General features: G+C 45.2%; 5 protein-coding genes across 6 annotated transcripts in view; 2 read left to right on the forward strand and 3 right to left on the reverse strand.

Annotated features, from left to right (window-relative positions):
- Positions 1-2,550: 2,550 nt before the first annotated feature.
- On the reverse strand, positions 2,551-31,259 carry TIMELESS (timeless circadian regulator). The gene is made up of 29 exons (XM_077757508.1): positions 31,171-31,259; positions 17,804-17,964; positions 17,503-17,656; positions 16,800-16,914; positions 16,642-16,704; positions 16,003-16,104; positions 15,674-15,829; positions 15,297-15,430; positions 15,017-15,104; positions 13,463-13,639; positions 12,871-13,088; positions 12,521-12,624; positions 12,207-12,376; positions 10,771-10,905; positions 10,518-10,669; positions 9,000-9,097; positions 8,634-8,757; positions 8,324-8,525; positions 7,908-8,053; positions 6,744-6,829; positions 6,543-6,657; positions 6,373-6,455; positions 6,001-6,143; positions 5,608-5,782; positions 5,457-5,525; positions 5,215-5,333; positions 3,578-3,797; positions 3,349-3,453; positions 2,551-3,217 (listed from the first exon to the last, which is right to left on the reverse strand). The coding sequence occupies exons 2-29, from the start codon at positions 17,898-17,900 to the stop codon at positions 3,144-3,146; spliced, it is 3,624 nt and encodes a 1,207-aa protein (XP_077613634.1). The 5' UTR covers positions 17,901-17,964; positions 31,171-31,259; the 3' UTR covers positions 2,551-3,143.
- Positions 31,260-32,228: 969 nt separating this feature from the next.
- Positions 32,229-36,989, reverse strand: MIP (major intrinsic protein of lens fiber). The gene is made up of 4 exons (XM_077757512.1): positions 36,630-36,989; positions 35,979-36,143; positions 35,470-35,550; positions 32,229-33,134 (listed from the first exon to the last, which is right to left on the reverse strand). Exons 1-4 carry the CDS (start codon positions 36,987-36,989, stop codon positions 32,949-32,951), a joined length of 792 nt encoding a protein of 263 aa, XP_077613638.1. The 3' UTR covers positions 32,229-32,948.
- A 10,054-nt stretch (positions 36,990-47,043) lies between these two features.
- On the forward strand, positions 47,044-49,030 carry SPRYD4 (SPRY domain containing 4). The gene is made up of 2 exons (XM_077757513.1): positions 47,044-47,169; positions 47,496-49,030. Exons 1-2 carry the CDS (start codon positions 47,085-47,087, stop codon positions 48,032-48,034), a joined length of 624 nt encoding a protein of 207 aa, XP_077613639.1. The 5' UTR covers positions 47,044-47,084; the 3' UTR covers positions 48,035-49,030.
- Positions 49,031-49,049: 19 nt separating this feature from the next.
- On the reverse strand, positions 49,050-63,502 carry GLS2 (glutaminase 2). Of its 2 annotated transcripts, none has more exons than XM_077757509.1 (18): positions 63,321-63,502; positions 58,090-58,189; positions 57,526-57,647; positions 56,785-56,914; positions 56,195-56,274; positions 55,944-56,107; positions 55,656-55,714; positions 54,370-54,402; positions 54,029-54,087; positions 53,230-53,296; positions 53,023-53,073; positions 52,625-52,801; positions 51,817-51,948; positions 51,612-51,704; positions 51,380-51,441; positions 50,615-50,691; positions 49,873-49,936; positions 49,050-49,734 (listed from the first exon to the last, which is right to left on the reverse strand). In XM_077757509.1, exons 1-18 carry the CDS (start codon positions 63,500-63,502, stop codon positions 49,578-49,580), a joined length of 1,809 nt encoding a protein of 602 aa, XP_077613635.1. In that variant the 3' UTR covers positions 49,050-49,577. The 2 variants fall into 2 exon arrangements, with proteins under 2 accessions (XP_077613635.1, XP_077613636.1); XM_077757510.1 differs by lacking the exon at positions 63,321-63,502 and adding an exon at positions 63,079-63,191.
- A 674-nt stretch (positions 63,503-64,176) lies between these two features.
- Positions 64,177-69,298, forward strand: part of RBMS2 (RNA binding motif single stranded interacting protein 2) — a 94,899-nt gene continuing 89,777 nt past the window's right edge. The window contains exon 1 of the mRNA XM_077757524.1: positions 64,177-64,237. The gene's annotated coding sequence lies outside the window, so the exon portion shown is untranslated. The remainder of the gene's footprint in view (positions 64,238-69,298) is intronic.

A 69,298-nucleotide genomic window follows, 5' to 3' on the forward strand; every position in this document is an offset into this window, starting at 1 on the left:
GCCTTCCCGGAGTCCAACACCTGCAGAACAGGGGCCAGGGTGCCACACAGTACTCTCCCCGCTGTACTCTGCTATTCCCGGGTCCTTTGAGCTGGTGGGTGTGGGTCTATGTACTTTTACACATCCCAGCCTATAGAGCTAAAGCTGCAGGTCCAGGCATCAGTTTGGTAGTGAGCTTGCTCCAGGGCTTCTTAAGTGCCAGGCCTATCAGATCTTGGGTAGAGAAGCCACGTGGATGAAGCCAGGCAAGAACTTTAGGAGCCAAGTCTAACAGAATCAGGGGTGTGCAGAGAGAGGCTGGGTTCCTGGGGATGAGGGAAAGGACACTAGGACCTTCGTCTGGGTTCCATATGAAATGGCAGCCAGAGGGTCCATGGAATTGGAATGGAACCTAATTGATCTCACTTGGCCTCTCTTATTCCTAGGTCACCAGGGACTTCTCTGTTCCACTTCCTACTTAAATGCTAGAGCCCCAAATTACCATTTAGTGAGATGTGCGCCTTCTCAGCAGGTTGCTCCACTCCCAGTACTGTCTGTCTCATGGGAAAGGAACAAAGGGAATGGCTGCTTGCCTCAGTGATCAGTAGGGTACATGACTTTGCCAAGTGTTTGTATGTTTGTACTGCGGTGTTGTTCAGATCTCCTTTTACAAGAACATGCAGGGGCGTCTGGGTGGCTCATTCAGTTGAGCGTCCGACTTCGGCTCATGTCATGATCTCATGGTTCATGATCTCATGGTTCATGATCTCATGGTTCAAGCCCCGTGTCGGGCTCTGTGCTGACAGCTAGCTCAGAGCTTGGAGCCTGTCTTTGGATTCTGTGACTCCCTCTCTCTCTGACCCTCCCCTGCTCATGCTGTCTCTATCTCTCTCTCAAAAATAAATAAAACATTAAAAAGAGAGAGAGAGAGAGAGAGAGAGAGAGAGAGAACATGTAGTGAAGAGTCTATTCTGCTGACATCTTAAGTTTTGATTTCTTAGGATTTTCTGCAGTGCTCACACCCACGTCACTTTCTCCAGGCTGCACAGAGCTAAGAACCCGTGGAGGGGGCTAGGGCTAGCCCATGTCTGCCAGATATGGGGCTCCTCAACCAGGTAATCTCTGTTTGGGGGTCCCTATCAGCCAGACAAGATTTTCTGAGTAACACTGCAATTTTCCCCTTTCTCCTTTCACAGGCAACTGACCACCATCATGGGCTTTAGACTCTCCCAATCTACACTGCTCTATTTCCCCTTTATCCTTCAAAAGCATTTCCCCAGTAAATCTCTTACATGTCTAATTCCACCTGGGCCTCTTCCTGGAAGACCTGAACTGCATATGTATTGACTAGACTGCAGCCTGTCTAGGTCTCAGATATTCCCCAGTAGCCTGAAATTTCTTCCTTTTAGCAGTATCTACCTCTCTCTCCCATACCCCCTCTCTAGTTCAACACAGAGATCCAGGGAGACCTAGAGTGAGAATCAGAGGGCTATGACTCAAATATGTAAAAATAACTTTTTATTCCTGTTTTCATTTAAAAATTTCAAAACTATAGGGTAAATAAATGGAAAAGGATAGCAATACTTTTGTGCCCAATCACAGCAAATGGTCTATACTTGATAAGAAAAACCAGTAGAAGAAATTGGGGCTGGAAGTTTCTTTCTTTCTTTCTTTCTTTTTTTTTTTTTTGAGAGAGAGAGATAGAGACCGTGTGAGCAGGGGAGGGCCAGAGAGAGAGGGAGACACAGAATCCAAAGCAGGCTCCAGGCTCTGAGCTGTCAGCACAGAGCCTGACGTGGGGCTCGAACCCACGAACTGTGAGATCCTGACCTTAGCCGAAGTCAGACGCTTAACTGACTGAGCCACCCAGGCGCCCCGAGGCTGGAAGTTTCAAAGAAGCCTGGAAGTTCAGGGCCCCTTTGGGGGGCATTTCTTGGAAAGACAGCCAGTGGGGACAGCAAGACACAGCAAAGAAGCAGAAACAGCCTTGCTGAAGTGCTCAGGTTGGGAAGTAGGGAAAGGCTTGGGAAAAAGATACACCAAGACCAGTCCAAACTAGGAAGCATCTTAGCCCTTGGAAGCTTCAGTTACCCCTAAATAGCTTCACTCCTATCTTTAGAGGCTGTGGGAGGGAAAAAACCAAGTTGGAAGAACAAGACAATCCAATGCATCCTTTACATAGGGCTCTCCCTGATCTCAACAGCTATTTTTGGAATCTCTCCTTCACCCCACATTAGCTAGGAACACAGGGAGCCAGAAAGCTGGTGGTTTCCAAGAATAGGGAAAGACATGACATTTACAATATTTATCTGTCTCTCTCTTGCCCAGACTTTTCCCTCCACTCTGCTCCATGCTGGAACACTGGCTCTTGCTCCCTGTGGCTCCTGCTTCTTCCTGCTGTACACATTTGTTACCCCGAATATTTATCCGAGACAAAGGACCTTGAGGTGAGAATGTTTTCATGTCTTCTGTAGGGAAAGCAAGAGAAAAGGGTGATTGTCCCTTTTAACCCTAAGAGTTAAAAGCTCTTCTTCCAGGTGGAAGACTGGGGGACTTAGACAGATTGGCACATCACACCAACATGGCAACTTTTAATTTTACACATTTAATGTAATACCAAATACAAACCAAATACGTTAATCATCTGGAGAGTACTGCATCCCAATCCTACCTCAACTGCAGGAATTAGGTTCAGTCTAGTGTCTACGGAGTGATCACAGGAAAGAAAATGAGGATGGGGGCATCTGGTGCCTTTTAAAAATGGTGCAACACCCCCCACCTCCCGCCATCATGTCATAAAGCTCCCCATCTGGTGCTGTGACCCACCTCTGGCAGAAAGCCAAACAGGGGCCAAGGTGCCTTCTATATCTGATTCACTCCTCCGATTTTCTAAGGGGTGCTACTAACCCAAAGAAACAGATTCTAGAAGAAGAGTAAGTCTCCAGAGAGCTACGGAGGGATCCTGCTAAAACTGGGAGATGCAAGAAGTGACTGCAGAGTTGTCCGACACTGTTGCCAGAACTTCCTGGACCCCAAATCCATGGGGAAACCCAGAACTCTACTGCTTCTATCTAGTAAGAGGAGTTTCTGGGTCCTGCTTATGAACTCTGACTTAAATTCACTACCTAAAAATGGTCTACCTCTACCCCAAAGCTTCTGGCTCTTCAGTCGTTCTCATCTTCATCCTCAATTTGAAACCGTTTCTTCTTTTGGATTCCTGGAGCTCTGGACTCTGGTGCTATGGGAATGACAGAGGTGAGAAGAGAGAGAGAAACTAAATATGTTATGGGGAAAGAAGGACAGTAGTGTTGATCTTCAAGTTGATCTTTTTTTTCAGAAGAAAAAGCAGGTTCCTGTCAGAATCCCTACCTTTGATCCTGCCTTCATCCTCCTCCTGCTCCTCATCGCTGTCCAGCAGTTGTCGCTTCCTGGGTACCATGTGCAGCTGTTCTTTCTCACCAGACACCCCTTCCCCTGAAATGACCATGAGAGGCATGGAATTAGGGAACTGTGCCCTCATCTTCTCAAAATACCCTATCAGCCCTCTAGATCAACATGGCTAGCCCACAGTAAGTACCCAAAAGGTAAGTGGTCTTACCGCCTGGGGACAACAGCCCAGCTTTCTTTTTCCGAGCTACCAGGAGAGCCCTCAGGGCTTCTGCTCGCTGTTCTTCCTGCTCCTCAGGACCTTGATCTCCAGGGACTTTAGGTTCTAGTCCTGGCTGAAGTTTCTGCTCCTCCTCTGGTTGACTCAAAGAAGCTGCTATCCTCCGGAGCTGGGAAGGGCTCAGCTTGGCTGGAATCCTCCAGAAGGTTTCCTACAGGAGCAAACAAGTTGAAAATGAAAAGAGTAGGAAAGGAGCAGACTAGTTCACCGGATCTTGATATCATTCATTGAAAAAATATGATCCCACATTGGTAAAGATCTACAAGGGTTGTAAATTCTACTTATTGCTTATTTATCCAATATATGCACAATGTCTAGTACAGGCCTCACATATCACAAAGTTCCCAGTAAATTCAGTTGCTAAATGAATGAATGAGTCTGGGTAGCTCAGTCGGTTGAGTGTGTGACTTCAGCTCAGGTCATGACCTCATGGTTCATGGGTTAAAGCCCCACATCGGGCTCTGGGCTGACAGCTCAGAGCCTGGAGCCTACTTCAGATTCCATGTCTCCTTCTCTTCTCTCTCTCTCTCTCTTCCTGCTCGTCTCTCTTTCTCTCTCTCAAAATTAAACATTAATTTTTTAAAAAAAAAATAATAAAATAAATGAATGAATGGATACTGAGGATGTAAAGATGAATCAGATATGATCCCTGCTTTTAGGAACCCACAATCTAACAGGAGAAAGAACCAACATACTATAATCTCACAGGATAGGGGCTACCTCAAGGGAATGAGTAAATCCTAGCTACCAAAGTTACCACTTTTGCTCTAGTGGTTGAAGGAGTGGTAGGGACTGCTTCTCTGAGGAGGTGAGAACTGAACAGACTCTGGAAGGTCAAGTGGAGGGTCATCAGGAAGATGGGTGATGTGTGAGTGTCACCTTGTACGTGTGCCTGGAGCCATCCAATGGAGGGACTGGCACGATCAACTGTATGGAGATATGAGAAGCCTCCTGTCTGGTGGATAGAAAACAGTCCACAAGGAGGATGGTAAAACACAGGTGTGTGGGTGGCGTGGCCATGAGGCTGCAAAGGCTGGCCAAGGCCAGGCATGCCACTCAGAGGCTGAGGACTCTGTCCTGCCAACAGTGAGGAACCATCCAGTTGGCTGGTTCAGGAGAATAATATAATCTCTCCCGGAGAGACAGGGAAGTAATGGACAGGAGAGTAATACAATCAAAATTCTACTTTAGAAAGATAACTCATGGGGTGCCTAGGTGGCTCAGGTGGTTAAGTGTCCAACTCCATCTCAGCTCAGGTCCTGATCTCAGGGTTGCAGGTTTGAGCCCCACACTGCGCTCTACACTAGACATGAAGCCTACTTAATAAAATTAAAAAAAAAAAAAAAGAAGGGAGGGAGGGACAAAGGGAGGAAGGAAACTCAGGACAGCATGGAAGATGGACTAGGGAAAGGGGAGATTAGAGAAGATGAACAGGAAGGCTGCTGCAGGAGTCTTGGTCAGAGCTAAGAGGAAATGAGGTCAGAGATGGTAACTGCAATGAGGAAAAGATGTATGTATTTTAAAATAACAGGAATACGGCAGGCTGATTCTCTAACTGGTGTATTTACCTGCCCAGAGGAAGGAGGCCGAACCCCTAGCTTGCGCAACAGCCGTTGAAACTGTTCATTTTCCATTGCTTCCTCATTTTCTTCTGTCAGAGGCACCAAAGGCACTGGCTGTGAGCAGCCTAGGATAGGGTCAGTAGTCACGTGGTGAGGTTTTGAAGTAAGAATTGGTGGTCCCTTCCCACGGCCAGGTCACCAGCAGCCTCCAGTACCCCAGCCCCGAAAACCATCATTTATCTACTCACCATCCTCTTCTCGATCTTCTGCTACTCGAATCAGGCAGGTCTGGAGCCACAGAAGGGGAGAAGAAAAGCCTAAGGGAAGGAGGGAAACTTAGAATTGGCTCATACTACCAACCCCTCCACCTGAGACATCTCTCCCAGCCCAAGTCCTCACCTTCCTGATACAGGCTTTGCCCAAGCTTTTCAGTTGAAAGCACTGAGCTTTCCTGGGCTTGCTCTGCTTCTGAGTCCTCCTCTTTCTCATCCTCTTCACTCTCTTCCTCTGGCAGGTTTTCCTCTTCTTCCAGATCTTCCTGGCAAAAATCTTTCAGGGGCTCCTCTTCATTAGGCTAAAATTCAGAGGGCATGAGAAATGAAAAAAGGAAACAAGATGAAGAACTGAGTGAAGTCCTCTGGTTCTTGACCACCCCTGGAAACTGGTGGGGCAAGGGGTGGGGAGGACACCTGGCCAGAAGAGCTTAAGGTGGGAAGAATTCGGGTGAGCTACCTCTGAGGAGCACTTCAGGGGGAGTGGGCCCGGCCTGCAGAGCCAGGGAAAGACTGTTACCAAGCTCGAGGGCGCCAGCTTCTTCCGGCGTTTCTTATATAGCTCCCGCCGTTCGGCCACCAGCCCCAGAGCCAGTAGCTTATCCACTATTCGGGCCCGTGAGCGTTTGGCTGTGATATTCTTCATGATATGACCTAGCACATCTACAAAGAGGGAAAGTATAAGTACCCTAGAGCAAAAGGGGAAAGGGAGTAGTGAAAGAAAGCAGAGGTCTCTGGAAAGAAGCTAAGTCGATTCCCTCACAAATGACACCACAAGTATAGTTAGGTGGAAAGAAGGGATGGGATAAGCCTTCCTTGGGAACAGGAGGCAGGGGGAAGAAATGGCCAGGTTGGCTCTCTCATCTCAAAGGTTCCCTGAGCTTCCACTTACCATCTGAGTCCTGGAACTCCTCAAAAAGCCGCTGCAGCTCCAGCTCCTGATCTTCTGTCCAGAGTACTATATGGGTTCCTTTCCTGCAAGGAGACGTCAGGGGAAGAGGGGGCCCAGGGAGGAAACCGAGGACATCTGATCTCAATTCCCACCAGAACATGTGCCTCTACCTTTGGAAGTCCTTGACACTGTCAGCCAGTCCCAGGCGTACCAGATGATGGATGACCTGCTTGCGTGTCCGAGGGGTTTTCAGGTGTGCCAAGATGGTGTCTACTAAATCCTGACCTAATGTGGAGGAGTAAGGTAGTAAAGAGGGGTCTTGGAGCTCAGGCTGCCAGATTCCTAAATCTTCAGGTGTCAAGGACTCATACCTTCCACATCCTTATGGGCCAGGTACAGTTCCTGAAGCTGGGATTCCTCCTCTGGGCTCCACATAGGGGGTCTGCGACTGGAAGATCTAAATGGGGAAAGGAGGCATGCCTGAGTGGCTCAATTAGTTAAGTGTCAGATACTTGATTTTGGCTCAAGTAGTGATCTCATGCATTCCTGAGTTTGAGGCCCGAATCAGGCTCCCCAAATCAGTGCAAAGCCTGCATGGGATTCTCTCTCTCTCTCTCTTCCTCTCTCTCTGCCCTTCCCACGCACACGCTCTCTCTCAAAATAAATAAACTGGGGCACCTGGGTGGCTCAGTCTGTTAAGCATCCAACTTCAGCTCAGGTCATGATCACACAGTTTGCAGGTTCAAGCCCTGCATCGGGCTCTGTGCTGACAGCTAGCTCAGAGCCTGGAGCCTGCTTCCAGTTCTGTATCTCCTTCTCTCTCTGACCTTCCCCTGCTCATGCTCTCTCTCTCTCAGAAATAAATAAAGCATTAAAAATAAATAAGTAAATAAATAAATAAACCTAAAAAATTTCAATTGACAAATGGGAAAAGGAGAAAGGGAGTAGGTAGGATGTTGGCTCCAAGAGAGGAGACCAAAGGCCCTCTCTGGTCAGCTCTAAAAGGAACAAGAAGGGAAACACAGGTAACTCAGAAGAGCCACTAGCAGAGGCCTAAGGTATGCTTCCTTTCCCTCATTCTCCTTCCACGTATGAACCCAAAAGTCAAATGAAGAGATTTTCCGGGTTGGGCTTACGGAAGCTGCCACTGCAGAGGCTGAGCAGATTACAAGGAAAGGAGAGGAGCTGAGCTGCAGGGAAAGAGGGTGAACATTTCCATGAATCCTTATGGTTTCCCACCACATTTTGGGACAGGGCATATTTGGGAAAAGGGATAATGGCCACCCCACTGGCAACTGACCACCACCCACGAAGGCTGGTGAAGGAAGGAAACTAGAATAGACAGGAGACAGGCTCCAGCCCCACATTCTCTCTTGGTTGATCTCAGGGAAAGCATTTCACCTTGGGGGCTTATTTTCTCACCTATGAAAGGGGAAGAAAGTCAGGCTACCTGATCTGCAAGCTCTTCTGCCTCTGACACTCTGTGATTGTGTCACCTGCTACTACTGCCCATCCTTTCCCATAGTACAGCTCACCCAGCATCCAGAGAGCCATAGCCCTCGGCCATCTCTCGAACCACAGCTGTATTCTTCCAGAACAGCAGCTCCATAAAGGCTTTTTGGTTGACTGCAGCCAATGCAAAGAACTTGCCCAGGATGTACTTGGCAAAAGTCACTAGCTCCTGTGGGAGAAGGAGGCTTCTGTGAAACCTCTGGACTAACTGGCCTAACCAGGCCCTACAGGTATTTTTTCTCTCCCTATTCCCAGCTGCCTCTCCTCACTGAGACTCTCCTAGCCTCCCCCTCCAGCTCCCTCCACCTGCCTACCTACTTCCTCAGGATCTCTCTCAGCCCTTGACATCACTCAACATCCTTTATCTCCTACAGACTACCCTTCGTTACCCCTGGACTCCCCTACGCTTCTCCATCCTTGTTCCTTGGTATGCCCTCACTTTATAGGCCCCGGCAGCTGGGTCACTAAGCAGACGGTTGAAGAGGCAGAAGAGGGAGAGCTGGAAGAGGAGGGCTTCCATTTTGAGGTCATGGGCCAGCCGGTGCAGCATCTTGACAATGCAGTGGTTAGTGTGGGCACTGTTCTGTCGGTAGCTCCTCAGCAGCAGCACATAGGCTCGCACGACAGTCGAGCTTGCAAAACTGCATCAACACAGGGACAAAGGGGTTGTCAGCATGAGAAAGACAGTGCTTGCCCTCCCAGCTCTATAATCGCCACCCTGGGACCAACTCAGTTTCCTCAGCCCGCACCGTTTCAGGTAGTCCAGAAAATTAAATTCTTTTTCTGACACCTGGACCGCTTGCAGTTCTTCCTCCTCCACCTCCTCCTCTTCCTCTTCTTCCTCTGCCCCTTGTTCCTCTGGCCCCTGCTGCCCTATAGAAAGAGTGTGAATTAGGGGTGCCTGGGTGGCTCAGTCAGTTAAGCATCTGACTCTTGGTTTTGGCTCAAATCATGATCTCCCGTTTTGTGGGTTTGAGCCCCGCGTTGGGCTCTGCACTGTCACCTCTGACAGTGCAGAGCCTGCTTGGGATTCTTTCTCTGTCCCCCCTCCGCCCCCCCGCCACTTGCTCTCTGTCTCTCTCAAAATGAANGATGTGAAGGAACTGGAGACTCACGGGGAAGCGGGGCACAGAGGATCTGTTTCAGCAGCTGGATCTCTTCCTCTGCAGAAATGTCTTGAGAGCCAAACACATCTCCCTCTGGCCACACCTCCCTGAACCCCAGAGAGAAAAAAAGACTTTATTTATTTATTTATTTATTTATTTATTTTTAATGTTTTATTTGTTTCTGAGAGAGAGAGAGACAGTGTGAGTAGGNCTTTAACCAGAGAGAATATGAGTTATAATTTTAAGTAAGAGAAGGAATTTTTAGACTTCTTTCTCATTTGCCAGCCAGAAAGAGAATGCATATCGTTACCTCAAAGATGAAAGACTCTGGGGAAATTTTCCCTCATAAGGCACACTGCAATGAGAGGCACCTGGGTGGCTCAGTCGGGTAAGCATCCGACCGGCTCAGGTCACGATCTTACAGTTTATGGGTTTGAGCCCTGCATCAGGCTCTATGCTGACAGCTCAGAGCCTGAAGCCTGCTTCAGATTCTGTGTCTCCCTCTCTCTCTGCCCCTCCCCCACTTACACGCTCTCTCGCTCTCTCTCAAAAAAAAAAAATAAATGAAATAAAAAAATAAGCCACATTGTAATGAGTATCACCATATAAACAATCTAAATGTCTGACATTTGGTTGAACAAATGCACATTTCACGATGCCATTAGCAATTGTGACTATATATCTCATAAGAAATCTTCATGATATATTAAGTAAATACTATAAAACAGATATACAATATTTCATTTTTATAGAAGAAGTTGTATTGGTCTATATACAACACAGAAGACAAAAAACCTGGAAGATTACTCATCAAAATGTTAATGATGATTATCTTTAGCCAGTAGAATTATCTATATTTTGCCCCCAATTAACTGTGCTTTCTGATATATTTTTTTTTAATGTTTATTTTTACTTTTGAGACAGACAGAGACAGAGCGTGAGCAGGGGAGGGGCAGAGAGAGAGGGAGACACAGAATCCGAAACAGGCTCCAGGCTCTGAGCTGTCAGCACAGACCCCGACGTGGAGCTTGAACCCATGAACTGTGTGATCATTACCTGAGCCTAAGTCAGACGCTTAATCGACTGAGCTACCCAGTTGCTCCACTGATATTTCTCAAAAATAAAATAAAAACAAACAGCAGGGGGGCCTAGGTGTCAGTTAAGCATCAGACTCTTAATTTTGGCTCAGGTCATGATCTCAAGGTTTGTAGGTATGAGCCCCATTCGGATTCTGACGATGTGGAACCTGCTTGGGATTCTCTGTCTCCCTCTCTCTCTGCCCCTCCCCTGCTAACTCTCTGTCTCTCTCAAAAGTAAATAAATAACATTTAAAAACAAACGAACAACAAAACCCCCACAAAGCCAATCCAAACTCCCCAGGACTCAGTGCTCAGTGCAGAGCCCCCATACTTCTGATGGGACTTCTCTCAATTGAAGGCAAAGAATCTTGTACCACAGTGAAAGCCTCCTCCTGCCCCCAAAAGTCCAGGAGCTGAATCTAGGCGAATGGGTGGGCAAGGTCCTTACCGGGCAGACCTAAGGAGGGTTAGGGCCTGTGGGGCCTGGCCAGCCAGAAGACAGTCTTGGATCCGCACCATGGCTTCTGCCCGTTGCTCTTCCACCGGCACCTCTGAGGCCGCATCAAAGGGAACCATGGAGTCCAAACTGAGCTCAGGATCCTAGAGAGGTTAGATTAAGGCTATGGAAACAGAGGAGGAAAACCCAGACAGCCTACCAGTGCACTACCCTCAAGAATGATAGGGTTTCTGCAACTACCTACCTGGGCACTGCACTGTAGCTGCTCAGCCAGGGATGGCCACATAGCTTCTAACTCCCCTGCACTATAGGAGACATTATCAGAAGCAACAGGCTGATCTAGGACCTTCTTCTTCTTCTTTCTCTTCTTCCGTTTGTTCTATGGAGAAAGAATCATTGTTTGGATGACAGGAAAGCTAAACGGATTTTTTCCCATCAATGTCTTCTCCATTAATTCATTCACTGGAGTTCTGAATTAATAATGAATAGTCACAAGTGACCACTGTGTGCTATTCATAAGCAAAAGGGATGCAACGGTGAGCAGTGTATTTCCTTTCCCTCGAGGAGCATACAATCTATTGGAGTCTTGAAACAGGTGAGTAGATAGGTAAATTATATTACAGTATAGATAAGACATAGAATATGGCTGAGCACAAAGTGCCATGGCAAAACTTAGGAACAGTCCTTAACTTATTTCTTGGGATCAGAGATTTCCCAAAAGCAGTTAGATCTTAAGCAAAAATCTATAAAATGAACAGATTTGCTATGAGAATAAGATATTCTTGGGGCGCCTGGGTGGCTCAGTCGGTTAAGTGTCTGACTTTGGCTCAGGTCATGATATCATGGTTCGTGGGTTTGAGCCCCACATCAGGATCTGTGCTGACAGCTAGCTCAGAGCCTGGAGCCTGTTTCAGATTCTGTGTCTCCCTCTCTCTCTGACCCTCCCCGCTTACGCTCTCACTCTCTCTCAGAAGTAAATAAAACATGAAAAAAAAATTCTACCCAAAAAAGGGGCACCTGAGTGGCTCAGTCAGTTAAGCATCCAACTCTTGATTTTGGCTCAGCTCATGATCTCACCTGTTAGGAGTTCGAGCGCCGAGTCAGGCTCTATGCTGACGTGTGGAACTTGCTTGGGATTCTCTTTTTCTCCCTCTCTCTGCCCCACCGCAACATGTTCTCACACGTCTTTAATCTTTTATTTCATTTCAGGCTCATATTACAATCTCATGTATAGGGATCTGGGGACTCTATGAATAGCTTGAGTTATTCTAACAGTAACTAATATAGGATGAGATTCCAAACCTTCTGGCTTTTAATTTAGGGCTCTTTCCATCTCACTACAATGCTTCTGAAGTATAACCAAGAAGAATCACAGCATAATTACTAAACTCTAAAATTGTGAATTCCCACAATTTATGTGCTTAGCATATAGTAGGTATTTAATAAATGCTTTCTGAATGAATTAAGATATTTATGTTACACTGAAAATAAATGTAACAGAAAAAAGGAAACTATAGTCGACTCACATCAGCAACACCAACAAACCCTTTGCCCTCCTTAGTTCAGAGAAGTTCTAACAGGTCAGCTTAAGCTGCAGAAATATAAGGAGATAGTTCCCCGTTCTCTACCCTTCCCCCATGGCTCTTTCCACACTGTCCACATCCCAGGGCTGCCCAGTACCTGCACCACCAGGTTCCCACGGCTCCGACAGAACCGCTCCAACATCTTGAGGAAGAGGTGAGTGGTTTCTACCAGGTCACGAAGGAAAGAGCGTGGCTGACATCTCTCATCAAACTTGCGAAAGAGTGCCAGGAACAGCTCTCGGTACTCCATCACATAGAAAATGTTGTCTAGGAATGGGGAAGAGAAAGGAATGGATGGATTGGTCTGGAAATTGAGGAAAGGGAGAGATGGATGAAGTTGGGACTGGAAAGAGTGAGATTGTGGTCAAGAGATAGGAAAGGCCAGAGCCAGAGACCAGGCCAGGGCCTCACTCTTGATGATGCGGCTGCTCTCCCTCACAGCCTCGTCTGGGGACATGTCCATCTCATTCACTGTGGCCAGCAGCTCCTGATAGGCCTTCAGTGCCAGGTGCATCCTGTGAGATGAGGGAAAGAGGAGAAATGGAGGACAACTTAGGAAACTGGCTCAGGGAAACAGTACTACCTCTAAACCTTCCCCAAAAATGGTGCCCATCAAAAACAGAATGACCCAGGCAGTCCTTGCTCCCCAGCCTTACCACCTTAATTCCAAAACAGGAAAGAAAGTACCACCTAGAATTTAGGCACTCAGATTCCCAGCCTGGCAAGATGCCCACTTTGACCCCAGTTCTCATCCCACTCACCGACGTGCCCAGGAGGCAGCTTCCTTGCGGTCCGTCAGCATCATCTCATAGTAGTTGGTGAGGTTCTGCTCAATGAAATGGAAGGTACGGACACTGAGGGTCTCAGAAACCAGGCCTGGCCGGAAGGAGGCAGCTCGGTTGAAGGCCATGAAGAAAGCCAAGGCCCACATGTAGTAGGTCTCATCATGCTGCTGAGCCTTCTCCCGCAACAGGTGATCCTAAAGTCGAGGAGAAAAAGACCACCCTGTGACCCCAGAGCTTTCTCCCTGTCCTAGGACAATGGGATAGACCCTGGACACCACTATAACAATATTCTAGGACCGGAATTCCCACCCTTTCTTGTTCTCCTCAGGTCTCTCCACATTCCTCTCCCTTCCTCTAGGGCAATTTCTCTCAGCCTTCATAAAACTGTCCCAATTGGCCCACACCTTCTCAAACTCCTCACTATCTCTCAAGGGTGCCCTATACCTTGCCCAACTTCTAGTCCATACCCTCCCATAGTCCTCAGCCTTCCACAGGCTCCTCCCCAGTTGTCTTTCTTACCCACCACTAGTCCCATCACCTCCCTATCCCATCCTTCTTAGGTTCTCACCTTCACTGAGCCCATAAGCCGGTTATAACAGTTCTCCAGGAACTCAGAGCAGAAGTCTCTGAGGAAGAGTCTCACATTGAGGGCAGAGCGGCGCTGAATGGACAACTCCTGGGCAGCCTGGCGACGTTTAGGCACCCTTCGGGGCTGCTTTCCCAAATCTGAACTGTAGTTTTGGAGCTGGGAGTGTACAGTGGGGGATCAGAATTACTCCTCACTACTACGCTCCCCCTGTAGCTCTTTCCACATCTCTAGTGCAACCATGTTCTCAGAGGAAACTCTTAGAAGGTTCTCTCCCTCTGGTACAAAGTGAAGATATAGGTAAAGACAATAATGCCAGAGGCTCTATTTCTCCTGCAGCCTCCAACTTATTATTTTTTAAAAATTTTTTATTTTAGGGCCGCCTGAGTGGCTCAGTCGGTTAAGCGTTCAACTTTGGGTCAGGTCGTGATCTCATAGTTCGTGGGTTCGAGCCCCACGTCAGGCTCTGTGCTGACAGTTATCTCAGAGACTGGAGCTGTTTCAGATTCTGTACCTCCCTCTCTCTCTGACCCTCCCCTACTCATGCTGTTTCTCTCTCAGAAATAAGTAAAACATTAAAAAGTAATAATAAAATAAATAAAATTTTTTATTAAAAAAATTTTTTTAATGTTAATTCATTTTTGAGAGACAGAGAGAGACAGAGCACGGTTGGGGAGGGGAAGAGAGAATCCGAAGCAGGCTCTAGGCTCTGAGCTGTCAGCACAGAGCCTGATGCGGGGCTCAAAGCCACGAACTGTGAGATCACAACCCGAGCCGAAGTCGGACACTTAACCAACTGAGCCACCCAGGCGCCCCTAAAATTTTTTATTTTAAAGAGTATTCTTTTGGGCCTCCTGGGTGACTCAGTTGGTTAAGTGTCTGACTCTGGCTCAGGTCATGATCTCACAGTTTGTGGGTTTGAGCCCTACTCAGGCTCTGTGCTGACCACCTGGAGCCTGCTTTAGATTCTGTGTCTCCCTCTCTCTCTTCCCCTCCCTCCATTCACACTCTATCTCTCAAAAATAAACATTAAAAAATTAAAAAATAAAGAAAGAGTATTCTTTTTTTTTAAGTTTATTTATTTTTGAGAGAGGAAGAGAGACACAGCATGAGCAGAGGAGGGGCAGAGAGAGAAAGGGAGATGATCCCAAGCAGATTCAGCACTATGAGCACCGAGCCCAACATGGGGCTCAAACCCATCAACTGTGAGATCATGACCTGAGCCAAAATCAAGAGTTGGACGCTCAACCGACTCCGAATGAGCCACCCAGGTGCCTCTCCTACGGTCTCCAACTTTCTAAGTGTAGGAACAGAGACCCTTTACTTCCAGGGATGATTGCTTACCTTTTTTTTTTTTTGTTCCTTATGATTTTATTTTTAAGTAATCCCTATCCTCAACATGGGGTTTGAACTCACAACCCTGAGATCAAGAGTCACATGATCCACCGACTGAGCCAGTCAGGTGTCCTGCTTGCTTATCTTTCTTAGGTACCCTTAGCTCCACAATATTCCCACCCCAGATGGGAGCATACTCACGTTGTGGAGACCTTTATGAAAGATGAGGTCCCTCTCCCCAATGGATTTCAACCCCTGGACAATGTAGGAGCCCCCAAATCGAGAATGTCTGCAGTTAAAAAAAAAAAAGTCCAGAGTGATTTCTCAAATCTCTGGAAGCTTTATCCCCATTCTCTTTCATCAGCACATCAGACCCTGTTGTAATTGCAAAGTGTTATCTGGTCACCACTATCTTAGCCTCGGGCCTTGGCATTCCATACCGATGGGATGGGAACGTGGGAAGGCAGATCCCGTCTCTCACCTGTTGCTTCGCTGAAGGGCTCGAGTCTTCTTTTCTGCCATCTCTCGCTGGCGCAACGCCTCTAGTTCTGCCACATCTGTGCTCCGCTCCTTAGCTAAGCGTCCCTGTCCTACTCCCGCCAGCTGTTCAGGGTTCTAGATTTGGAACAAGGAGGAAAGAGTAAGAAGGACTGTCATTGCTTAGTCTAGGTTCAGTCCTTGCAAGGACAGAAAAGGTGAATGAAATAGGACTGCTGAAGGTACCCCCTATTCAAGACATGGCTACACTGTTTCCCACCTGCCACCAGATAATTCAGCCATTATTACAAGAGTTGACGCTGGCTATATAGCAGAAAAGTACATGGGTGAAGGGACTAGGGAAACAGGCCAGGTGCTCACCTGGTCACGAAACATAAGGGAGACGATCTCTAGCACATGCAGGCTCCACTGTTGCTCAGCAGGTGAGGTGGCCAGAAAGAGAAGCAGGTCATCCAGGCCACTGAGGTGAATTGCCCAGAGAAGCTGGTCATGGACACTGGCGTCATCATCAATCCTCTGAGCAGTGAGTGTGATAAGGGAGGGAAGAGAGGTCATTCAGTTCCACTGCCCTGCCTTGAGGTTCTCCAACTCACTGCTGGACCAAGGTGCCCCCTGACCTGTCAGAGGGCAGAGAAGCTAGAAAGGGCAGCTCAACCTAACCAAGCATAAGTAAGCAGACAACCTCTCACCTTCTCCTGATCAAGGTCGGCTGGAACATGGAGAATATTTCTGACCAGCAGCAGGATCCGTTCAATCAGCAAGTTGTCTTCCTCCTGCCGTTCCTCCCAGCCCTAGTCAGAAGGACAGATAGAGGAAGACACTCCCTGTGGAAGGCAGGCGGCATCTACCCAGACTGGAGGACATAGGCCGAGAGGAGAACCAGGATTAAGAAGGAAGAAAAGAGGAGCACCTGGATGGCTCAGTTGGTTAAGTGTCTGACTTCGGCTCAAGTCATAATCTTGGAGTTCATGACTTCGGGCCCTGGACTTCAAGCCCTGCATCAGGCTGTGTGCTGACAACTCAGAGCCTGGAGCCTGCTTCAGATTCTATGTCTCCCTCTCTCTCTGCCCCTCCCCTGCTCACAAATCTGTCTCTCTCTCCCTCAAAAATAAACATGTAAAAAAAAAGGTGAAAAAAAAATGGAAGGAAAGGTTCAAGCACTCCGGAGGTAGCCTGAGACAATGGATGGCTTTATGCATCTTCAAGGACTGGGGCCGTATCTCCAAACTCTGCTGTCCTGACAATGCCCAGCCTGGCACTCTGCCCAGAGGAAGTGCAGGCAGGTACTAACAGTCCCCTGGGATCCTGGAAGGTGGAGACCCACTCACCAGCTGTAGCAGCTCATACAAAGTTTCACTGAGGACTCCAAAAGCCTTCTCACTGGCAAAGGCCTGTAAGATAGGGGAATGGATGTTAAGTGGCACCCATTCTTCCCTTCCCTACCACCCCCAACTTCTGCCCCAGGGACTCTAAAGGAAAAACTCACCTCTTTGTAGGCTTGCAAGTAAGCTAGCACCTGCAGAAAATGGTGACGGAAGCTAGGTTCTTTGGGCACACTGCCAAAACAGAGCAAGGCTGGTTGTGTCAAGTTCACCATCAGCCTGGGGAAACAAGGAAAGAGGGAGATGTTATTACGTTTCCCCACCAGGGTCAAACACCAAAATCTAGCAGTTCACGGGGCGCGTAGGTAGCTCAGTCGGTTAAACGTCTGACTTCAGCTCAGGTCTTGATCTCGCAATCTGTGAGTTCGAGCCCCATGTCGGGCTCCGTTCTGACAGCTCAGAGCCTGGAGCCTGCTTCCAATTCTGTGTCTCCCTCCACCACTCACACTCTGTCTCTGTCTCTCAAAAATGAATAAACGTTAAAAATAATAAAAAAACAGGGGCACCTGGGTGGCTCAGTCAATTAAGCATTCAACTCTTGGTTTTGGCTCGAGTCATGATTGTGGTTTGTGGGTTTAAGACCCGTGTCGGGCTCTGTGCTGACAAGTGCAGAGCCAGCCTGGGATTCTCTCTCTCTCTCTCTCAAGCTCTCTCTCTGCCCCTCCCCCACTCACTCTCTCTCTCTCCCCCCCCGCCAAAATAAATAAAACTTAAAAAACAGAAGCAAAAACAGAAAAACACCAAAACCTATCAGCTCAAACACCAAGGGCTGGTGCATGGTAAAAGTTAAAAAGCTGGGGAACCAACCTGATAACAGCATCGAAGAGAGGCTTGTCCTGACGGTGTTGGGTCAGAATGGGTAGAAGGTCACTCTGCAGGATCTGGGCTGCCCCCAACTGTTGCCGCACATCACGAGTGTCGTCCTCATGCCTCAAGTAGCGGATCAAATCCTTCACACTCTCTTCAGTGACAGAATAAACACTTACAAGAAACCCTAGAAGAACCTCCATCTTGGCCCCTGTGCTATTCATACCCAGGACTTGAGAAATTCTACAGACCTCCTCGATTCAAGCAAGTTTTATACCTGTTTCCTCAAAAGGGTACTCACCTAAGCAATCTGGTTCTTTGTGGTAAGTGTCTCCCTCTAAGTACCCAAGGGCACTACATGTGGCTAGAAGTTCACAATTCATCATGTTCAAGTCCATACACCAGTGGACCAGCCACGAGAGATATAAGGTAGGTAGAGGCAGGACACAGAAATGATGAGGCCTGCAGAGACAGAGAAGGAAACCAAATCTAGGGTTCTCTCCCTGAAAGGGAGAGGGGAACAGAACAGGACGCTAATGCTCAGAGTATTCTGAACAAGGTCCTCAAATGCTTCACTTTTGTCAGAACCCAAAGTACTAATCTTAGCTCCAGGAAAAGCTTAAACTAAGGCTTCTATCTAATCAAAACCAAGGAGGTGGGGTGCCTGGGTGGCTCAGTCAGTTAAGCTCTGACTTCAGATCAGGTCATGATCTCATGGTTCCTGAGTTTGAGGCCCAACATGGAGCTATCTGCTGTCAGAGCTGACATGGCTTCAGAACCTCCTCTCTCTCTGCCCCCTTCCCCTGTTCGTGTGTTCTCTCTCTCTCAAAAATAAATAAACATTGAACAACAAAAACAAAAACAAAAAACAAGGAGGCTCCAAGCCTAAGAATTAAGTACCTGTCCCCTACTCTAACTTAGATCTGACACTACGGAAACTTGTCTGTTTCGGAGTCAAGATAATACACAGGAAGAAAGGTTGGTTAGACAAAGTCATCACTGTGACTTTCAGCCTCAGAGAGCTCTGTAGCCTTTTAGAGAAGGGGGGGATGAGCTTCCCTCTCCTTTAAGTCCACCTCCACCTCCCATAGCCCTTCCACACACGCTGTTACAGCTCTACGTACCACAAGGGTTAAGAAACCCAGCTTTGACCATACAGTGATTTGACCTAGGATCTACCACTTCTAAGAGCCCTGAAGCATTTAAGACACTGGAGACGCATACAGAAAGTTCCTTCACTCTCCTTTCCAATATAACTCTTAAATTTTGGTAATCTTAGTAAAAGCTAGTGTCTAACAGAATGGGTAAGGAAAAGATTTAACGAGGAACTGGTTAAACTCCCCATCACTCTCAAGAAGAACTATCTTCCCTTTCTAAAGCATGTTCCTTTTGATTAAAATCCCTAAACCCTCATCAGATAATCAAGTAGGCAGAGATTCAGAATCTCAGATGTTTCAGAACCTGACACTGATAACACAGACACACACAAACACATTGTATTCACTAACCTTTTAACCTGTGGAAAATTGGGAATACCCGTCAATCTTGTCCCCCCCTCAGCACACGCAGCTACACTGCTATCAGCCCTTGGTTGCCTCCTCTAAAAAGACCTTTCCCTGTTTCAGACCTACCTCTAGCCCAACTCCACCCCTGTTCTCCCAAAGAAAATGGGAAGTATCCAAGGGACTGAGGTTTAATGGCTGATGTTATCTCCTTGCATTTATGTAATTGGTCTACTTCTCCAGGCTACCTGCTATCCTCTACCGCCCAACACACACACCTAGTCCTAATCTACTTTCTGAAAGCTCAGCCCAGCAAGAGTGAGCCTGTAAAATATTCACTGAATGATCGACTAGAAAGTCTAAAGGGAGATTTATCTTAAATGCCCTTTCTCAGGGGACCTGAAGACTCTGAGACCAGGGCTCCAGTGTGGTAGGTATGGTATGTGAGATCTCTGATTCTCTCCTTAGATACAGCCAGCTTTTTTTTTTTTTTTTTTAAAGTAGGCTCCACGTGGAGCCCAATGTGGGGCTCTAACTCACAACTCTTAGACCCAGACCTGAGCTGAGATCAAGAGTCGGATGCTTAGGGCGCCTGGGTGGCTCAGTCAGTTAAATGTCCAACTTCAGCTCAGGTCATGATCTCGCAGTTTGTGGGTTCAAGCCCTGCATCAGGTTCTGTGGGGACAGCTAAGAGCCTGGAGCCTGTTTCAGATTCTGTGTCTCCCTCTCTCTCTCTCTCTGCCCCTCCCCCACTCATGCTCTGTCTCTCTCTGTCTCAAAAATAAATAAATCATAAAATTTTTTTTATGAAAAAAAAAATAAATAAAAGAGTTGGACGCTTAAATGACTGAGCCACCCAGGCACCCTATCCAGCTTTTTCAGACAGATCACTGGTGTGCTTACCAATGAGCAACACACGCACACACACCCAGACTGAAGGGCTTCCCCATCTGCTCTCTCCAAGTGGCAGCTTAGGAAGCTGACAATAGAACAGTCTATAAAGATGATAAACTGGCATATACTCTTCAAAATAGGGCACAGCATCACACTCTGGCACTAAAAAGTGTGAAATGATAAAGTCTTCTAACAGAAGAGACAAAGCCACGTCTGCGAGGCTCTAAGAAAGATAACCTCATACAGTCCCAGCTCCCCTTCCCCTATATCTTGCCTCCTCCATTGTAGACCAATTCTATGTAAAGATTCATTATTTGTAAAATTGGCCCAGCAGAGTATTCAAACATCTGCTTTCAACACATCACTTTACCTGACAAGCAAAATTAGCAGAGGTGGTAACAGCTACCTGTTACCTGACTATCTGTTAGCTGGCAACCAAACTAAGATGGGGGAGGGGAAAGGACACAGGAAAGGAGCAGTCCTTGCAGAGGTGACAAGGAAGACCTTATGTAAGAGACCCAGGACTTCAGATTCTAATCCCCCGCAGTTTTGACAAAACCAGAAAGACACAGGCAAAGCAGAGGAAGAAATGGGTCAGGTTGACCTATTATAAAGCTTTCAGGTCACCAGGCAAGCTGGCAATCTTGGGCCTATTCACTAGAACTGGAATAAAAGCTCTCACAGGTGTTTCAGCTGTGGAACACAGTTAAAAAATTAGCCAGGAACAGAAAACTTACAGTTTTCATTCATTTAACTAGAAGCTACTCACTCAGTCCGGTCTCATCTTCCCCTCCCAGACTACTTACAATTGTCTTACTCTCCTCTACTAAACGTTGTCCTATGCATTTCTGAATGCACTCAATTTCTTTCATAGAGTTCATTTCTACTGAACACAAAGAAGAGTACAAGGGTCAGAAGGAGGGATCAGAGTCCTAGCTTCATTGCCTCCCTCTCCATTCTTCACCAAATCGGTCAGTCACAGAAAGGATGCTGTGGCAGCCATGGAGAGGTCTTTTCAGAGATTTTTCTTCAAGGGAGAGCTCATGAGGGTGCCTGGGTGGCTCAGCTGGTTAAGCATCCAACTCTTGATTTTGGCTCAGGCTCTGTTGGGGCTCCGGGGAGGGGAGGGGAGGGAAGGGAAAAGCTTGTCATTCAGCTGAAAAGAATGGAGCTGGCTGACAGCTCCTCCAGGATCCACCTCAGTCCTATCGTTCCCAGGCAGTCCCCCAGCTAATGATAAGCACAGGGGTCCTGGGTCCCAGCCATTTCCGTCCAACAAGGACTCCTCTATTAAGCAATCTTTGCTTCTGAGTTTCTCACTCGCTCAGCTGAGACTCTCGCTGCCCCCAACTTTGCTCCCCACTTGATCTAGCACAGACACTCCTAATTCCATCTCAGTGTCTGCTCCCCAGAGGTCCTGAACTGACAGATACCTACCCCACTTCCATTATCTAGTTACTGTATTGTGAAAATCCAGTTAAGTTACATCACAGCACGTTGTAAACTCCGATGGATAATACAAAGTTAAAATAAAAATCAGCAGTTTTCATGCTTTGTGATTTCATGTACCACTATATATCCTCTCAAACTGGAGAAGCCATCATGACTGGTAAGGATATTAAAAATAGCAACATTAAAAATAAAAACACACTTTTAAAAAATCCCACTAACGTCTATTAACACCAATGTTTCATAAAAGAAAAAGCTTAACACACATATACAAAAAGTAGTAACTCAGCTATGTCCTATCTCTTAAAATACAAAAACAAGTCCTTATCAAAAGTCACATGCTCTACCAACTGAGCCATCCAGATGCCTCTGAATAAATTAATTTTGAATTAACAGATTATCATGGGTTATAACCTTTGAACCAATGAGCTCATTTTGGAGATTATAACCCAACAATTGAAAAAAGATAAGTAATCATTGATATAAAAACAAAACCTCTTCCTAGTACATTCTAGTTAATATAATGCTTTTATAGCTTTAATTTCACTTTGACCCTCACAACAGTCCCTTTTTTTATTTTTTTAAAATGTTTTATTTATTTCTGAGAGAGAGAGAGAGAGCATGAGCAGGGGAGGGTCAGAGAGAGAAGGAGACACAGAATCTGAAAAAGGCTCCAGGCTCTGAGCTAGCTGTCAGCACAGAGCCCAACGTGGGGCTCAAACCCAAGAACCGTGAGATCATGACCTGAGCCGAAGTCGGACACTTAACCGACTGAGCCACCCAGGCGCCCTGACCCTCACAATAGTCCTAAGTGATAAGTACAATTATTTTCTATTTTATAGATAAAGAAACAGAGTCTCAGAGAATATATACTTCAGTAAGATGTTTATGAGTTATCTTAAACGGCAAAGTCTTGGAGACAAGCCAGATATCCCAAGTCTGGGAACAGCTAGGAAAACTTTCGAATGTTAATAAACAATATATCATATAAAAACTAACTGCAGGGCACCTGGGTGTCTTAGTTGGTTGAGCATATCTGGCTCTTAGTTTTGGCTCAAGTCATGGTATTGCAGTTCGTGGGTTTGGGCCCTGCTTGGGATTCTCTCTCTCTCCCCCTCACTCTGCCTCTTCCCTGCTCTCTCTCTCTCAAAATGGATACATATGTTAAAAAAACAACAACAACTGTGCACTAAAATTCAAAAGCTTAGGGGCACCTGGATGGCTCAATCATTTAAGCTTCCAATTTCAGCTCAGGTCATGATCTTTCTTTTTTAATTAAAAAAAATTTTTTTTAAATTTTTAATGTTTTATTTATTTCTGAGAGAGAGAGAGAGACAGCATGAGCAGGGGAGGCTCAGAGAGAGAGGGGGATACAGAATGTGAAACAGGCTCCAGGCTCTCAGCTGGCTGTCAGAACAGAGCCCAACGCGGGGCTCAAACCCACGAACCGTGAGATCGTGCCCTGAGCCGAAGTCGGACGCTTAACCGACTGAGCCACCCAAGTGCCCCTAAAAAATTTTTTTAATGTTTATTTACTTTTGAGAAAGCGAGAGACCAAGTGCAATCAGGGAAAGGGTAGAAAGAGACAAACACGGAATCTGAAGCAGGCTCCAGGCTCTGAGCTGTCAGCACAGAGCCCAACGCAGGGCTTGAACCCACAAACTGAGAGATCATGACCTGAGCCAAAGTTGGACACTCATCTGACTGTGCCACATAGGTGCCCCAGGTCATGATCTTTTGGATTGTGAATTTGAGCCCCACATCTGGCTCTCTGCTGTCAACCCACAGCTTGCTTAAGATCCTCTGTCCCCCTCTCTCTGTCCCTCCCCTATTCAGGCACGCACATACACGCGCATGCGCTCTCTCTCTCTCTCTCTCTCTCAAAAATGAATAAACATTTAAAGAATGGATTAAAAAATGAACATTTTAAAAATGGGTGTTTAAAATAAATAAAGATAAAATTCAAAGGCTTCTATTTTTAAAAAGGCACATAAAGTAGAATGTTCACAATAACAACCACATAAAAATGTGAATGATCTGGAGGCACCTGGGTGGCTCAGTTAAGCATCTGGCTACAGTTCAGGTCATGATCTCACAGTTCGTGGGTTCGAGCCCCACATCGAGCTCTGTGCTGACAGCTCGGAGCCTGGAGCCTGCTTCAGATTCTGTGTTTCCCTCTCTCTCTGCCCTTCCCCTACTTGCTCTCTCAAAAATACACATTAAAAAATAAATTAAATAAAGATATTCAGGGACACCTGAGTGGCTTGATCAGTTAAGCACTGGACTCCTGATTTTGGCTCAGGTCATGATCTCGAGGTTCCTGAGACTGAGCCCTGCATCAAGCTCTGCGAAGACCGTGCAGAGCTTGCTTGAGATTCTCTCCTCTCTCTCTGCCCTTCCCCCACTTGCATGTGCACTCTCTCAAATAAAGAAATTAAAAATAACTAAATAAATAAAGGTATTCTGGGGCACCTGGGTGGCTCAGTCGGTTAAGCATCTGACTTTGGCTCAGGTCACGATCTCACAGTTTGTGAGTTCAAGCCCCACATCAGGCTCTCTGCCATCAGCACAGAGCCGATTTTGGATCCTCTGTACCCCTCTTTCTCTGTCCCTACCCCACTCGTGCTCTTGCACTCTTTCTCTCTCAAAAATTTTAATTTTAATAAAATTTTTAAAAATGTAGGCAGCCTTCCTGCCCATGGGTCCTGTCCCTGTGCTTTAATAAAGTCACCTTTTTGCACCAAAATAATAATTTTTAAAAAATTAAAAAGAAAAAAATACATAAAGGTATTCATTGTTTTTAATAATTGTGGTAAAATGGTACTTTTCAATAAAAACAGCAAAGGTAGCTAATGCTGTACTTCCAGGTTTTCCCTCCCATCTCTCTTTCCTCCCAAAGGTCTCCTTCCAACAGTTCTTCAGAAGGAATGGGGGCAGCTGGGCTGGCTGACTGAGAATTATTGTCCATTCAAGGTTTCCACCCACGGAGATGCAGGAACCTGATGTCTTCTCCCAAAGTTTCCTCTGGCCTCTTTCTGCAGCCTTTCATCTTTGCATTTTGTTTTGTTTTGTTTTGTTTATCACAGTAAATGAGTTTTGAAGCAGCCCAAACTCTTGTGTTTCTGTGAACATGAAAGGTTAATCCAGATGCACAGACAAGAGAGTGGGGCTTCACGAGAGTAACCTTCACTATATCCATTCCTCCTGCAAAGAGGGAAAAGGAGAGGCCACACATACGATTTCCAAGCATGGGACAGAAGAAATAAACAACACAAGCCTGTAATTTTTCTGTTCTAATCAGAGCACTTTATTATACTTCCTGAATTTTCTGCTTTGAAAACAACTTCCCCCATGCTGCCTCTTTCACTCACAACAGAGACAAACCAGAAAGCCAGCACCATTCTGGCTTGCTAAAGAACCAATAGAAAAGAAGGAAATTCTCTCTTTTTTTTTTCAATAATAAACTCCTGGATAGATTTCTGGAGTGTTTCGGTTTGCTTTGTGAAATGCAATGGTCTCCAAACTTCTGGATTTCATAGATAGATCTTTATTTTTTTATTTTAATTTAGGGAGACTAACATAAGGTTGTCAACTTTAAATTTTGTAACTTAAGGATATTTATGAACATACCCCCCCCCCCACCTCATCTATTGCTGATTATAAATGGGTCAGCTGCTGTGGAAAATAGGCAATTCCTCAAAATGTTAAACACAGAGTCATCATAAGACCCAGCAATTCCACTCTTAGATATTTATCTGAGAGAAACAAAAAGTACGGCCTCACGAAAACTTCTACATGAATGTTCATAGCAGCATTATTTATAATAGTCACAATGTGGGAAAAAACACAAATGTCCATCAACTGTTGAAGAGATAAAAAAGTGGCATATCTATACAATGGAATATTTGACAATAAAAAGGAAGGAAGTCCTGACATATGCTCCAATATGGATGAAACTTGAAAACATTATTTTCAGTGAAAGAAGCCAAACACAAAAGGTTACATACCGTATGTTTCCATTTATATGAAATGTCCAGGATAGGCAAATCCATACAGACACAAACTAGATTAGTGATATGGGGGAAGGAGAGGTGTAGTACTGCTAGTAGGTACGTACAGAGTTTCTTTCGGTGGTGATGAAAATATCCTAATGTTAGATAGTGGTAATGGTTGTCCAGCTCTGTGATCTATACACTTTAAAAGGGTGAATTTTTAAATTATATCTTAATAAAGCTGTTTACAAAAAAAATCCCACACAATTACTATATATTCTATTTTCACTATTTAAACACCAAAAAAAAAAGAACCCCAAAAAACCCAAAACCAGAACACACACACACACACACACACACACACACAAAACAAAAATAAAAACAAAAAAACTAAGGGGGCACCTGGGTGGCTCAGTAGGTTAAGTGTCCCACTCTTGATTTTGGCTCAGGCCATGATCTCAAGGTCATGATCAAGTCCCACGTTGGCCTCTGTGCCAACAGCATGAGCCTGCTCTGGGTTCTCTCTCTCTGTGCCCCTCCCCAATGTGTGAGTGCATATGCACACGCTCTCTCGGTCTCTCTCAAATGAATAAAATAAAACATTTCAAAAAAAACTACAAATAAAATCTCAGGACAAAGTACAGTCCATTAAATTTTATAAACTTGAATTTATGAAAAAACATTCTATTTTACTTTCACATTTCATCACAGACAGCCGGGAACTTTGTCAAACATCTTACACCCAGCAGACCTAGACATTTATAGGGATGTTAGTTACTTTCCCCACTCAACTAAGTACCAAGTGGTTCACATGAAGCAATATTCCTCTGAAATTAATACTTGTAGGCCTCAAAATTCAAGAACCAAATAAAACAAAGGATAAAATATTAAATACACTTGCTATTGAAATTAGAAAATGAACTCACATTCTTGAAAACAAAATAAAACCAAACAAAAATTCTGCCCCAAACCAACTCTAAGAACCAGCTTTGAGAATCACTAGTATGAACAGAATGACTTTCGGCATTTGGATCCTAGTTCTGTCCAGTACTAAATTGGCAATCTTGGGTATGTGGCTTAACCTAAACCTCAGTTTCCTTGTCAGTATAGGAAGAAAATAAACGGGGAAGTTTGAATGAGATCATGCATGGAAAGCAGTGCTACTCGAAGCATGGCACGCAGACCACCGCTGGTCCACACACTGTTAGCAGTCTGCACATAGTACAGACACAAAGCATCCACACTTAGAACATCATACAGCAGGTGAGAGTTACTGTTTGTTGAATCTAATAATTTTTAGAAGTCTACATTCTGTACGTTTTTTTCATGTTATTTTTCTAGTAATTCCATTTAGTTCAGGTCCTCAGTACTCAACTGTTTCCTAACCTCTTTCCCTGCTTGTCTTGTTCTCTTAAGTCTATCCATAATATGGTTACCAGATTTGCCAATCTAACCACCCTGCTTAAACCCTTCAATGGCTATATAAAAAACTTCATAGTGATTGTCACTGTGGAGAATGAAGGAGGGGAGTCTTGGGTAGGAGAAACATGTATCTTTCACTTTAGTACTACTTGAATTGTTTATCATTAGTAATCAAACAGTTCCAGAATTTAAAAAAAAAAAAAAGTGTTTTTAGAAAAGTAATTTGTATGTCATTTATNGGGGGGAGAAAGAAAGAAAATTACTGATGTGTAACAGCTTGGGGGAAGAACCCTACCTCGTCCTTTACCAAGAGAGTTTGAGAAACACTGACACCAAGCAGTTTACTGAATGCTGAAGCACAAAGTAAGGACTCTCAAAATATTAATTTCCTCTCTACCTACTGGACTCTACAGTCAATCCCTAAATGCTTATGTAGAGATCACAAGGTGAAAAGACAAATGTTGTGTGTGTGCTAAAGCAATTTAAGAAATTTAGTTACAGAAATAAAACCCACCCGATATAGAAGAAACAACGTAAAAGTCAGTACAAGCTCTAATTAAGTGATATTGAAAAAAATTTCTGAAAAACTAGGCCTCTTTTCAGGTTAAAGTGGTCAAGAAGGTTTTTGTCAGAGGAAGTGTGATTACACCTGGGTCTTTGCTGCACAGGATTCAGGTAGCCAAGAGGCAGAGGGGCATTTAGGCAGAGAAGGGCTAGAGCAAAAACAGAGCAGGAGCCACTCTGGGCAGGTGAAACTAACAGGAAAGCAGTAGAAATGAGGGGTTGGAACTGGCTTTATGGGACAACCTTGTCTTCGTCTACCAATTCAAGGATTTGGAACAAAAGCCAGAAGTCAGTCATTGAAGAGTTTTGAGCTGAAAAGCAAAATGATCAAACTGGGGTAGTATCATGTAACCTACTATCCTATCTCTGTGAGGTGTGTCAATCTTTTTCCTTTCACTGCATTCACCCTACAAAAGATCCCAACCTCAGATCAATCCAACCATCTATTTTCTAGACTCCTGAACTTAAATCATGACTCAGATTTGCCGAAGAAAACTAAACAACCCTGCAGAATGGTACACAACCACTGTGTAGTCTCCAACCTGAGCAGGACCCTCAGCCTGGCCCAGGAAATCTTTTTTAGTGTTCCTAGTTCATTTCCTCTTCTCGTTCCCAAGGAACAACTGTTATTAGCTTTCACTGTTATCCTCAAGCCCCTCGACTCCACTGCTTCCTGGACCTCTCAGCTGGTGAATCTGCCCATTTCCTCTAGAGAACAACTGAGGTCATCAGACAAGGAAGAACTCTCTCAACTTCCTCTACCCAACCCTAAAAATGTACATATTTCAAGTGCCCACCCAGACTTCACTTCTAAATTCAAGCCCTCCATTTGTGATTAATCAATCACTCCCTGTCCCTTAATTGGGTGCTCCTCTTTTTTTAAGATTTTATTTTTAAAAAATAATCTCTAGACCCAACATGGGACTCAAACTTACAACCCCAGGATCAAGAGTAATATGCTCCACTGACTGAGTCAGCCAGGCACCCTGGTTGTTCCTCATTTCTCATCTGTTTCCAATCTTTTCATATTGGCCCATCCCCATGTAAGTTGCTTAAAGCTTTTCCATCTCAGGGAGGAGAAAACCCAACAAAAAACAATACCTTTCCTTGACACCATATTGGCTTCTCCTTCTCTCCTCCTTAAGCACAGATGTTCATAGGTCTTTGTCTTCAGTTCTCTTCCTGTCTTACACTACACAGCCTCCTTGGGCACATTCTTCCATTCCCATGTCTTCAACCACCATCTGTCAGTAGCCAGCAAGCCTGTACTCTTGCCATATTGAGCTCTCATGGTGTCAATCTCACGTTTCACTAATGAATAGCATTGTCCATTTTTATGCTTCATAGACACCTCACATTCAACATGTCCAAAATGGCATACCTTCCTCCCAAATGTGTCTCTACTTCTAGTTTGGATCTCTTTAGGGACTGACACTATCTACTCAGTCATTCACATAGGAAAGCTAGGCATCATCCTAGATACCTCAAGTCATTAACTCGGGCTAATTCTACTTCCTTAAGCTCTCCTATCCAGCCCCCATAAGTCCCCACTGCTACTGCCTTAGTTCAGCCTCTGAGCATCTCTAGCTTAGATGACTCAACCACTTCCTAACTTCTTTTCCTGCCTCATTTTGTTCTCTTAAATCTATTCACAAAATGGTTACTAGATTTGGCCATATAACCACCCTGCTTAAAACCCTTCAATGAATGGGGCACCTGGGTAGCTCAATTGGTTAAGCGCTGACTTCTGATTTCAGCTCAGGTCATAATCTCCCAGTTTTTTTAGTTCAAGCCCCATGTTGGGCTCTGAGCTGATCCTATGGAGCCTGCCTGAGAGACTCCCTCTCTCCCTGCCCCTCTCCTCCTCACACTCTGTCTCTCTCAAAATAAACAAGGTTAAAAAAAAAAAAAACTTTCAAGGAAAACTCCATAGTGATTGTCTCTGGGAAGAATTGGGGGCAGGGGGCTACAATAAGAGAAATATTTATCTTTCACTGTAGTATGATTGGAATTGTTTACCACAGCATGTACTACTGTAATACAAAACTAAGGTTTCAGCAGTTGCAAATGCCTATGATACAAAGTCCTTCATAATCTCCCTGCTGATTACTTTTTAAGCTGCTCTCTCAAGACACTTCCTGAAAGCCCTGAAGTCTACCCTTTTATCTTTTAAGGTTCTGCCCAAATGGTACATCCTCCTGACTTTGCCACGCAGGGACCTCGCTCTCCTTTGTGTCTACTTTGTGCCATAAATATACTTCCATCATGGCATTTACAGACCACGTTGTACATAATACTTAAACAAGTTGTTTGAAATCTCCTCCTTGGCCTTAGATTCCCTGAGGGCATAAGGTGTTGCTTGTTCACCTTTAAATTTTCAGTCTAGTTACCGAATCAAAATTTATAATGGGTGGAGCTTGGATGAGAGTGTTTTGAAAATGTTCATCTGCTGATTCTAACTCAACCTCCTGCTAACAACTGCACTAAATTATAAACTCCTTGAGATCAGGAATCATTGTGACCAGCATGATGTAAATGATCAATAAATGGTTTCTAAACTGGAACTGAAGTAGAGGGAGAAAAAGTTGGAGCTGGAGTTTTGAAGTCATCAGAATACAAGAAGGTGTGTGAAATTGTGGCAGTAAATAAGCTTGCTCAAGAGAGTATAAAGTGAGAGTAGGAAGGAAGCCTGGGCAGACATCTTTGTCACCCAGTAACTGCAGAGGACTCATTTACATAAGTTTTTCCATCCAGGCTGAGTACCTTAAGGCCAGGAACTTTGTCCTATTCATCTCTGTCCACCTGTCACAACAGAGCACAGTGCACGGTACCTGTTAGGAGCTCAGGAACCTTTTGCTGAGCTGTATCAGTGACACTGATGCAAGAGGGAGGTACAAAACTTCAAGAACACAAAGGAAGAAGTGACTACTTTGGCCAAGGATTCGGGTGGGGTAGGGGGGCTGGAAACAGACGTTTTTCAGAGAGATGAGAGAGCTCAGTCCTGAAAGAGAAGTTCATTTGGCAAAGAAGTGGCCAGAACTTCAAGTAGAGGGAACAGCAGGAGCAAAGGTACCAAGGCATGAACAGCACAGTGCATACACCCTTTCCATGTGGCTGGGAGTCCAGTGCATGAGACAGAAAAAATGTTAGGGAGCTTTAGAAAATGAGGCTGAGAGGACCTGACTGTGAGGGACCATGGATGCCACCTAAGGATTTAAGCCTGTCTGTGGGTGGCCAATGAGGAGTTTTAATTATAACCTGAAATGACCACACAGATTTTTTAATAAAGTAACCAGCGGCAGCACGAAAGGCTGGGTAAAGAATTGAGACTCAAGGCAAGGAGCTTGATCAGTGGCTGACAGTCCAGCTAACAAACCCAAGGAAAAACTGTATCCTACTTAAGTCTTATACCAGAGAGAAAGGAAGGAAGAGAATGAGAAATCCATGCTGTAAAAACTCAAGATTAAAGTCAAGCGACCTGCTGATCACCAAGCTGCGCTTGTTTTGGGTCTGAACTGGATGGGACATTCCGAAGTGAGAATGCCCTGCACCTTTCGGATCTACCTCAAAAGTTCCAAGCCCCTTCCCCTCACGGCCACACTTCTGCGCAAGGACCAACTGCACTGAAGGGCGTGGGAAGAACCAAACAGCGTCTCAGGCGAACCGGGAACACTGCGGTACCTAGTTCGGACTGGGGGCAGAATTGCGCGTGCGCATCTAAAGCGCGTGCCCCGCCCCCCGCCTTTAAACCTGGCGGCGGGAAAGGGGAGTCCGCACTTTGCAACAGTGCCCCCGCGGCTCAGAAAGGACGCCGTCCGCTAGAGCCCTCCCTCCCACACACTCACCCGCTCCCCGCTGGTCCTCAGGATCCCCGCGGAGCCAGCGGCCCGCAGGCCCCCGACAGTAGCCTTTCCCGCCACCTGGCCGAGTGAGACCAATCCCCGTCTGCGTGGGAGCGGGGCGGGGCGAACAGGCTGGTCCATGTGACTCCAAGCGAGCAGGGGGTGGTGGTGATGAAGTAAGGAAAAGGGAAGCAAGTACACCTATTGTTTTATCTTAGTCTATCCCCTATATTGAGCTAAGAATCATAGCGCTATGAATGTTCTGCCGACTTAAGATAATAGAAATCAAAATCTGATTAGAGTTAAATTTACATTCTTCTTCCCCTTCTCCTAGTCAAGTGGATTATTCCAAAGTCTCAAAGGGTAGTTAGAAAAATTAGGCTCCATTTGGGAGGAAGTGGAGACTTGACCTGAGGGCTACAGTGGTCTTTTGTCGGCGGGGTGCCTTTCACGCTAGGGAGATAGGCTCAAAGCTTGCCAAAAAGGAAGAGAACAACAATAAATATCCACTGGTTAAGTTGAGGATCTCCTCTGGACTCTGCTGAGATGGGTGTATTTTGCCCATGACAAAAGAAGATAGGGCTCAAACGAATAATTATCTCCTGAATTATTAAGCATTTGAAAAGAAGGAAACGATTTCTGGGCTATGAAGAGAGAAGAAAGATGAAAGGACACATGTGAGAAAAGTGAAAAGACGCACACAAAAAAGGAGAATAAAGAAGACTATAAAACTAGGGGGGAAAAACCATTTGAAGGGTGTTTTTGAACTGCTGTAACTAAATTAAAACTCTGAGGGTCAAAGACTCCCTCTCCTACTGCCCTCCCACCCCCAACCTCTGCATTTGCTCTAGGCATCAGATTTCCTGTTTTGACTTTAGGCAACCCTTCTGTGACTTACATACCATCTGCCTGAAGGCCCCTCTGGGGATTTCTGGCAGAAGGGCTAAACTACTTAATTTTTCTAGATTCTAGGCTCACCCTACCCCTTGTTTAGGAAGGCAGCTCACTGGCCCAGGGCCTCCAAAGAGATCCATCGTATCAGAATGAACACAAAACCCAGCTGGTGGATGTAGACAAGTTTATGTGGCTTTACAGAACAGTTCAAACCCAGTGTTCACTTTTCTCAGAGCTACTTCCCTACCCAAGTCCCTGGGGCAAGCATCCCTGAGACAAGTAGACTGCACTCTTCTATTAACTTCCCCAAAACTTTCTGGTACAACTGCAACCTGTTCTGAGACTAATACCTCCATTTCCTCTCTCCCTGCCTCCAGCTTCTTCCTCCCAACCTTGGAATGCCTTGTCTCCATCTGCCTCCTGTAAGGAGTACTCCCTGCTTCCCTGCTCCTGCAGAAACCTCAGGCCATAAACTTGACTTGGCAGCAGGGTGAAGGCCAGAAGCTTAAAGGTCTTGGTTCCCTATATTCACCACACTGAATTGGGAGAGGAAGGTATAGGATGACACCTTTTTTCCCTTCCCTACCTCTCCTGTTATGCCCCAAAACTCAGACACAGCCACGTTCACTCACATTCATACGCACAATCATGCACACACAGCGGCGAAGAGAGGTGGGATGGGGAGGAAGGGAAGTTTGCACAAATCAGCTCATGAATGCAACTTGAAAGATTTCACACAGCAAAAGGCAAAAACAAAAAAAAAACACACATAAATTAAAAAATAAAGAAATACATGTCCCTCCCCCAGTCTTTCTTCATCCAGGGGCTGGCTCAGCCCCTCTGAATAAACCCAGAAGCTTCCTACTCCCTCTAGCCAACTGGAGGTTTCACAGGGCCTGGGTCTTCAGTTCAACAGGTTCCCCTGTGCCTTCTGGTTGTCCATTGGAGTCACTGGGCCTGGCACCCTTGAGAATAGACAGTCTCTCTGAAACACTCTTGAGCCGGGGGAAGAGGAGAAAGTCGTAGAGGAGACTGCCTAGTCCTCCTCCAATGATTGGGCCCACCCAGTATACCTGTAGGAAAAGGAGAGGAATAATCAGACTTGGGAAAGGAATCAAGAGCAAGTGGGCTGTTTGGGTGGTTGAGTCAGTTGAACATCTGACTTTGGCTCAGGTCATGATCTTGTGATTTGTGAGTTTGAGTCCCACATCAGGCTCTATGCTGACAGCTCAGAGCCTGGAGCCTGCTTCCAATTCTGTGTCTCTCTCTCTGCCCCTCCCCTGCTCACGGTCCATCTCTCTCTCTCTCTCTCTCTCTCTCTTTCTCTCTCTCTCTCTCAAAAATAAACATAGGGGGACCTGGGTGGCTCAGCCAGTTAAGCATCTGACTTCAGCTCAGGTCATGATCTTGCGGTTTGTGGGTTCAAGGCCCGCATTGGGCTCTGTTCTGACAGCTCAAAGCCATAGGCTGCTTCCAATTCTGTGTGTGTGTGTGTCTCTCTCTGTCCCTCCCCTGCTTGTCCTCTCTCTCAAAAGCAAATAAACATCTTTAAAAAACTTAATAAATAAACATTAAAAATGTTTTTAAAAAATGTTTTAAAAAAAAAGCAAGGCTATTCTTTTTCCAACCCTATGGGTGGAAAACAGACATCTGCACTTGGCACATACAATTGGGCACTCTTTAAGCAGAAATCAGTGTTTGTTTGTTTTTAAATTCTAAGCTGCTTCACTGCCAATACCTCAAAACTTACCATTTCTTTGCTGACTCACCAAATTACTCGTTTATCCCACATCTTCTCAGCACATGTATATTCTTATTTTTTATCAGTCTGCACTAGTTTATATATTACTTTGAAAAAAATTTTAATTGTGGTAAAACACATAAAATTTACCATCTTAACCATTTCTTTTTTTTTTTTTAAGTTTACTTATTTATTTTTAAAAGAGAGAGAGAGACCAACAGAGCACAAGCAGGATGAGGGGCAGAGAGGGAGAGAGAATCCCAAGCAGGCTCCACACTGTAAGCACAAAGCCCGATGGCAGGGCTCAAACTCATGAACCATGAGATCTTGATCTGAGCTGAAACCAAGAGTCAGACGCCTAACCGGCTGAGTCAACCAGGTGCCCCTCATCTTAACCATTTCTTTTTTTTTTTTTTAATTTAAAAAAAAATTTTTTTTTAATTTCTAGGAGAGAGAGCGAGAGACAGACAGCATGAGCAGGGGAGGGTCAGAGAGAGAGGGAGTCACAGACTGAAACAGGCTCCAGGCTCTGAGCTGGCAGTCAGCACAGAGCCCGACGCGGGGCTCAAACCCACGAACCGCGAGATCATGACCTAAGCGAAAGTCGGATGCTTGACCGACTAAGCCACCCAGGCGCCCCTCATCCTAACCATTTCTAAGTGTACAGTTCAGTAGTGTTAAGTATATGCATATTGTTGTGCAACAAATCTCCAGACTTGTTCATCTGGCAAACCTGAAACTTTACCCACATTAAATAATAGCTCCCCATTGCTCCCTCTTCCCAATCCCTGTCAACTACCATTTTGCTTTGTTTCAATGAATCTGACTACTCTAGATACCTCACATAAGTGGGATTATACAGTCTGTCATTTTGTGACTGGTGTATTTCATGTAGCATAATGTCCTCAAGGTTTATCCATGTTGTAGCATCAGTAAGTCTCCTTTTTTGAGGCTGTATATTATTCCAGTATATGTACATACTGCATTTTGTTTATCCATACAGTTATGAGGGACACTGGGTTGCTTCCACTTTTTGGCTATTGTGAATAATGCTGCCATGAAAACAGGGACACAGCTTTTAATTTTTTTTTTTTTTAATTTCTGTATGTTTGGCTGGCCTATGGCCAAAGAACACAAACATAACCAATTTTTATTGAGGACTTATTTTATGCCAGATTCTGTGCTAAATGTTTCACATGTATAACTTTCATACTTATTTTTCATAACACCTCATTTTATGTTAAGGAAACTGGGGTACAGAATGACTCAGCCATTTGCCATGGTCACACACAAGGTCAATAATGTGCTAGACCTGGAATGAGCCCCAGGCCCATCTCTACTTACACATATCCTGAGCTCTGAGAGTAGAAGTTTTCGACTTCCTGTTCAGTGGTGTATCCTCACAGTGCTAGTTTTAGAATCCTGTGGATACTTAGTAAAAATCCCTTGACCAACCAGTGAAGGAACAATATGAGCAAGAACCTCTCTTTCTAGCAAAATAATGAATCCTGTTCCCATAGGCATGCCAAATTCTGTGACAGCCCCTTTAGTTGAGTGCTGGTGAAGCAGTTAACACATCCAGATGAAAGGTAGAAGCCAAACATGGAACCTGCAGCCCACACCCATCCATGAGGGCTTCAGGATCTTGCCCCTCTCCCCTCACTTACCCAGTGGTTGGTGAAGTTTCTGGTGAGAATGGCAGGAGCAAAGGAGCGGGCAGGGTTCATGCCTGCACCAGTATAATACATCTGCAAAAGACACAGTCATAACTGAGACACTTTTCCCTACTCCACTCCAGCTTCTCTCCCCACAACCCACATGTCTCTGAGGGCTGGCACCTTGCCTCCAGCCAGCAGCAAATAGGGAAGAACTAGCCGCATGGGGGTTCCACAGTGGAGTGAAGGCACTAATGCTTCATAGGGGGACAGACTGTGGATCCATAGGCAAAACTCACATCTACCCATGATGCATACATTTCTACTTTGGAGTCAAGAATGACCAGATTATAGTGGTTACAAAAGAGGAATAGAACAAGGTTGATTTCTCTGTGCTGACTGATTAGGTAGATTATGTTCATGTCTGACAGTGAGGTGGGCAGAAAGAATATTTAAAAGTTAGAAAAGGTTTAGGGGCCCTGGAATCCTTCAACAAGAAGTTGATCCTCTCTCCTGCTTACCCCAAAGAGGTGCCCCAGGGTGAGGGAGAAGCCAACAGCCAGGGCCACAGATCCCAGGCGGCCATTCCGCCTCTCGTCGTATGTGGCAAAGACGCAGAGCACAAATTGGAGTGTCAGGAAGATCTCCACCGTGGTGGCCTGGCCCACACTTACCCCAGGGTGCAACTGGGCAAAGGAAGAAGAAAGGAGGCAGCTCATTAAGGTTGCTGCAATGTTACTTCCTCAAGGTTTCCCAGACAGGAACACCCTTATGGCATCAGTTGACTGGCGAGGAAGGATAATACAACCCCCTTCATAGTAATTGTATTTGTTTCTTATTTTATCCTAATAATACTCCTTCATGGTGGACATAATTATACCCATTTATGCAGATGAGGAAACTGAGGCCCCATAAGTAAAATAAGTTTCCTCAAGAACCTGCAAGGAGTTGGAAGAAAAGCTGAGACCAGAACTCAGGTTTCTTGAGTCAGTCCAGGGCTTTTTGCCTTCCTTACTCCTCCAAAGAAAGACACACACACACACACACACACACACACACACACACACACACACACACACACAATGTCCCAGCCCTCTGAGGAACCGATGGGCCTCCACCAGGCAGGGAATCAGGGTACCAGGTTCCTCCAGCCCCACTTAGCTGACCATTACCGTATTAAGTGCTAGGTTTCCTCGGACGGCAGGCGGGGTAACACTATACAGCACGGCAGCCCCAGCCACGGCTCCCAGGAGTTGGGCTGCCATATAGCAGAAGGCACGGAGCAGAGACATCTGGGAACCCACAAGGAAGGCAAAAGTGACTGCAGGATTGACATGGGCTCCACTGATGTGGCCCACAGCCTGCACCAGCGTAGCCAGGGCCAGGCCAAAGGCCAGAGCCACCTGCAGGACATGCAGGGGACCGGGGGCCCAACGCAGTGAAGCCCCTAGTCCGAAAAAGACATAGAAGAGGGTGGCAAAGAACTCAGCAAATATGGCCCTCCAGAAGGAGGCTGACCGCAGTTCCCACATGGCAGGGGGGATGGGCACAATGCCTGGGTCCCTGATACCCCCCTGGCCTGATCTGAGTGGACAGTCCCCTTTATAGAGGACTCTTAATCCCTGGGAGGGGCAGATTGAAGTGGCTGGCCCAGCCTCTTAACCCCTTCATGGCTGTGGAGGGCTGGGCCCACTCATGCATCTGATAAAGCTGTTGGATTTTCCCCTCCCTCTTCCACTGGAAGAGGAGTAGAGCCATAGGTGTTAGGGTGGGGGTAGAGTCAAGGCTGGAGAGGCTCTGAGAGGAAGGGATCAAGAACAGGGGGACTATAAAAGTCTGTCTTTCTCTGTGTTCATGGTCCTGACTGACATCTATATTAGAACATTCCTCAATTCTGCTTGGAAGGTCAGTCAGACTGAGTTCACTTCATGGGGTATGAGACTGTGCTCCTGAGGTCCTTCAGTCTCCTCTGAGTCGGCCAGAGGTAAGGGTGGGGGTGGGGGTCAGGAGTGGGGTCCAGCAGGGAAGTTGGAACTAAAGAGAATTCTTTAGTTCTCTGGGATTAGAGTCCCTTTGCCCATTGGTTGGTTTGGTCTGGAATCTGTGGACCCTGCAGCTCTGGGACAGAATAGTTCTGCTGTGTCTGGTTTTCTCGAAGCCCAGGTTCCCTACCCCCAATCCATGCCAGCACCTCCCTTTCCAAACCTTCAGCCTGGCCATGTAAACCACAAAGATAGGAGGAAGAAGCTTTCTTCCATGGATAGGCTGGGCGTGGGGGTAGGGGCCTGAGAAGGGGGAAGAGGGTTAGTAGTTAAATTTCAAGATCAGTTTATGCTTCATCTTTCCTGACAGGAAGTACTGAAAAGAAAGAAACAGAGTCATGGCTATGGAGCAATGGGAGGGTCTAATACCTCCTAATATGGTCATAATCAGGACATTAGGGTCTTAAATCTTGATCCCTAAGGAAAAGTCTGAAGATGAGGGTATCTGGAGAGAGAAAAGGACAAAATGGGATAGGAGAGGTTGGGGAAAGAAGTTGAGCTGTGCTCAGGCTTGGTGATAAACTTGGGACCTAGAGATGAGGGCTGGGCAATGGTAGAGAAGGCACAATGGGACATAATGGTAGGCTCCAGCATCTCTACACTTTGGCAAGTCATATAAGTCATGAGCTTTTTCCATGAAGCACCAGAGAGAGCAAAAATTTGAAGGAGAGGTCTGCAGTATTGGTCACTAGCATTGGTCCCATCCAGTCACTTGTGGGGAGAGAGGGGGAACACAGATAAGGGTCTATCCTTCTCTCTTCTTCCAATATCCAGCTTGGGGATAGGAAGGGTTGCTGAGAACAGGTCAGAGGAGACTGGAGCTCCCAAATTCATGGAAGAGGAACAATCCATTAGAGATCCATGGAATCTCTTGGGTTCTAGAAGCTCTACCAATCTCTTCACTTCAGGCCCTGTAACCCTTGTTGCATCTTACTCAGAGATGCTCCCAGTTCCCAGTCACCTCTGTTGGTGAATATGCAGTGTTCACACTGCTTCTTGGAAAGGACCCCTGGGCAGGACAGAAGGTAGTATATCATGGTGTTCAGAGGAGAGACTGGTAACAGGTACTTTGGCTCAGATATAGATGGGGATACAAAGTGACAATGCTAGTTATGACTCCTAGTGGGAGTATAAATTGGAATAATCAGTTGGGAACACAGTATAACACCATCATATAAAGATGAACAAACAAGGACACCTGGGTGGTTTAGTCAATTAAGCATCCGACTTTGCCTGAGGTCATGATCTCAATGTTGGTGAGTTTGAGCCCTACATCCGGCTCTTAGTTGTCAGTGTGGAGCTCACTTCAAATCCTCTGGCTCCCTCTCTCTGTCTCTTCCCTGTGTATATGCTCTCCCTCCCTTTCTCTCTCTCGAAAATAAATAAACATTAAAAAAAAAGATGAATAAACATAGTTTCTGACCCAGGAATTTCATTTCATTTATATATCCAAGAGAAACTTTTCTGTAACTATACCAGCAGACATCCACAAGAATACTGAGAGCAGCATTATTCACAATAGCAGAAATTTGAAGCAACCCAAATACCCATCAATAGGAGAATGGATGTATAGACAATGATATATATGTGTGTGTCTCTCTCCATATATATAGAGACACACACACATATGTTTCACACAATGGAAAATTATTCAGCAGTCAAAATGAGTGAATTACTGCAGTGACACTCAGTAAAAGGAATGTATTTTAGCAATAAAATATCAAGTAAAACAAAAAAGGCCCTAAAGATTATACATGGCATGATACCCTTTTTATAAAGTTAAAAAAAAATCAGGGCACCTGTCTGGCTCAGTTGGAAGAGGGTATTACTAACAGCAAGAGCTTCTCTCTAATCACCAACTCTACAGCCTCTTATAGAATAGAAGGGTAAAGTGCAGCTAATTTGGTGCCTTTGTAGACAGCAAATACAATGGTTAGATTTCCTTATTTGAAGCTATCAACTTCTTTCTTTCCTTCTTTTCTCTTCCTTCCTTCCTCCCCCCACCTCTTCCCAACATGGAGCTCAAACTCATGACCCCAAGATCAAGAGTCGCATGCTCCACTGACTGAGCCAGACAGGTGCCCCAACTTCTACTCTTTATTCATCATCAAATATTGATAAGAACCTCATGGAGAACTGAACCCTGGCCCATTTCCTTTCATATTGGCCACTTAGCTGAATGCCAAACTTTCAAATTCAATATGAACTCTCAAAAACTCATTTGAGTTTTTGCATAGATTTACATATAATTAGAATACCTATTGTTTTCTATTAGCCTTTTTTTAAAATGTTTATTTATTTTTGAGACAGAGACAGAGCACGAGAAGGGTAGGGGCAGAGAGAGAGGGAGATGCAGAATCCGAAGCAGGCTCCAGGCTCTGAGCTGTCAGCACAGAGCCGGATGCGGGGCTCAAACCCACGAACTGTGAGATCATGATCTGAGCCGAAGTCAGACATTTAACTGACCAAGCCACCCAGGCACCCCTAGCCTAGCTTTTTAAAACAAAACAAAACAAAACAAAACAAAACAGGGGCATCTAGGTGGCTCAGTAGGTTAAATGTCCAACTTCGGCTCAGGTCATGATCTCACGGTTTATGGGTTTGAGCCCCACATCGGGCTCTGTGCTGACAGCTCAGAGCCTGGAGCCTGCTTCAGATTCTGTGTTTCCCCTCTCTCTCTGCCCCTGCCCCACTCATGTTCTGTTTCTCTATGTCTCAATAATAAATACATATTTTAAAAGTTTTTTAAAAAACAAAACAAACCCCAGCTGTGTCTCCCTTGAGGAGTGGAATCCAGCCTTCCCCAAGCTCCTGCTTTGTACAGGCTGTGTTCTTACCAATGCTAGTGCTCCAGTAGTCACTGAGAAACCCACTGCCAGACTGCCTGGCCCACCTGCTTCCAGTCACTGCTGGTGAGCCACAGCACACATACTGAGTACCTGCTGGATAGTGGAGAAAAACTCCATGCCCAGACCCTGGCCTATGATCTAGCCTGCTCATCTAGATGAGAGCAGAGATGCTAGCACCAGGGTGGGAGGACATAAGCATCCCCTCATCTGCTTCCACCAGGCCCTACCAGCTATCCACCAAGGATGCTTTAAGCAAAGGATCTGCAGCAAATTACTGAAATTCCTGAGTTGCTTGAGGCTAGCTCATTGGTCTATTTGCATCCATAATGAAGGTGGCTAAATGAGAGGATGCACAGAGCAGCGGTGCCTGCATTTTTGTTCATTCCTTAAACTCCTACCAGCCATCCACCCTTATCACCTACCTAGTATCACCGTAGTCAGGAAGGGGAAGGCTACTGCTTACCTGGATGGCTAGCTGGGCTACAGACACCTGGGGCAGTGTGAGGTAGAAAAGGACTAAGGTCAAGATGGCTGCTGTGCTCTGGGCCAGGACATGGGACACCCCCTAGAGAGGCAAGCCAGTTGGTACAAAGCAGTGCCAGAGTGAGGGCAGGATTTGTGTGGGCCCACATCAAAAATCTGTGCCAGGCTCACCACCACCAGCTCTTAAGGCAAGGTTGAGGGACTGTGCCTAGCACAGAGCTCCCACTAGGGCATGAAGCCCTAAGAACAGTCCCTACAAAGACCAACGTGCACAGGCCTTCAACCAGCACATCTCTCCCAAACCGTTGGTTCTAGATCCTGGGGGATAGGTATGGGAGGTAAGGTGAGATCAGGCTGGCTGTCTGGGCTGGCAGTGTCTGCTCCACTCTTCTTCCCTCTGGTCTCCCATATCTTTCCGTCTCTACCTCTCTCCGTTCCCCACCCCCTCAAAAAACTCTCCCAACTAGGCCTTAGCCTCTTCATCCTGCACTTACTGCTCCCTTCCCCAGCATCTGTCGTGAGAGGAAGGAAGAAGGACTGAAGGACAGAATAAGGGAGTGGTCAGAAAATAGGCTCCCACTTGCTTGGCCTGGGATTTAACAAAAGAGAAGAGGAAAGTTCTCAGTTTCAACAGAAGTAAGGAGTCTACAGAAAAAGATGGTTTCTCCTCTCTGCAAAAATTTTATCTCCTAGGTCACCATTTTGCCAGTCAGGCTCAGAGTCTCTGTTTGGTGTTCCGAACAGTGTCCCAAAAGCAGTTTGGAGACTGCTTTTCTAGGTCTAAGTGAGTGGAGTTGGCATGAGGAGCAAAGTGTTTCAGGTGCTTTTTCTGGAGGAGGAGGAAGCCAGAGAGGTGAGAACTCCACTCTTGTGATTAGAGAACATCACATGTCCTTCCTTCAGCCAATAGAGAGGACCTCATCCCTCAACCTGCTACCTCTACCCAGGCAGTGGTCTCCATAAGGGAGCCTTAGACTTTTATATTCACACCTAACCCCTCCATTCTCCTCTGCCTTGGCCCTTCTCTCTTCTATACTAAGTTCTTTTCTTCCTCTTTAGTGCTCTGACCCAAACTCACTAAGGAAGGAGCAAGAGCTTATAATGGCTTCTGTCATCAGAGGTGCTCACAGTGAAGGTAGAGACTCATCCTTCCACCTCCTAATCATCTTTACAATCCTGGGTTTCAGGAGCCAGAAAGGTAAAGAGGAAAGCTAAGAGGATCTGGAAGACAGTGAGAATTCCAGGGAAGGCAGGGTAAGGATATTTCCATTCCTCACCAGAAACAGAGCAAGCCAGCAAGAAGGTACCAAGGCTGAACTGGCAACCAGGTCTTATTCTAGTGACACTGGAATCTGCAAAGGAAAGTTCCTTTGAGGAAAAATGCCTGGGAGTGAAGGGGATTCCTGGAATACAACACTCTTGGGATCACCCAGGACAGATGCTAAGTTATCTTTGTCTTCTTTTCTGGTTAGCTTGTTCACTTTTTTTTTTTTGCTATTACTCTACCTCATTCTTGTATTTGGGGTTCTTTTCAGGGGGTGCCAGAGTTTTTAATTCTAGACTCTCCGCCTTTCTCTCTTCTGGCCTTAAATAAGCATACTAACATTTAAAAAATTTTTTCCTACTAAGAACTATGGAAGTGGAGAAAATGGATTTATAAAATAACAAACTTGTAGTAGTTACAAAGTTATTTTAAAGTAGTGATCATCTTGTAGTAGTGACCATCCTGGAGTCTCAACTATCTCTGCAGTAGACTGAGATATTTCTTGGTTACTAACAATCAGCCTTCCAACCTCTTTATATTCCTGGGGCTAGGGATCCCAAGTTTACTATACTCTCTTCAATAAAGAAGGCTCCATTTCTCAGTTTTCTAGAGGTACCATAGGAAGTATAATCAATAATATTAGGGAGTGAGAGCATCTATAAAGCTCAAGGAATCTGCAGGCAGAGCTATTTGTCTTGTATCATTTCTCCACAGGGGTTTCATGTAATTACCATACCCGCCTCTGAGGTTATCCAGGAACAGTTTACTACCTCTCTGAAGCTACTCCTTGGCCAGCCCATATGATCAAGACCTAAAGAATAACCTAGATCTGGATTTCATAAAAATATCTAACCTGTTGGGGCGCCTGGGTGGCTCAGTTGATTAAGTATTTGACTCTTGGTTTTGGCTCAGGTCATGATCTGTTTGTGAGTTTGAGCTCCATGTTGGGCTCTGTGCTGACAGTGCAGAGCCTGCTTGGGATTCTGTGTCTCCCTCTCTCTTTGCCCCTCCCCTGCTCACTCCGTCTCTCTCTCAAAAATAAATAAATAAACTTGAAAAAAAAAATCTAACCTGCTGATCTAACAGGATTGTATGAGGATAAAGTGAGATATACCCAGGCAATATACACATTAAGTTAGCTGCCTTAAAATATAAATGAACTGGGGCTCCTGGGTGGCTCAGTCGGTTGGGCGTCCGACTTCGGCTCAGGTCATGATTTCATGGCTTGTGGGTTCGAGCCCCGCATCAGGCTCTGTGCGGACAGCTAGCTCAGAGCCTGGAGCCTGTTTCAGATTCTGTATCTCCCTTTTTCTGACCCTCCCCTGCTCATGCTGTCTCTCTCAGAAATAAATAAAAATTTTTTAAAAATAAAAAAAAATTATATATATATAAATGAACTGATTCCTGAATTAATCAGATATAAACATCAGATATAAACATACTTTATGATTGTCAAGTATTGAACACCCTCTCTGGCAATTACAATGTGAATTGAGATATGGTCCTGAGGGGTTGGGTGAACCTCCATCTCTCTATCTACCACGTGGGATCTCTATCCCAGCCCCATATTCAGAATGCCAGATCAGCATGTAACCCAGCTCCATTGTGTGGATAGTTTCATAGGACAAAGGCCCCAGCATAGCACAAGCCAGACTAGCAGCCCCTTTGGCTAGCTCCTGAGGGCCCCCCTTCTCTCTCTTTCTCTGGTTATGCTTTGCTGACTGCTGACTCCTGGCAAAGTCCAGAACAATCACCAAGCTCTGTGCATCATCCCTCTCCCATCCATAGTTAAGGGCTCCAATTAGCACTTGGATCAGGTGAGAGCTCCCAGATATTAGAAATGGGGTAATCCAAGAAACAGAATGAAAACAGACTGAAACATCCTGAACTTGTCTCTTTCTCCCCTTCTTTTCTAGGGAGTCAGACACAACTCCAAGCCAAGGAGACCAGTGCTCACTATGATTAGGTTCTATTCTAAGTACTTAACAGTATATGCGTTATCTCACGTACTGGTTTCCCCTAGGATTGCACTATCAGCTTATTCCCTACTTATTCTAGTGACACCCTTTCCTTGAATGACTTCACCTATGTCTACTCTCACTCTAAATGTATTCTTTTAATTTTTAAAAAATTTTAAAAGTTTATTTCCTTTGAGGAGAGAGAGAGTGTACGCACACATGTGCACAAGCTGGGGAGGGGCAGAGAGGAAAGACAGAATCCCAAGCAGGCTCCGCATCATCCACCCAGAGTCTGTTGCAGGGCTCAAACTCTTGAACTGCAAGATCATGACCTGAGCCGAAATCAAGAGCTGGACACTTAACCAACTGTGCCACCCAGGCACTTCTCTCCCTCAAAACTTATATCTATCTATCTATCTATCCATCTATATACACATATATATTTATTATTGAGAGAGACAGAGAGACAGAAAGACAGAGACAGAGCATGAGTGGGAGAGGGGCAGACAGAGGAGGAAACACAGAATCAAAAGCAGGCTCCAGGCTCTGTGCTGTCAGCACAGAGTCAGATATGGGGCTCGAACTCACTGACAGTGAGATCATGACCTGAGCTGAAGTCAGATGCTTAATTGACTGAGCCACCCAGGTACCCCAATTTATATCCATATATTTACAGAACATTTTCACCTGGGTGTCCCACAGACACCTCAAATACAGCCTGTCTGAAACAGAATGCATTCTCTTCCCTTCATTCAAACATGCTTTTCTTCCTGCAGCCAATCATTAAATCAGAAACCTATGAATAGCTTTGACTCCTTTCCCTATCCTCACTCTCACCTAACCAGTCACCAGAACTCTACCAATTCTATCTTTCAGGTGACCTAACCCACACCACATCTCACCTGAAAACTCTAGACCCTGTTTGGCCCTGTTTCTGGTCTCATTTCCTCTCCAATTTATTCTTCATGTTGCTGTCAGCTTTATCTTTATAAAAGCACCTGTAATTTGTCATTTCCCTGTGTCCCTTCAACAGCTCCTGAATGCTTGAAAGACATTACTATGGGGGCACCTGGGTAGTTCAGTCAGGTAAGTATCTGAGGTTAAGCGTCTAACTCTTATTTCTGGATCAGGTCATGATCTCACGGTTCCTGAGATCAAGCCCTGAGTCAGGCTCTGCACTGGCAGTGCGGAGTCTGCTTGCGATTCTTTTTCTCCCTCACTCAAAATAAATAAATAAACATTAAATTAAAAATACATTACTATGAATGCAGAACTCCTCACAATTCAGCCTTAACTTTTCCAACTGTTCTTCATCTCTCTCCAGCATGAGGCCTTGGCAATTTTGTGCTTTTTGTGCCTCCTTAAATACCTCATTCTGTTTCATTACCCAGTGCTTTAGCAGAAGTTGTTCCCTATACCTTGAATGTCTTTTCCCCTTTCGTATGTCAAGCGCAACTCTATCACTTCTTCATTATTATGCATGAAAACGTTAAGAATTAATTACTTGTACATTAGCAACGAGGTAGGTAAATCATCTCAGTGATTAAGGTAAGTTTATCAGATAGCTGGTGAGTCTGTGAAAGTAAAATAAGAGATGACAGGCAAGAAGCTATACCCTGAGCAGGAAATAAAGTAACAGAGGTGTATCTAAGTGACAGTATGAGGATTCTGCAGTGATTGCTTCAGCTCTCACATCTAGGATGGAACCTAAAGAGAAACGCCACAGAAACAGAGCTCAGGAAATTTCTTATTACCCCCAAAATGCAAAGTACTGAGAGAGCAAGACTTTTGAGAAGGAATTCTCTCCTCCATGCCGTCGCTCCTAGGCTTAAGAGGAATAGAAACCTCTCTTCTCATATACGTTAGGCACGATGTGAAGGCTGGACCAGGCTGACCCCTGGTGGAGAGAATGAGCCAGCCACTGCGCTACTATCTCCGTTTATCCTCATTCATTTACTAATTCAAAAACAACAGTACTTAGTCTGTGTCAAGGGTAAAAGTGAGGCCTTAAGTCACAGAGAAAAAAGGGCTTAATCACCATTCCTAAGAATTATTAATAAACCATTCTTAATTCCCATTCTTAAGAACCTAATGGGCGAGGTAAGTGTCTGCCTCTTTAAACGTTCCCTTCGCCGCAGAACTGGGGAGAATGGGAGTCCAGTCAGAAGGCTAATGCAGTAGTCCAGGGGAGAAATGTGATGGGGACTCAACGATAATCATATGTATGAGATGAGGGAGGCAAAGAAATCAAGGGCTTCTATGTTTCTGGCTCGGGCAACTGGCTGGTATGGGTTGCCAGTTCACAGGGTCAGGGAACCTATGCGGAGAAGCCTGTGTAGGGAAGACGAAGGAAGTTTTAGATACTTCCCTTTAGATAGGGAAGACCTAAAGGAAGTTTAAGGTCACTGGCGGGGTGGGATCGGGGTACATCCAAGTAGAAATCTCTAATAGGTTGTTGGATATACAAATCTACAAATCAGGAAAGAAACATGGGGTGGGGATTTTGAGTCCTTCTCCAGTAACTCTGAACATACAAAACCAACGTTTACAGTATTTACATATTATTTAAAATAACCTGCTACATAACCTAGTGGTTGTTGTTTGTCAAGTTGTAGTCTAAGTTATTCTCTCATTTAATTTTTGCCAAGGTCTAAAGGGTTTTTACAAATGAGAACACTTAAAAACTCAGGTAAGTGATTTGCCCAAGGTCACACAGAGGAGCTGGGTTTGAGTCCCATTACTGTTTAATTCTAAAATCTATACGTTTTGGTATCTTGCTACACCATCTTTTTAAAGGTCCTACTTCGTAAAAATGTGAGCAGCATTCCCGGGGAAAAAACGAAATAAACCGTATCAAGCGCCCGCGACCTAAAACACAACTCACTAAGATGGCGGCTCCCCTGCTGGACGCTGGCTCCCTTACGTCATCACACTGCGCGGCTGCCTTTCGTGCACCACGTCGGAAAGGAGCAGGCGGGCACATGGCGGGGTCTCAGGCCAGAGGGCGTGCCCTATTCAGCCCTGGCGCAAGATGGCGCTGCCTTTTGCACGTTCGCTGTGCTTGTGCCGCCGGGGAGCCAAACGGCTAGGGGTTGCCGTCGCGGATGCCCGCAGAGGTAGGATTCTTTCTTTTTACTCTTTTTTACCTCCAAAATGGCTTCTCTTATTCACGGGAGTCCCCTTAGATCATTTCCCCTTCCCGATCTGCGTTGGTCTTGAAAGTCCAAACCTGAGACACTATCTGTTGGGTTTTGTTTGTTTTTATGCCGAGGCTTCCCAGTCTGAAAGCCCGTATTGAAATGCCTCACTCTTGCCCGCGTGACATTCTCTTTCCTGTTTCCTCATGAGTGCATGACTGCCTGCTTCAGCTCTAATACGTATATATCGCCAGATCTAGGGTGTTAGCACCCGTCATCATCTAATCTCTTTGCTCTGCTCACAGGCATCAGTTTCAAACTGGAAGAAAAAACCGCCCACAGCAGCCTGGCACTCTTCAAAGGTGACACAGGTGTCAAGTATGGCATAGTAGGATTGGAGCCCACCAAGTTGGCCCTGAACGTGGAGCGTTTCCGGGAATGGGCCGTAGTGCTGGCAGACACAGCGGTCACCAGTGGCAGGCACTACTGGGAAGTGACAGTGAAGCGCTCCCAGCAATTCCGGATAGGAGTGGCCGATGTGGATATGTCCCGGGATAGCTGCATCGGTGTTGACGATCGTTCCTGGGTGTTCACGTATGCCCAGCGCAAGTGGCACACCATGTTGGCCAATGAAAAAGCCCCTATTGAGGGCATGGGGCAGCCAGAGAAGGTGGGGCTGCTGCTGGAGTATGAGGCGCAAAAGCTGAGTCTGGTGGATGTGAGCAGAGTCGCTGTGGTCCACACGCTACAGACAGATTTCCAAGGTCCAGTGGTACCTGCCTTTGCCCTTTGGGATGGAGAGCTGCTGACCCACTCAGGGCTTGAAGTGCCTAAAGGCCTCTAGTATGTCCTTCACTGGAGTCCTTAATCATGCTCTTTCTTGGGTAGCCTCCTGGTGAAACTGCCTGAAACCTTTTAATTTTGCCGCCAAGCAACCTCTAACTCTGGCAATTCAGTCCTCTGTGTAATGTCTCAGTCTTTTTCCTCTACCCTACCCTGTGAAGACTGGGCATACAGCCACCCTCTCCCCTCCCCCAATCTACCACCAGTTTCCTAGGCTACCCTTAGTATCCTTAACCTGACTGGCTTCCTTCAGTCCCTCTTGCTCCCTGTGCCCAGACCTTCTCAGACTGCATTCAGTTCTGGGGTCTTAGCTTTCAACTTTGAATTTATTCATCACTGTGATACCTCCGCCTCCCTTTGCTCCCATGTAATGTCCTCTTCTTCCCCTTCCCCCCTTGGGGCTCTACAGGATCTCTCCAGAGTAAATCCTTTCTACCTCTGGCTGGAGGAGTGGTACAGTCAATGTCCTGGACCTTTCCCTGTAGCACATACAGAGTCTTGGCTCTGGTTCCCTCAGGAAGTGCTTTTCTGTGTCCAAATGAAACAGAGCCCTCCTTCCCCAGTACCTCAGTGCCGGACTTTCAGCCCCACACAGCTGCAGCTATCACCACCTAGAGTCCATCTGCCTTGATCTGCACATCCCTGACATCTGGTCAATCTGTTATAATCATTGGGCCAGTTACAACCATGATAAAAGGAGACAAGATACTTGTGCCACAGCTGGAACTTCCAGAGGGAGGGGGGAGCCCTGAGATCTTGCACAATCCATTTTTGGGCCTGCTCAGACGGAAACCCTCACATGTTACCGCCCACCCTTCTCCCACCCCCTCTGGCAACAGGATACAGTTAACCTAGAGTAATATTTAGGGTTGAAGAAAACGTAGTGGGATGAGTATGTATGTGAAATACGTATTGTTTGGGCTCTGTCTTTGTGGTTCTTTCTTATTCTACCTTTATGATGGTGATGCAGCTGAATGCCCCTGTGGGAGAGAAAGGACTGGGTTTAACAAATATAATAATTTGTGTAATTAAAGTTTATTTGATCACAAAATACTTTCTCTGTCTAAAAAATTAGCAGTAGCAGCAGTACTTTCTGGCCAAGGAGGGCAGACCTATCCAGACTATTAAAGCCTGGGGCATAGCGTGCCACTTCCTCTGTGGATATATACCTGTGCATGGTGGCTAGGGCTCCTTTACCAGAGTATCTCTGTCTCTCTCATGATGGGTTTTTTTTTAGGGAGAGGAAGAGGGGACCTGGGTGAAGATCTGGGATGATTTTGAGTGGGATAAACCATTAGGCTGTACCTCAAAGAAAGTCAGTCTCCCATGTATTGCTCTACTGCATGTGTCCACCAAGGCACTTCTCTATACTCTGTTTGCCAAGGGAATGGGGTATTTTCACTCTCATAGAAAGCAGTAGCCTAAGTCTTGGTCCCCACTGAAGCAAAGCAGTGCGGCTCTCATAGCATGTTTGGTGGTTATGGGTTAAGTGTGTGGCCAGCTCATGCTTTTTCTTGAGCAGGAACTGTGTGTGCACCCTATGCTCACACCATGCTCTCTAAGTTCTCCTTGGACAGGGCCTCGGCCACTGCCTCGGCCTGAGTCTCAGATGGTGTGTAGGAGTCCTGGTAATCCTGAAGCAGTTTCACCACCTCCAGGTGGTTGAACTGTACAGCATCATCCAGGGGAATGTTGCCCCACCTAAAAGCAACAAAGCCCACGATCAGACAAAAAAAAAAGACATCAAGAGTGCTATGGTTAAATACATGACTGTGGTGGCTGGGGGGCAGTGGGAGAAAACCTGCTGCCCAGCCCCCCTTTTACCTTAATCCTACTCACCGGTCCTTGACAAAAGGATTCACTTTGCAAGCCTCAATCAGGAATTTAACAACTTCGATGTGTCCTAGGAATATGGGCAGAAGGAAAATGAGATGGCACAGATCCTGAACCTTTTGGTGTTAACAGTAGGCAGACTTTTGGCAGCTGGAGTCTGAAACAAAATGGGAAAGGCCTCTTCCCATTTTGCTCCCTGCAGCACCCAATAATAGTTGGCCTAGAAACTGCAGAGCATCTGGACAAAACTAGTTGCTGCCCTTGTAACTTTAAGGGCATATACAATAGGGATTACTCTTGTTAGAAAAGAAAGGGTCTTGGGGCGCCTGGGAGGCTTAGTCGGTTAAGCGTCTGACTTTTGCTTAGGTCATGGTCTCGCGGTTCGTGGGTTCAAGCCCCGCGTTGGGCTCTGTGCTGACAGCCAGCTCAGAACCTGGAGCCTGTTTCAGTCTGTGACTCCCTCTCTCTCTGACCCTCCCCTGCTCACGCTGTCTCTCTCTCTCTCCTAGAAATAAATAAAACATTAAAAAAAAAAAAAAGAAAAGAAAAGAAAAGAAAGGGTCTTAGGGTGTGCCTGGCTGGCTCAGTCAGTAGAGCATGTGACTGTTGGTCCCAAGGTTATGAGTTCGAGACCCACGTTGGGAGTAGAGTTTACTTAGAAAAAGAGAGAGAAAAAAAATAAAATATAAAAAAAGAAAAAAGAAAAGGTCTTAAGATTTGCTTCCCCTTTTATTTAACCTTTAGATACCTTCAGCTGCAGCAACATGAAGGGCTGTGCGGGAGTCATAATCTTTCTGTTCCATGTCCATGGCTGATAAGGCAAACCTGCGGGTGGTGGAAAATAGCCAAAGTTACCCAGATCAGCCTAGAATCACCAGTGTCTTTTCTGAAATGGGATCAGACTGGATGGATTTTAGAAAAAGTAAAACAGAGCTTATGCTCAGATCTGTAGACACTGCATAATCATGTTCTATACCCAGATGAGACTGTTACTCCCAAATCACACAGGGGCATGATGTTTCCAGAAACATCTCTACCTGTATGTTTGTTGATGTTGGTGATCTACTTGCAGCGGGGTCCTTCATTACTTCCTAGGATTCTGCTCTTAACACCCAGGTTAATCCTAACAGTGACTACCGATAATTAAATTCTTATCACATGGCAGTCACTGTACTTAAAATAATCTCATTAAAAAATTTTTTTAGTGTTTTTTATTTTTTTGAGAGAGAGAAACAGAGCATGAACAGGGGAGGGGACAGAGAGAGGGAGACACAGAATTTGAAGCAGGCTCTAGGCTCTGAACTGTCAGCACAAGGTGGCTCTAACTCACAAACCACGAGATTGTGACCTAAGCCGAAGTTGGACACTTAACCAACTGGCCATCCAGGCACCTCTAAAATAATCTCATTTAAATGCAGTGTCCATTCTATGTGGTTCTAAAGCTGAAGCAATTATTTTGCTCTGTTGACTGCTAATGCGATCTCTGACCAGGAGTACTGTGTTTATTTGGTACCTTCGAAGGGCTGAGACATCTCCACTATAGGCAGCAAATAATAGGTTGACCACAGTCTTGTTCTGGAAAACAAATCATAATCACCTGAGATTAACTGTGACTTTGAGCTCACCCATGCTCAGCTCTGCCCTGTGACCCTTCTACAAAGATGCTTAGCCAAGAGTATTGCTAAAGCATTATGGAATGTTCTATTCGGAAATATTCTTACAAGCCACCCTGGGATTTTCCTTACCCGAACTTCTCCCCCTTCACGTCGTGGGTCTAACTTCCGAGCACAGTGCCTCAGGTTGTCATAGTTGTGGAAATTGAAGAGGGACACCAGCTTCTAGAATTATAAGCCAAAGAGATTATTTACCTACTCCCTGACTTAGTAGGTGGTCAAAATTGTTTAATTTACTCATTCAAAAACATTAAGTCCTATATGCAAAGTAACTCACCTGGCAGAAGCTGATGCCCCTGTGGCTGTTCCCTAGCTTGTCCAGTGGAGGTGACAGACACATCATTCCCATGACATTGGGTACTACTAGGAGAATGGCTCCTGACACAGCTGACTTTGCTGGCAGGCCCACCTTGGGGATAAAGTTGAAACTGAGGATAAGCTAGAGGTGCCTCCAAGTCTGGATTAATAAGTTAGTCTATCCCAAATGACTGCATAGGCTAAGCCATATCCATCTCAACCTTTTGGCTTGTTAATTAGCTTCTTTTCTTACTCTTCTCCTGCCCTCTCCCCGTTAAATTAATGGCTTTAGTAAGGAAATATTTGTTGAGTGTCTATGCTGTGCCTGATGCTGCCCTAGAACTAGGACAGTATCATTTGACTTCGTTCTGGTGGTAGAAGATATGTGATCAACAGACAAAAATAATCACAGCTTAGGAGAAAACAGAGGACAAATGAAGTAGGGTGCAGGAATAGAGAATGAAGTGGGGGAGGGGGGCTACAGGACACAAGCTGGTCAGAAAAGCCTCTCTGAGGAAGTGACATCTAAACTGAGACCTAGAGAAGTGCCAGGCACGTGAAGAGCAGCAGAAGAGTGGCTCAGAAGCTGCAGCATCACGTATTGATGTGTTTGAGGGACCTGGTGTGTTTGACAAAGTCCCCTAGGGATTCTCAGCCTAGCTGCCTGGCTGGAAGTTAGTGAATGAGAGGCAGGAACAAGCTTCCATCCTCAACTTTCAGAGACTCTGTGTCCTCACTTCTCGGCTCTGGACTGGTGGCAAATGGACGGCAGGGCCAGTAGCACTCACATGGAAGGCAAACTGGCCTGAGAAGTCGTACATGCCGCAGGAGTGCATGAGGCTGAGGGTGTTGCGCACTGCTTCAGCGCTCAGCACGCTCTCTCCTGTGATGGGGCAGATCCCGCCGTTGGCCAGGGTGGCTGCCATGACACTGCCTGACTCACAGGTCACCTCCACGGAGCACAGCTATGGAGACAAGGCAGAGGTGAGGGTGCAATGTGGATGTGAACACTGTGCTCTTGGGTGTAGAGCAATGTTCTTGGCATCCTGATCTTTCAAAAAGTCCCCCTGGTGTTTCTGAAGGACACCAGAACCACTGAAGAGGAGCATCCCTCTTGTGGGTCAGAGCACGGATGGAAGTCTGTCCTGTTCCGTTGGCCTGGAGCTAAACAGAAGTCTTTCCTCACCTGGAAATAGAGATCAAGGGCAGCCATCATGTCCACCCCCTTAGGAAAGCACTGTAAGAAAGAAGAAGGGAGAGCATTTCTTTTCAGGCCATCAGCAGACCCTATCTGTCACATTGCCAGGATCTCAGCCAAAGTCCCCAACCCCAGGTGCTTTTCCACCAGCTGCAGAATTCCCAAGGACTTTCTATGCCAGCCACTCCCGATTACCTTCTTTTCCTTTAGATAATAGCCGATGGCATAATTCCGATCCCCTGTTTCCTTCTCTGACTGGAATCTGAAGCAAACACCCAATTTAGTACTTGATGTTTGAGGGTGGATGTAAGGAGAAGGGGAAAAATAACTTCCTTGAGAGAGACAGAACTAGATCATACATGTCAAACTAAATCTGCCCCTGTATAAATTCTCACAGTTAATACTGGAGGAAACTTCTGACCCTGAGCAAGCACTGGGCAAAACTTTATTGTAAAGCATAAAAAACAAACCAAACCCCAAACCGTGTAGTCCTCTAGTTTGGTGAAAACTGGTGAGCATTTTGGCCTTGAGGGACTTGTCAAGAAAGGGCTTAAGAATAAATTCTCAAACTGCTTCTTTTAAGTACTAAGTAGAAATGGAAGGGCGCCTGGGTACTCCAGTTGGTTAAGAATTGGACACTTGATTTTGGCTGAGGTCATGATTTCCTAGTGGGTTTGAGCCCCACATCTGGCTCTGTGCTGACATTGTGGAGCCTGCTTGGTTTCTCTCTCCTCTCTGCCCCTCTCCTGTTCACACTTGCACACACACTTACCCTTTCTCTCAAAAAAATTAAAATTAAAAAAAAAAGAAATGGACCAAATTCTTTTACAAAGTAAACAAATGTCAATAAAGAGGCTCAGAGGAAGCTGGGTGGCCAAAATTCTCCTGGATTTCTTGCTCTTAAGATTCTATCACCAGCCCCCCCAACCCACTTTGTCTATCACATGCACACACCCCATAATGTACTCATCCAATCCTATGAACGGGGCCTTACGTAGCATTGCTGAAACCCATGTATTCGTTCCCAGCCATTTTGTTCAGATACTGTAACACCTAAAAGAGAAAAAGGAGCATGGAAGGCACCACGTGAGAGAGAACCTCTACTAAACGCATATTAGCCTGACTAATTCTTCTGAACTCCTCAGTCCTTATCCCAGCAGGGACTCAAGAGGCTTTCGCCTCTGAGGCCAGAGATCCCCACACCTCTGGAAATAAGGATTCTAGTATGGGCTGCTGCATTATCAAAGTGGGATTAGAGCCAGGCACTGGGGCAGCTGGAAAGGATAACATGCCATGGAGAAAAGCAGCCAGGGGCTGAGTAGCAAGGGAACTTACGAAATCAAACTTCTCTGCTTTGTTACAGTCCATCTGCAGAGAGAGAGAGAGAGATCAGCATTCCAAGCCTAGGATGACGGGAATGTCAGCAGGACCTAGGGGAGTTCATGTCTTAGACTGGTTTTGCTATTGACTTTTTTTTTTTCAACTGAGAGTTTTTTGTATGCCTGCATATCATATCCAATGATCTTAAAAGCCAAACCATTTAGATTTTATCATCAATGAGTACAAATAACCTCACCCCATCTGTGTGAGTCTCATCCATCCCTGCACCTCACTTCCATTTTCATCCTCAATCCCAGCCCTCATCCCTGACTCTCATTTTCCTTCTCCTGATTCCAATCCTGTCCTCAAGCCCTATTCCTATTCCTGATCCCCATCCTCATCCCTTATGGCCCAAGCTGGGGCCATACTCTATCCCATCCCTGACTCCCATAGCCATCTCCAACTGGAGTGACAGGAATGGGATGAGGAGGTGTGTTGCATATAATATTCAGTTATATCAAATATATTGACAACTGAAATAAAGAATAAGATTTTAGCTGAATGTCAGGGCCAGTAAGGCCCACTTAGATGGGAATGGGATGAGGCAGGTGCCAGTTACAGGAGTGTAAACAGAGCTATCCCAGGGCAAAGGGAGAGCCTGAGCCTCGTCTCCCATTCCACCCCCACCACACTCCATTGCTTCCTGCACATGTCAACTATAGTGTCAACACCATAGGGACTCTGACACCTGAGTCCCAGGGGGAGGGTTCCTAACACCACCTTCCCCAGAAGGGGCTGTGATTGGCTCTGGGGTGTTGCGGCCCACACTGTTCACAGGTTCTTGCTCAAGCCCTGGGAGACCTACAGCTGACAGACCAGCCTGATACCCCTGCTCAAGGCCAACTCACAGTTTCAGGTGACGTGAATAGCTGCCCTGGCCTGGCCATTCACCCTTCTTTCTGTGTCCCTCACCCAGAAGTGGCCAATCAGTGCCCAATAGTGCTGTCCTCCCCCTGTGTCTGGCATTTGGCCCTTGGTCCTAGGCAGGGGTCAAGACCTACTCACTTCTCTAAGGGCCAGGAAGCTCTGGGCTCCAGACCCAGGGGTGGGGGCAGAGGTACAGCTCCTTTTACTAATATCTTTGACATATGTGGGTCCTTGCTGTGCCCTCACTACTTCCAGGGAACCCTCAAAGGAATCAAGGGCCAGCAGTCTCCCTGGAGAACTGGGCAGTTATGAGGGATATAGGAACAAGGGGGTTTAGAAAACAGTACATTCCAGAAGGCTAGGATGGCACTAACCTTGATCAGGGAGCTCACAACAATGGCACCAGCATTGACCATGGGGTTATGGGGAATTCCTGGAGAAATACAAACCACCCAGAGTTGTCTTAGTTGCTGAGCAAAGCCTCCTTTACAGCCTGCCCACTCTGCAGGCTAGACAAGAAAAATTTCTTTGCTGGGGAGGATGAAATGACAGAGCTAATCAGGAAAGTCAGAGAAATAAACAAACAAGGCTGGGGCGGGGGGATAGGTGGGAATAAGAAGAGGGACATCTATGAGTCTGGTCTGAGCCCTGATAGTGCTCACCTTCTTCATTGAGGGACAACTTGTTGTAGCGTAGGCCACTGGGCTCCTTGCCCACAAACTTGTGCACGTAGTCAGTGCCTAAGGTGCTTATGGAGATGGCGTAGGTGAGGGGCTTCACACAAGACTGCAGGCAGAAGGGTATCTTTGTATGGCCCACGGAGTGCCTGGGGGGCAGATAAGTACCATGAAAGGGCTCAGCCTATGTTCTGCACCTGTGCCCTGCCTCCCCTTCCTCTCACCCAGCATCTCACCGCTGACCATCCACCGTGCACAGGGAGACGCCCCACAGGTCTGGATTGGACTTGGCCAGCTGAGGGATGTAGGCCGCCACCTGGGCATGAGTGGGGTGGGAAGACAAAACAGACAGAATGGAGATATGGATGTAGAAGGGGAACAGAAATGAGGGTCAGGGTCAGGATAAAAGTAAAAATTCTGTCATCTGCAGTGCAACAGGGTTCCCTCCTGCCTGTTGTTCCCAGGGACCCACGCTTAAGTCCAAGAAGTTCTTAGCTTTCTGTAGCTCTATTCCTATAGAGATGGCAGTAAAGCCTATGTAAGGTAAAAAGAGAATTCTGGGTTTTGGTTCTTAGGCTTAATGACCCAATAGGTCTCTTTCGAAGTTCTATTGAATCCTTTATTCCACTTGTCCCAAAAGAAACTTCAGATTCCCTCACCTGCTCTAGAAATCACATGTACAGAAATATATAAAGCCCTTGTCCCCATATTTAGAGGTTCTGTTTCTCATCTCTCATCCATTGATTCCCAGCCCCAGGAAATTTCCAAGAAGCAAGGTATATCTGGCCCAGAGCCCTTGCCCCTCCCTTAGTCCCCTGGCCCTCACTTTGCCTCCAGTGAGCTCTTTGGCATCCTCAAAGATGCGATCCACATGGCTCGTGAACTCCTCAAAATCAGGAATGACAAACTTCTTTCGGAATGCCTGGGTCAGGAGCACAATGTTGCTGCTCACACACCTGGATCCCAGACACGATTGGGTTAGGGGGCTGGAGAGATGCAGCTGTGACTCACTCTGGAGCCATGGAAGTTGGGAATAAAGAAGGAGTGAGTGGTCATGAGGTTTGCGACCAACAGCTGTATGACCTCTGGCATGTCACTTTATCATTCTGTGTCTTACATTTCTTTTGCCCCTAAAATGAGGGGTTGTAATGATGTGGAAAGATACCCCAAGACAGTGTCTTGGAATATAAGAAAAATTTACCCATATAGTATGTATAGTGGGTCACCTTTATATTTTAAGAATCCTAAGTCATAGAAGTATATTTGCATATATTCCTATATATGTGTAAATGCATAGGATATTATGTAGAAGATACCCATTAATCTGTTAACAATGTTTACTTCTGGGAAGGGGGACTGGGATTGGGGAGAGAGGGAAAGGAGAACATGTATTTATATATTGTTTGAACTTGTATAATGAGTATATGCACGTTCATATGTTACTTGCGTAATAAATAAGTAATAAAATGAAGGGTTGAACTATCCAATCCCCAAGAGCCCTCCCTGCTATTATAGTCTATGTACACATCAGTTTTGAGAGTGGTGCCCTTGTTTCTGGGGCCCTCACTTTTGGAAGAGATCTCGGTCCAAGAGGCCACCACTGCTGGACTCTCGAACCATGCGGCGCATCTGGCTCATGCAGTCCCGAAGCCGGGGATCTGATGTCTGCAGTCCGGTGGCCTTCAGTGCCTTTAGGAGAAAGAAAGAGACTGGTAAGATCAACTACAGGGACAGCAATGCAATCCTAATATTCTTTCCCAATTGATAACAATTAGCTCAATCCCAACTACTATAATAGGTGGAGCAAATGGGTTTGCAGACCAAGGAAGGAGAGAATGGTGCAGCTGTGGAGACTAACAAAGTTTTCCTGCCCTTTTTCATCAAGAAAGCTGGTTTCTGAACCCCCTGGGTCAAAGTCTCAAACCAAGAAAAATGGCTGAGTCAGAGGGTTTAATCTTCCTACCCTGGGCCAGAGATGAGATTGCCTTATGAGTCTAGACATCTACTACCATTTGCTATCCTTATCCTCATGAAGTAACCTGTTAGCCGCCCTACACTTGGGCTTTTCTGTCCCCCCACTTTCCAGAGATCCTGAAGTATCAGTGTTCTGAGCACGGAGAGAGGAACTTACAGTAGTGAACTTGTGGATAGGGATTCGTTCCTGTCCTTCAGCAATAGTGTAGAAGAGTAGATCACCCAGGCGGGATAGCATGCCACTCTCTGATGAATCACTGTTTGGGGGCAGAGAATAGAGGAGGAGGATAGGAACGTGAGAACTGCTCCCTGCTTCTCCTAGAACATGACCTTAGAAGTAGATAGGTGTCGGGGCGCCTGGGTGGCTTAGTCGGTTAAGCGTCCGACTTTCGCTTAGNTAGCCCTAGAATTCCAACCTTCACATCTGTCCTGAGAAGTCTTAAATCTTACGGTCTAGCTTTCTTTTGTTCCTAACCTTCAGACCTTTATTTCTAGCTGCCTTCTAGACATTTCCATTTCTGCCTTCTAGATTTCCCATAGGGGACCACCAACTCAAAATGTCCAAACTTGAGGTCATTTCCCCTCCCTTTGCTCCTCTTCTGAGCTTCCCATTTGGTTTAGTAGCAGTATCACCCAGGTGCCAAGCCAGAAATGTGGGATCATTTGGATAATTCCCATACCTTACACCCATGTTCAGTTGGCAACCCACACTATGTCTCTCAAATCCACCCTGTTTTCTTCCCTTGTGCCAGCATGGCATAGTAGAAAGAAACAGAGTTTTCTCCTTAATAGCTGTGTGACCTTAATATGGATAGTAAATCAGGTTATTTGATATTGCTGAACCTGCTTCCTCATCTGTAAAATAAAGGTAGTAACGTCTGCTTTACATGGGTGAAGTAGGATTATTTAACATAACATTTTGTGGAAAATGGTCTTTCACAAAGTAAATGCTCAGTAAACATTGCTTCATCATCAGCTCCATATTGTCTGTTCCCTAACTGCTACCACCCTCCCTTGACTTCCAACCCATCTTCTACAATGTCCCAGTTAATTTTCTAAAACTCAAATATCATTTCTCTACTCAAAAACCTTTGATAGCTCTCTGGTGCCAACACGATAAGTTATTTCTTGGTATGGCATTCAAGGCTCTTTAAAACCTACCAACATTCTTTTCCTATTCTTTACCATGTCCCAACAGCCCAGGTATGCCAGGTAATAGGTAGGCCCCCATGGGCCAGACATGGTTAGGCTTCGTGGCCTTTGCTTATGCTACAACCTTTGCATGGAAATACCTTTTTCTCCTTCATGTGGAAAAGTCCTTCTCATCCTTCAAGGTCCAGATCAAATGTTCCTAATTCTATAAAGCCTTCCTCAAACCTTCCAATATCGTTTATGCTGCTGGTATGACACAACACAACATTTTACTGATAGAAGACTCCCTTGCTCCACCTTTAGGACTGTATGCATGTGTGTGTGTGTTTAGAATCAACATTCTTTATTTTTACTAAATTAGAAGTACAGGAGTGCCTGGGTGGCTCAGTTGGTTAAGCATCTGACTCTTCATCTTAGCTCAGGTCTTTATCTCAGGGTTGTGAGTTCAAGCCGTGTGCCCAGCATGGAGCCTACTAAAAAAAAAAAAAAAAAAAAAAAGCATCCCANAAAATCTTAAACAGGTATGATGATATTTTAGATTATAGATGTAGGGGCACTTAGGTGGCTCATTGGTTAAGTGTCCAACTTTGGCTCAGATCATGATCTCACAATTCATGAGTTTGAGCTCCATGTGGGTTTCTCTGCTGTCAGTGAGGAACCTGTTTCAGATCCTCTCTCCCCCTCTCTCTGCCCCTGCCCCATCTTCACACACTCTTTTTCTCAAAAATAAACATTAAAAAAAAGTAAAAAACGAATATTTTAAAAAATATTTTATTTTTAAGTAGTCTGTATATCCAACACGAGGCTTGAACTCACAACCCTGAGATCAAGAGCTCCATGCTCCACTTACTGAGCCTACCAGGTGCCCCAACATGTAAAAATTTCTAATTCCAATTCTTCTGATGTGAAATTAGAAAACAACCTTTTTTTTTTTTAATCTCCTACTCCTCTCATTCATTGTATGCATTCTCCCATCCCCTCCCTCTAGGTCTTTGTATTTTGACTATCTTTGTCTTCCTAACATTGAGCAAAGTCCCTAGCACACAGCAGGTCTTCAATAAAAAATTACCAAGTTACATTTCTAGGAAGGTCCCTATTTCCCAAAGTATCTGTCTTGCTGACTTATAGCACTTAAAATTCCAGGTATTACAGACTTCTTGGTCTTCAAGAGTTCTATTAATATGTTAACAGATTTAGAAGAATTATTTTATCAGATCATTCCAAATATGACAGCTATTTGAGATTAAGATCCTTTAAATCTCTTCTATCCAAGAATTTGACTTCTGGGTATTTATCTTGTAAGTATTTACAAACCTACAAAATAACATATTCACATTTATTGCATAGTTAGTAATAGTAATACTGGAAACAACATAAATGTGCGTCAACAGGGAATGGCTTAGGTAAATTATGGTATATTCACGTAATAGAATATTATGCAGTACAAAAAAAAGATATGAGAGATTTCTTTCAGTACTGGTATGGAATGATCTCTAAGATGTCATATTAACTAAAATAAGCAAGCTGTAGAATAGTGTTCATAGTATGGTACTATTTATGTTTAAAAGAAAAAAAATGTTTGCCTTTTCACGCACAAAATATTTCTGGAACGATATATAAGAAACCTGTTAAAAAAAAATAAAAAACCTGTAAGCCTGATTTACCTTCCTCTAGGGTGATGAAGCAAGTGCTGGGCAAAAGGAGTGGGAGGGATACTTCCCATTATGTATCTTTTGACATATTATGAATTTTGAGCCATATGAATATGTGTACATTATTTATTAAATATGGTATATATGAATATGGACATACTATCTATTGAAACAAGGCATTAAAAATATTAAGTCTCTCTAGAAGCTTGGCATAGACCAGGCATGTGTGTGTTTAGGGTCAGGAGGAATACCAGGAGAGGGGTGTTTTCTTGTTTCTGAGGAAATCCAACTGTCACAATAAGGCTAGTGCCTATAAGGAGGACACAGTCCATCTGGTGATAGAAGAAGGGAGGAAAAAGCTGAGGAATAACTCAATAAGGAAATTATGTAGGAACATTTAGAGGGCAGGCCTCTCCGTGCCTGTAAGCTGAGGGAAGACAGGAAATAAGCCATACTACTGAAGTATCACAAGTCTTAAGAAAACTGCAAACCCTTTGGCCCAGATATAGATTGATCTACAATATAATGTTGAGAGGGAAAAAAGCAAGGTGCAGAACAATGTGTATAGCATGATATCATTTTCATTAAAAAGGGAAAATAATATCAACATGTATTTGCTGACATATGCATACAATATCTCTAGAGGGTTATACAAGATTTCGATGACAGGTGTCTCTGGGGAGCAAAATTTCCTAGGAATTTACTCTAAGAAATAATTGAACAGGTGCACAAGAATATATAGTAACCAGACTGAAGACTGGTTAAATAAATTATGATACCTCATACAAGAGAATCTTAAAATGGCTAAATAGCAGCGATTAAAATGACAATATCATACATATATGCAATGATATTAAAAGCTGTTTATAAATGAGAAGGGTTATTAAAGAATATGAATACTGTAATTCTATTTTTGTTACGGTTTTATATATACATGTATACATATATGGGGTATATACGGACATACATCATGGTTACCTCTAATTTGGGATCTTTATTTTCTTCTCAATACTCTATCTTGTTTTCTTTTATAATCAGAAATAATAAAGCTAAATATTAAAAAAACAAACAAGAACCTGAATAACAGGGCATTTTCTCTTTTCTGTCTGTCCTTCTCATCCCCCACCCCCCAAACACAAGAAGCTCTCCTCATCATGGTGTCACACTGCAGAACCCATCCCCCTCCAGTGCTCTCAATTCCTTTTGGTCAAGGGAGCACCAGATCAAGGCCCCTAAGAATTTCCTGGGAGCAAAGGTAGCCATAGGCAGGAAGATCAAGGTTCCCAAAAACACTTCAACACCTGACAACACTGGAGAGGAAGCTTGTGTGGAAGGAACCAGGGATACTACTTGTTTTCCATCCCACAGAAGGTTTAAAGGTGAAGGAGATCAAGGCTTTGGTCTATCCCACCATTTCTCCCATGGTGATTATTTGGGGAAAGTTGGAATGGAGAGTAGAATGAGAGAGAGAGAGGGCTTATTCTTTAAAATTTAAATGTTCCATGTTTCCCTGAGAAGTAGCTGATGGAAAAGTATAGCCTAATAATTAATGATAAAATAAATCATACCTTACTGGTCTGTTACCTGTCAGGGCAGGGGCTCCAGTGGTGGTGAGGCAGTGCTGTGTCTATCTGGCTACTTTAATTATGATGTGAATGTCTTTCTGAATGTCATCTGTACATGTCAATGACAGGAGAGATGGTCCATTTTCTATTCCTGCTATCATAGAGCAGGGACTACTTTGGACAATGTCTACGTTGGCTTCTGGAAAGGACAAAATTCCCTGCTCAGCTCCGTCTGCGTCTCGGAGAAAAGAAGCTCACCCACCAAGTTTTCCTGGAGGAGAGACGTGCAGCCTCTGGGGCAGAATAATAGCCCAAGAGATGAGAACCCTTCAAATCAGGGAGCCTGAGCTGCACAAATAACGGCTCTGACTGGTTCTGGTTTGGGAAATCTGCGCCTTATAATTTTTTTCCCCATTATAATGATGTTCCTCATTCAACAGCCAACTGGGAAACTACCTTTATTCTACAGATTAGGAGCCCTGAAAATGGGCACATCCAACACATATCCAAACAACACACGCACGTACCTGCGCGCTAATAATACACGCGCATCACACATTACACGCTGAGGACATGCCAAAACACAGACAACACCATATAGATGGACAGACACAAGTACACCAAGATTCAAGAAGGAGGCTGTTCCATACCCACTCATCCCCTAAAATACATCCGAGGACCTAGAAGGAGAAGATGAAGATGCGCCACGGCCCTGCACTCAGACACGTGCACCAAGCAACACGCCGCGCTCATCTGCGTTCCCAGTTAAGTACGCACCTTGGACAGGCACCATCCCGAGGACCGACCTGCCCAAATGCCCTCGCGGGCGGACGGCACGTTACCGCCCGAGCGCGGCGGACCCAAAACCCCAAATCTAAAAGAAAAGGCATCGCAGGCTAGTGAACGAGAAGAGAAGGGAGATGAGATGCGTTCTCCGGGTAAGGGGACTCCGAGCTGGCAAGAACGACAGTGGGAGTGGGAGCAAGCCTGTTCCCCTGCCCCTGTCCCGAAAGCCTTACTGATCCCGGTGCTGCGGCTGGTGGCTGTGCGGCGTCTCTCTGCCCAGCGCCGCGGCCTCACTGAGGTGGTGCCGGACGCCCCCGCCAAGGAGAGGGCTCCGGCTCAGGTGACCCCAGCCTCCCAGCCAGCAGTGACTGCTGGCCCCGCTCAGCGCATTCTGCAGAGCCCTCATAGAGCGCATCCCCCCAGCGCGCCGCCCGCTCAGCCGGAGCGACCTAGGAGTCTGAGCTGTGGTTGGAGGGAGGGGCGGAGGAATCGCGAACACCGCAAGGCAGGGGGGAGCTCTATGTTGGAGTGCAGAGCCTTGGCTGTGGAGGGGAGGAGGGGCCCAGTGGGTGGAGTTGGAGCAGGAGGAGGGGCTGGTCTCTAAACGTCTCGGGCCACTGCCCTGGGCACTCAGTCCCCCACTAGACAGGGGAAGGACGAGGTGTGCAAAGTATCTAAGTGGAGAAAACTGCGGAGGACGTTTAGTGGGTGGAACAAGAGAGCAGTGTCCGAAGTTGGGATGGACAATGCCCAGGCCCAATCATTGGGGAAGCAAAGACCTTGGGGGCGGAGAAAAGACGAAGCTACCCAATGAGAGAAAGGCAGTGGGTCGTCCGCAAAAGCCTTGTGGATTCTTGGGTGCCTCGACACCCTGCTGCAGCCTTGCGTGCAGACGTTGAGGGCGGGAAAGCCGAGGCTTGCTGGTTGGCGAAGCCTGGCGAGCTCCCGGAGGACGCGCCGGCGTCAGAACCATGGAATTCTCGGAGAGAGAGGAGAGCGGTACTTCTTTACATGCGGATAAGAGTGAGCCCTTTTCAAGAGGCCACCTAGTGACCTTCAACATTCGAAGGCCGGAACCGGCCACAGTAACCCGCCGCGTAGACCGGCGTGGGAGGTCTAATGAACGCCTAGTCTCCGGCACGCGGTATTGGTGAGTGAGGAGTCAGATGGCCGGAAAATACCCTGACCAGACACAGTCCCTGGGCACTTTAGGGAGGTCCTGAGGTGGTGAAAAGGTCACCCTGGTGGTTACTGGATTGCGTTCACGTGTTACCTCTACCAATCATTTGGTAGCTGTTGAGGGCTTGCGTGTTCTTGACTGAGTATACATTTTATAAACTGTGAAGTGTTCCCAAAATTTTAGTTATTTTAACTGCTTCCTCCTGTATTCCTCGTGTAAAAGAAGTGATATAGAAACGTAGTGGTGTTTTTTTTTTTAGCTTTTATTTTTGAGTAATCCTGGCATTCAGCCTGGGGCTCGAACTTAAAGCCCCGAGATCAAGATTCACACTCTCCACAGAATGAGCCAACCAGGCGCCCCTAGAAGAATTTTGAAAACTAAGCATATTCAGGAATTTTATCATTTGCAATTAGGGAAACACTCATCTCTATCTTCACAGTGCCTAACATAGCATCTATATTGAGTAAAAACTCATGTAAATGTTAGGTACCGTCTATTGCTTGTGGTGTGGCAGCTATTTTATATAGTCTCTCTCTCCTTACCAGAGACCTACAAAGTAATTATTAGTCCCATTTTTAAGATGAGGGAACTAAGACTCGAAAATAGAGCTTCTCTGAATAAGGTAACCGAGTTCTCTAATACCAGAGCTAAGAATAGGACCCAAATCTCTGACTACAAGGCCTTCTCATCAGTACAGCTATATCCAAAATTAACTGTTAAATTGAATTATCCTAGGAAAATGACACCATCCCTAAAGGAAGCATTTTATGTGGAAGCATTATGATACAGTACTGAGAGTTGTCTACGGTTGGCCGTATCACAAACTATCACGTTTCTTTCTTTTTTTTTTTTTAAGATTTTTTAATTCTTTTTTGTTGTTAAGTAATCTCTACTCCCAATATGGGGTTCGATCTTACAACCCTGAGATCAAGTTGCACACTCTACCATCACTTTACAATTTTTAGATTAGAGTGAGCATCAAGGGTAACTGTGGGAGAATAAATATCAAAAATATACTCTGGTGTGTTTCATTTTGTGGAAAGGTAGTTCTCCTTTGCTTTGGTTAGGGTTTATTTGGTTTGAAACCAGATAGAGTGACTCTTGTTTGTTTTTCCCTCTTGCAGTCATTCCCTATCTGCCCTATCTCACCTATTGAGACTCTAATTCAGGAACTCAAGCTTGCCCTGGGCTGCCTCCTACATGGCTTGCCCATGACTTTAAGAAAAGTGGTATAAACCAGAGCCAAAGTTAGTTTTTCCAAATGTAACAGGCTAATCTTATCCTTGTTTCACAGGATGTTATTTCTCTCAAGCTTTCTAAGCTGTCAGGAGAAAGGTACCATATGTTAGGAATTTCTAAACATTACCTAGAAGTCATTTGCTTCCTTTTATTTCCTACCCCTGGTTTTATGAATTAGCTTTAATTATAATCAGCGAGTGATGAGTTCACCACTCATTCTTCCCAGTTGTCTCTGATAATTGGAACTGTTTGGGCAGTGAAGAAAATCTGCCTGTAGAAGGGGAGGTTCTTTGCTTGGAGAACTAGCCCCCAGCTGCCCTTTGACCTTTGTAGTGATTCTTCTTCCACTACAATATTGCTGCCTTTGCATGAGGAAGGAGCATGAACCAGTGATGTGGGAGGCCTACATTTCGTGTAAAGTAAAAATATTCGACAGTTTGTGTAAGGTATAAAATATTCAAGAAGAACAAGTTTGTCGTCCCAGGTAGTTAAAGCTTGGCAGTGTCCAGTCGTTTTTTTGTTTTGGATTTGAAAAGAACCCATCTAGTTAAATCTGTGCAAAAGTATTAGACAATTGTGACATGCCAGCTAGAAATAAGGGTTTTCGTAAGTGAAAGAAATCTCTGTCATGTCTAATAGGTTTTTAGGTCAGTCCCTGATCGTGCCAGAGTTTTGTGGTATATGGGGGAGGATTGATCTTCATGATTTTGAAACTTAAATCAGAAAAGCTAAATCCTCTGTGGGACAAAATTGGAAACGTGATGTTTAAGGAATGTTTATTATGATTTAGAGATTCTTATTCTAATTTTTAGACTGTAGCTAGAATGTTAATTAGTGTAAGTGAAAGATTATTTCACCTTTAGGGGTTTTTTTCATTAATTTTGTTATGTTAATGTTACTATCGGTGCACATGTCTTCTGCTTTAGTTTTTCCATTTGCAAAGATAATCTTGGATAATTATATAAAATGTAAGTACTAGGAGCTCTAACATAGTCATCTTCCATTCATTCAATGAATGTTTATTCATTGGCCTATGGTGTGCAAGGCCTGGAACTAGGGAATCCAGAAATTAAGCAAAAACAAACACCAGTTTCTGACTGTTGGAAAAAATGAGAAAGCAGTGTTTAAAATTCCCAATGAAAAATGCCAAGATGAAGAGAGATGTAGAAGGAAGTATAAAGAAGTATAATCCTGGGCACCTGGGTGGCTCAGTTTGTTAAGGGCCTGACTTTGACTCAGATCATGATCTCATGGTTTGTGAGTTCAAGCCCCGTATCAGGTTCTCTGCTGTAAGTGTGGAGCCTGCTTGATCCTCTGCCTGCCTCCCCTCTCAAAAATGAACATTAAAAAGGGGGGGGGGGGACACCTAACCAGGGTCAGGGTAAAGGGTAGCTGAGATAAAGGGGAAGGGACCTCAAGAAATGTTGGGTGATGGGAGCCAACTCTTAAAGGGTGAGAAGTGTTTGCTTGGATGGAGATGAGAAGAAAGGTATTTTAGACAGAGCTCTTCAATAACAAACATAGCAAGAGAGGAACATTTGAGGGACTCTAGATCAATTGGTTGGAGTGAAAGTTTGGTTGGGTGTGAGAATGTGTGGATCAGTGAAGCTGAGCATATAGGTGGGTCTCCTCATAAAGAGTATGTATGTATGTATGTATTTGAGTAGGTTCCATGCCCAACATGGGGTCTGAAGGGTCTCAAGCTTTATTGACTGGCCAGCCAGACACCCCTGCATTATGAAGAGTTAAACACTTATGATAACACTGTTTACATTCTAAAGGCAACTTCTTGTCAGTCTTCTTTCTTTTTTTTTTTTAATATTTTTATTTATTTCTAGGAGAGAGAGAGAGAGAGAGAGAGAGAGAGACAGCATGAGCAGGGGAGGGTCAGAGAGTGAGGGAGACACAGACTCCGAAACAGCCTCCAGGCTCTGAGCTGGCAGTCAGCACAGAGCCCAACGCGGGGCTCGAACCCACGAGCCGTGAGATCATGACCTAAGCGAAAGTCGGACGCGCCCCTTTGTCAGTCTTCTTTCAAGGATTTTCTCCTTCACTTGAACTTACCACCCCACTGCTTCACAAAGAAATAATCTATTTCCTGCCATTACACTTATATCCTGTGTTTATCTCTCTAGATACTATTGAAGAGAAATCCTTCCACTACTCAGGTTAATATCTCCACTTACTTTGCTGTATTTTTTGAATTATTTCTCTGTAATGAGTACATCTTTCACCATTTGAATATGTTCAAGTCTTTGCCATCTGAAGAAACAATTACTTGAGTATGTTTTGACTCTGTTTAATTAAATTAAAATATAGGGGCACCTGGGTGGCTCATTTGGTTACTCACTGACATAGGCTCAGGTGGTGATCTCAGTTTGTGAGTTTAAGCTCGCACGCATAAGGCTCTGTGCTGACAGCTCAGAGCCTGGAGTCTGTTTAGGATTCTGTGTCTCCCTCTCTCCCTTCCCCTTCCCTCCTCACACTGTCTCTCTCTTATCTGTATTCATTCCACCAAGTTTTTTGAAAGAGCCATTACACTTACCACTTCTTTATCTTCACTTCTCATTCTGTCTGTGATAGTGGTGAAACTGAGCTGTTGCCACCATTGTGTTGCTTTGAGTTCATAGGCTTAAGGCATTTGTTGGAGTTGAAAGTTTAAATAATATTAATCAAGGCCACTAGGTCGGTTAATACATTTAAATATTGCTAAGTCATCATTAGTAAGCACATGTCTTTGAATAGGATTTAGATTCTGGCTAGAGTAGCACTATGGTGCAGGTACACATATATATATTTTTAATGTTTTATTCTGAGACAGACAGACATCTTGAAAATTTCTCAAGATTTTATGTAATTTGAAAATTTTTATACATCATCCACTTTTGCCTGTCAGTTTGCTAAAAGCTGCTGTTAAAACCCTCTGATCTTTCTCTAAAATTTTTAGAGAAAATAATTTTATTTTTTTTTTACTTTTTTCAAGTTCCTGTTTAAATTCCAGTTAAAATGCAGTATAATATTAGTTTCAAGTGTAGAATTTAGTGAATAATTACTAACATACAACACCCAGTGCTCATCTCAACAAGTGCCCTCCTTAATACCCATCACCCACTTCACCCATTCCCCTGTCCAAATCTGCTAGATAAAACAATTTTAGATTGTCAGGTAATATGTATAGTAAGAGATTTTCAAGATTAAGTATATTTACTTATATGCATTTATTATTCCAGTTTAATTTAGATGAAAAAAATCACAGTAAAAAGTACATAAAGTACCAAATACATTTATGATATATGAAAATTATTATTAACATAATTGCTGTTTTGTGAGAATTATTAAACACAGAAATTGGAAAAAAGTAATATATATGTATTTCTGTGATAGTTATTGACAATACTGGTACTTGATTTAAAATTTTTGTTTTTTAATGTTTATTTTTTAATTTTTTAAAATGTTTTATTTATTTATTTTTATTTCTGAGAGAGAGGAAGACAGCGTGAGTAGGGGAGGGGCAGAGAGAGAGGGGGACACAGAATCCAAAATAGGCTCCAGGCTCCAAGCTGTCAGCACAGAGCCCGACGCGGGGCTCGAACCCACGAACTGTGAGATCATGACCTGAGCCGAAGTCGGACACCCAACCAACTAAGCCACCCAGACGCCCCTTAATGTTTATTTTTGAGAGGGAGCATATGCACTACGGTGGGGGATGGGCAGGGGGGGAGGAAAACAGAATCCCTATGCTGCATCACTAGGTGGGGATTGAACATACCCACTGTGACATCCTGTCCTGAG

The sequence above is a fragment of the Crocuta crocuta genome, unplaced genomic scaffold (assembly GCF_008692635.1).
Source record: "Crocuta crocuta isolate KB4526 unplaced genomic scaffold, BGI_CrCroc_1.0 scaffold549, whole genome shotgun sequence".
Taxonomy (NCBI): domain Eukaryota; kingdom Metazoa; phylum Chordata; class Mammalia; order Carnivora; family Hyaenidae; genus Crocuta; species Crocuta crocuta.

Excerpts from the sequence above, each read along its gene's own strand:
- MIP (XM_077757512.1), bottom strand. The coding sequence starts at position 36,989 with ATGTGGGAACTGCGGTCAGCCTCCTTCTGGAGGGCCATATTTGCTGAG. Across the intron at positions 35,551-35,978 it reads CCCTGGGGCACCTCTTTGGG|ATGTATTATACTGGTGCAGG; the intron begins GTAAGCAGGAGA and ends TGTCTTTTGCAG. Across the intron at positions 33,135-35,469 it reads GAAACTTCACCAACCACTGG|GTATACTGGGTGGGCCCAAT; the intron begins GTAAGTGAGGGG and ends CTTTTCCTACAG.
- GLS2 (XM_077757509.1), bottom strand. The coding sequence starts at position 63,502 with ATGCGCTCTATGAGGGCTCTGCAGAATGCGCTGAGCGGGGCCAGCAGT. Across the intron at positions 56,275-56,784 it reads AAGAGCTCACTGGAGGCAAA|GTGGCGGCCTACATCCCTCA; the intron begins GTGAGGGCCAGG and ends ACTCATGCCCAG. Across the intron at positions 54,088-54,369 it reads AAGCAGAGAAGTTTGATTTC|GTGTTACAGTATCTGAACAA; the intron begins GTAAGTTCCCTT and ends TTTCTCTTTTAG.
- SPRYD4 (XM_077757513.1), top strand. The coding sequence starts at position 47,085 with ATGGCGCTGCCTTTTGCACGTTCGCTGTGCTTGTGCCGCCGGGGAGCC. Across the intron at positions 47,170-47,495 it reads CGTCGCGGATGCCCGCAGAG|GCATCAGTTTCAAACTGGAA; the intron begins GTAGGATTCTTT and ends CTCTGCTCACAG.
- TIMELESS (XM_077757508.1), bottom strand. The coding sequence starts at position 17,900 with ATGGACTTGAACATGATGAATTGTGAACTTCTAGCCACATGTAGTGCC. Across the intron at positions 17,657-17,803 it reads CAAAGAACCAGATTGCTTAG|AGAGTGTGAAGGATTTGATC; the intron begins GTGAGTACCCTT and ends CTGTCACTGAAG. Across the intron at positions 15,830-16,002 it reads CCGACCTTGATCAGGAGAAG|AGGATTGATGATGACGCCAG; the intron begins GTGAGAGGTTGT and ends CTCACTGCTCAG.